At 45.1% G+C, this 70,987-nt stretch overlaps 2 protein-coding genes across 3 annotated transcripts; one reads left to right on the top strand and one right to left on the bottom strand.

The window, feature by feature from the left end:
* Window positions 1-32,215: 32,215 nt before the first annotated feature.
* On the top strand, window positions 32,216-47,490 carry CLDN18 (claudin 18). Of its 2 annotated transcripts, none has more exons than XM_030495229.1 (5): window positions 32,216-32,435; window positions 44,717-44,881; window positions 46,108-46,213; window positions 46,580-46,690; window positions 47,313-47,490. In XM_030495229.1, exons 1-5 carry the CDS (start codon window positions 32,216-32,218, stop codon window positions 47,488-47,490), a joined length of 780 nt encoding a protein of 259 aa, XP_030351089.1. The 2 variants fall into 2 exon arrangements, with proteins under 2 accessions (XP_030351089.1, XP_030351088.1); XM_030495228.1 differs by lacking the exon at window positions 32,216-32,435 and adding an exon at window positions 40,763-40,982.
* Window positions 47,491-54,453: 6,963 nt separating this feature from the next.
* DZIP1L (DAZ interacting zinc finger protein 1 like) lies at window positions 54,454-68,412 on the bottom strand. Its single transcript, XM_030494933.1, is given in 17 exon segments — window positions 54,454-55,831; window positions 57,323-57,462; window positions 58,546-58,697; window positions 59,019-59,105; window positions 59,442-59,643; window positions 60,081-60,273; window positions 61,439-61,575; window positions 62,044-62,088; window positions 62,882-62,912; window positions 63,434-63,568; window positions 64,631-64,756; window positions 64,949-65,110; window positions 65,501-65,635; window positions 65,637-65,833; window positions 66,271-66,355; window positions 67,206-67,739; window positions 68,390-68,412. Coding segments are annotated over 17 exon segments (2,496 nt in total). The 5' UTR covers window positions 68,393-68,412; the 3' UTR covers window positions 54,454-55,699.
* Window positions 68,413-70,987: the final 2,575 nt, after the last annotated feature.

The following is a 70,987-nucleotide window of genomic DNA, read 5'->3' as shown; positions in this document are numbered from 1 at the left end:
TGGTGTGATTCACTCATTGATTTCTTTTAGATTACAAAAAACCTCTTTCTTGCCCTAAATCCTAGGCTTGTTTCTCCACTTTGCATAATGCCTTCAGCACCTGGAGGTCCTGATGGCAATTTCAAATCCTCATTGATAGTAATGTAGCACCATGATCCTCTTGCTTGCAACACATCTGCAAGCCCTGTTAATTCTTCTGCTTAAGTGCTGATATTGTCATGGAGCCCTTTAGCACTTTTGTCTGTAGGTTGCTTGTGTGCATTTATTTTTGGTGAAGAAATGAGGGGGGGTTTGCGGGTTTGCACAGGGAAGGGCCTGCGACCTGAGAATTCCTTCCTTTTGCCTCCGTGAGACTCAAAAGCCAGATGTGAAATCTGTTAGCAGAGCACCCATCCTTGTGCGCAGACTATTTTAGAAGCAGAGCTGAGATAGAAAGTAGCTGTGAAAATGCTTCCTCATTTTTTGTGTGTGTAAAATCAAAAAGGGGAATAAACCCTCTTTTAACTTAAATTTCCACTGACATAAGAGAGTCATCAGACCTTGATGACTGCTCTTTGAAGTGTCTGTGCTCAGATGACTGTTTTGCTGAAATACTGAAGATATCTTCCAGGTTTCTGGCCCCTAGTATAGTCCTGTCAGAGGATGTTCCCAGGGACACTTGCTCTAAGATAGACTGTCTAGCAGTGCTTGCCAGTGCAATTAGAACAAAAGGTCTCTAATTAGACAACAGATACCTTTTTGGATGATGCTGCATTGGAGATGGGAGGGACAGGGGGAGTGCTTTTGCTTTGCTTGTGTATAAATGGTGCTGGTAAGCAGGAGTCTATTTCCTGAAATTTTCTTTGAAATGCATTGGAAGTAGAGCAATTAGCTCCCTGGGAAACCCTGGATTGTTACTTTCATAGAACTTGAAGTATTACGTCTTTAAACATAAACATCAGATACAGTTCAACTGGCTTCCCAGCTGAAGCTTTCCCAAGAAACTCTATTGTGTCTCCTTTAAAAGGCCTGCATGTGAGAACAGCTAACAGAGGCATGCTCTCAGACATACAATGGTTTTTGTATATAAAATGAAAGGTGTAGCACTTGTTTTCTGTTCCTACCAAGAGCTCTTCCAGCAAGAACCAGCCTCCTGCCATCAAGAACTGGGGTCAGCTAGTAGGCATCTTTGCTGAACCACCCAGGTGCCTGTGAAGGATTAAGCTGAAATAGGGGAGGTTTTGCTGAGCAACCTGCCCTGTTGCCTGGGGCTGCAGGGAGGTCCGGGGGTGTGCAGGTGGGTCATCTCCCTGAGCTGCCTTGTACCGCTGAGCTGGGAAACCCTCCATTAGATACCCATCGGATGCTTCTGGCTCCTGGTAGTTACTATATTCCTTTTAGAATACCCTAAAATCTGCAAATTCCTGTTGCTTCAGGTTCTCTGTCCTCCCCCTTGACTGCTCCTGACATCAGGACAGGATAGGGACCAGCCCAGTGAGTCCTTTAGCGAAAAAAGACGAGGAGTAAAAATTTCTTGTTTTCCTTCACAAAAATAAAGGAGGCTTGTAATTTCTCCAGAGTTGAAACTGCACCTACCGGTCTGTTTTCTCATGCCTTGGCTCCATGAAGTACTTCAGCACAATTCTAACTTGAATTGAATGAGTTTTCCTGCTTGGTTTCAGTTGGATGAGTCAAGGGTTTCTAAGTTGGTCACATCCTTCAGGGTCCTGCTGAATTGAATGGAGCCCTCCAGCTCAAAGATGAAAAATCAGAGCTAGTGTCAAAGAGATACCAGCTCTGATTAGCAAAACAGCTGGTTCTTCAGCATCTCACCATCCTGCCTTCAAAACCTGCCTCCTGCCCAAGCTCATGTCAAAATGTTCTGCTTTGAAAGTTGCATTACAGTTTTGTTTGATGAGTAGAAGTACAGAGATGTGCTAGGTACTTCATAATGTTTCACATGAGAAACAAGATCTTTTTAGTTTAAAAAAAGTGTTTTCTCAATTTCTTGTTAATCTCTTGCTGCCTGACTGAAGGAAATATTCTTGCATACCTGAGTTTGCATAAACCTTTATTTCCAATCTTAGAAAGGCATTAGAGGCAGTGTTAAGAGAGCCTTGATTTTGAGTTAAGTTAGAGAGACACTTTTGATCAAGTATTAAAGCTGATGAGCTCTACCAGCAGTAGACCCCCGTGGTGACCCTGAGTGGGCTGCAGTGCTGGAGGGAGACTGCTTTACCTTCTGCACTCAGCACCAGAGGAGTATCAAATGCACTTGCAGGACAAAGAGCTCACTAGGCTGTAAACTTAAGTCTACACACTCAGTGTTGCCTCCCTCTGGTGCTTTCAAGTTTCCAAGGGAAATTTTAGCTGGTTCTGATAATTTCACTTTAGGTCTTGAGCATCTTCTAGGAAGCCTAGTGAGATCCTTTGTCCTGTCCCTTGCAGACACTGGGTTTCTCCTCTTGTTCCTTCTGGGCTTGTCTTGATTAAGGCATCTGCTCAAGCCTGCACATGAAACGCAGCATGCAGCCTCGATTTCTCCTGCTGTTTCTGCCCAGGGAAATCATGCAAATCTGTCTTTATACCACCTTTCCCCAAAAGAGGAGAGCAGTGAAGTTTGGTTGTATCTTGGGGAGGGATTTTGAGAGGTATGTATTCTGGTCCTGCTTTTAGGTCCTAAAGACAAATGGGAATGGTTGTTTTCATCCCGCCACATAAGCAGGGCAGAGCATGAGGGGCTCTGAGATGTGGGCAGCAGGGCAAATGCTGTTGTGTTTTTCCATCCTGTTCTTTCATTAATAACAGCTGACTGCCCTGTTCCTCCTTTACCCCACAAGTCCTATCTAATGTCAGCAAAGCCTTCTAGCTGATATAGTTTTGAAATTAAAAAAAAATAAAAAATTACTTGTTATCCATCCAATTTCTATGAGAGGAAATTCTATTAAGTCCCCAGAAGAAAGTGCATTATAGCTGTACTTTCAGAAGCAGACCCTTGAATAAACTTTTTTAGTTATTTCACATAACTTCCATTATGACTGTCATTATGAAGCAGATGAACATTTTCTTGAACAATTAGGCGCGGGTGTGTGGAATAAAGACTGTAGTTCGCCTGAGATCATTGAAACCTATCTGTTTGGGTGATTCATTTTCTTCCAACTAGGCTTCCCATAATAAGCTTTTCTTCTCTGGCTTTGTCTTGTTTCGCATTTCAGTCGGCCACAATGCCTGAAGAATTGAAAGAATGTCTTTCCCCATGTCCTTGTGCTGCGACTGAGCCTGGCAAACAAAAATAAAATATACTTATTTATTTTTTTTTTTTTTAAAGCAGAAAAGAGAAGCAGGCAGCAGAGCAGATTAAAAATAAAACAAGTGCTGTTCTTTGAGGTGATGGCAACTTGGGGCATGCGGGCCTTGAAAAATGTTGCGGAGTAAACGATGGGAGATGGGCTCTTTCTGCTCCTAATTGGGAATGAAAAGACATCTGGGTGCATAAGAGACGGATGACAGAGTATCTCTCATATTGGCCTGGCGGTTGTATTAGGTGGAGCCATGTGCAGGCATGGGGATGCACAGAAGACCTAGTCTCCTGCTTCTATGACTTCAGTAAAGTAACCTATGTCAGTAAAGTGTTCCTGGTGACTGGTGGAAAATCAAATTCAGCTATCCAGTGTGAATTGTGTTACAAAGATTTAACACCTGGTCTCAGCAGAGCTAAGACCAAGGAGATGGTATGTAAAAAATCTTTACAAATACAGGTTGTCCTCTGTGCATCTTCCCTATGCTCCCAATCCCATGGTCTGGGACAGCTGACAGAGGTGCAATGAGCCCAGCTTAATGCTTTGCTCAGTTTGTTATTTCCCGACAGCTTTTCTTTGGAGCTGATCAGGACATTGTGACAACCAGGTTCTGCTGTTATGTCCAACAGCAAGGAGCACCAGCAGGCTCCAGTGTCTGCCCTGGTAAAGGCGCCTCCTCCTCAGCACATCTCCTTCTCCCTAAGGGCAACAACTTTACCCTGCATATAAAAGCGCAGTTTACTCCTCCCATACTCCATACTGCACAGACTGCTTCAGCAACTTTAATTTCGAATGAATTAGCCGGAATTTCCTTGTTTTGATAGCTGTCTTAAAGCATGCTGTGAAATCATGACTGCACCTCATGCTTTCCTCTTTAGAGAGCTCGTAAAGCAGTTAGGTGCTTTTTCCTGCACAAACAATGTACGTAAACATACCTGGATAATGAGAGATGACTGATAATACAAGCAGATTTATTGAGGATGTTGTCACTTGACAATCAAGTAGGCTTGTAGTGGGCTAACGCCATATCTCCATTGTTCATCCAAAATTAAACATCAGCCTACTAGGTGATCCCTTGCTGTTTTACCTCTTGTTGCAAGCAAAACAACAGCAGTACAGCTAAAATTCATGTTTAGTGGCTAGGACTGTGTTTCATTATGGTTATTGCCCAAGTCTACACAGCAGCCTGACATTTAGTCGGTACTACTGCAAATGATATGGAAATCTCCTGGCCACCTCTAAGAACTCTTTGTATATCAGCTTGTAAGTTAAGAAATTGCTAGAGAGCCTAAGAAAATAAAGAGCTTGCTTTGGTTCTTTTAAAACAGCAGAAGCAGCTGACTTGGGGTCTGCCCTGGGCTTCTTGTGGATATATATATTAACAGGGATTGAATTGAATGGAATCTACTGGAGAATGTGAGGCAAGGGAAAATGTTTTCATAAGAAAAAGAAATGGTAAAACTTAAAGGAGAAAGCAGAGAATGTGAGACCTTGAACTGAGCCTCTTTGGGGAGGGGGGAATAAAAAAGGAAAAAAGTGCCTGCTGGAATAATAGACTAACTGGTGACCTTGAACATATATGGTGCACATAATAAGAGTGAAACAAAGGATTCTCTGAATATGAAACATTTTTAGACTGGAGAATAATAATCACAAGTGGCAAATTAAAAAAAAAAAAAAAAGGAAGACACATAATGTAACAGCAGTAATGGGGACCTGAACCAACCTGAGATGAGAGAAATGCCTGAAGGGGTTTAGCAATAGACCAGGCTCTATTGCTGGCCTAGTTACTGCCTGAAGCAAAGCCAAGATTTTCTTTCTGCTCCAGGAGGATTTTATTGATGTTTTACTATCTTTGCCTATGTATAAACATTACTTCTTCCTCAGATCACTGGCCAAATTTGGGAAGGGGATAGTTTCTCAGCTCAGTTCTGCTACCCAGCTGTACCCAGTCCTCCCTATCCCCTCCTTGTAATGCAGCCCTACTCCAGCACAGTGGCTAGCAGGGGACGGTGTCACCTAGTGATGCTCTGGGGTGGCATTAGTTCACACTAGTGAGGGATGTAGCTTGATGTTCATGACTGGGCTCAATGGATCTGACAACGTCAGTGGATCTATGGGTTCCCACTGGCATTAAGGAATAAAGCTCCCAGTTTACCAGTGCTCTCCATAGGTTGTGGGAACTAATGTACATCAAAGTGAAATACCAAGGGCTCTTGTACTGCTTTGCCAGTGTATTACAGCATATCAGATGAGTGGTGGCAACTTCTTAAGCCAGCTTGATCACTTGTTTGATCATCTGCTTGTTGCTTGCTTTGCTTGTGGATTGTCTATTTCTTGCTTTCCTGTTCTGAATGCAGGTTTAACACAGTACTTACCTGAAGGTAGAGTCCCTGCCCACACTGTAGGCTCTTTTTTGCATTGAGTATGAGTTTTGCAGGATATTTAACTCCAACAGTGAGATACCTTGCACTTTTCCTGGCCAAATCCTGTGTGCTGTAGCCCCTTTATAACTGTCATTCACAGCTGCTTCTGATTTAAGTTGATTACCTCCAGGAGAAATGGCTTCACTGATGATCTGCAGAAGGCATTTAAGATGTGAGACTCACTTCTGAAGTGCTGCTTTGCATGTAACCCTAGTTGTATTTCTTAATAATCAGATTTACTTCTTCATGTTGGTAGTATTGGCCAGTTTGAGATCTACATTGCAAGATTGCCTCCTAGATCTCCTCTCAGTTTGTTGTTTTTCAGGGGCTGGGAGGGATATTTTACTTTAGCATTCCTCTTCAACCCTTCTGTCCTCAGCTTCTGAGATTGTCCTCTAGGATGCTCCTCTAACACTGTTCTCTGTGCTGTGAATACACAGAATCACTACCTGACATCCCCACGAGTGGGCTGACTCTACCACCTCCCAGTGCACTCATCTGCCCAGAACAGGACCATCTGAGAATGGGTTTCTCTATTAGCATCAGCTATGGGATTTGTCTGGACCTCTGTGCTATGGATGTAGATGGCACTGCTTGAGTCCATGTGGGTTTGCCATGTGGGCAGGTGTTTGCTGCATCTATGCCTAAACCTTGGTTCAGCAAACTGTCACGTGAAGACTGCATACAATGGAGTTTGTAGGGCCAATTAGGTCTTCCTCTCCCAACCCTGGCTGAAGCCACTAATGACTGACACAGAAAGCTCAGACACACTGATGTGGCTTTTGTGAAGCTTTGCAAAGCCAGAGAGGTTGGACTTTTTTGGTGGGTTTCCATCCCACAGGGATGCTACTTGGCTGCTGGATTCTTCTGATGGTGGACCCATTCCTTCACACAGCCCCATGGGCCTCTGCCCATTTCCCCCTCTGCCTGGCTTCTACTGCTTTGTGTGGATCCTTGTGTTGTCCCCATTCTTCACACCACAAAAGATTAAAGATAATACCAATACTAATAATATAAAAACGCCCTTCTGAGAATGGCCTGCTGGCTGGTATTATGCCATATAAAGACTCTGTGAAATAGCTTGGGTAATTTACACTCATTAGGAGGAGAATGCAGTAGATTAAAGGTAGCAAGGGTGAATAGCTTCCCATTTTTGTCAAACTTGCCTAACCTTTTATTCACCTGCTGAAGCCATTATTTTATAATAATAAAAAAAGAGGAGAAAGAGCCTTGCATGAACTTGGGGAGAAAGAGGAAGAGTGCAAGCTAGAAGCTATTTTCTCAAGAGAGAGAAATGCAGCATTATAGATCAAAGGTGAAAAGACAGCCCTCATTTAAATCAATCCACCTCTCCGAAGCATATTTATTCACAGATTAATTAGAGTTGCAAATGAAAATGATCTGGTTGGTGGGAACATTATTGAGGCCTTTAAAGTGCGGGAGTGAAGATTAAAAGGAAGCACACTTACCCTTTCCTTATGATCTAAAGAGGAGATCAAAAGAGTCGGTGTCAAATTAACAGCCCTGATGATTTCTCTCTTCTTCTAGTCCTCTGTTTATTACCTAAGGCTCATGTTGATACATGCAGGATGAAGACCTGCTTTCCAAAGCAGCTGGTGCATGAAGTGTGTAGGGACCCTTTAGACAATTTGGATCAGGTGGGAAGGTCTACAGCTATCTGACCAGAGTCATAGGTAATGTGTGTGTATGAGGGAGGGAAACCTTAAAACTTTGCCTGTCAGATGACATGGAAACAAATTTCAATTTTACTTATTGAGGTGTTGCAGCAATTTTTTCAAGCTGCAGTAACATTGGACAACCAGCCTGCAGATTAACTTACCCAGTCTGCGGTTAAAAGGTATTAATTGAATGCCCAGACTCTTGTGAGGCTATGGGATGAATTTGGGACTTTCTGTGGGATAAGAAACATCTTGCCCCACAGAGCATGTTGTCAACTTGAAAAAAATTCCCAATAGAGAAAGCAAGTTCCCACCCAGCTCTCTGCAACCCTAGGCCCGAGAATCATCTCAAAGAATCATCTGAAAAGGACCAGAAAAAAATTCCCCTTGCTAAGATTTTTCAGAGCATGAAAGCTGTGTTTAAACATACCAAGAGGGACCATTTTGTAAGAAATATGTTCATCTTACTATCTTTAAAGAACCACCCTGGATTATTCCATATTTGATATAAAGAAAATGTAAAGAAAGGTGCAAGAACAGATATTCTGAGAACATGTTCCCTAAGCATCTCTCATTTTTATCAGAATTTTGAAGGGTGGTAAAGAAACATCACCCATAATCTTGTTTTTCTTACATAGTGGTCTTACCTGTGCAGTGAATGCTGTATAAGCTGATCTCTCTCACCACAGACTAGGTCTGCTGTGGTGTTTTGGATTTGTCCCCATCTGCCTAGAGAGAATAATGGTAGCAGCAGTGTAGACAAGGTTCATGGGGGTGTCCAACTAGATGATCACAAAGTAAAGTGATTGTCTCTCACTTTGCAAGCATGCCAAAATATTACAGGCACTGCAGAAGTAACATAAATGCACTTGCTGCAGTAGTTTATCAGGTTTTTTACTGAGCCCTATTAGAAAGAAGAAATGAGAAAAGAAAAGCCAGTTGAATTCCTGTCTGCTATCAGTGTGGGCAACACAGAATGGCCTTGAAGCACTTCTACGAGGGAGAAGCAGTGGCAACCAGGTGTATCTACTGGCTCTTTCTGAAGCCAGACAAAAGATTTCATTAAGGACAATTGTTTGGGCCTTTTCCTTTTGCTCAGTGCCTGATAAAAGGGCTGATCATCACTTCAGATGAGGTTGTGCAGAGGGTGGAGGGAGAGGCAGCCCAGAGGATTCAGTTGAGCTGCACCAGAGGATTGTCTCAGGGTCTGGACCTGCTTTGAGGGGCGGATGGTTGAGTCCTAGGAACAAGGAAAGTCTTGGCTTTTGTACCAGCTACAAGGGTTGGCAGTTGCCTTGCATCAGAAGGTGCTGGTGAAACCAAATACATTCAGGTGATCTGGTTCATAGTCCTCTGTTGTATCAGGAGGAAATTAACTGTCTGTGCTACAGCAATAGGAGGTGGCTACTTTTCTGAAACTGATCCCTGAAAGGTATTGAATGACAACACAATCCATCTCTCTGCTCCTAATGCTTAGGTCTATGTAGAGGAGATGCCTGCCCTGAACTCCTGAAATGTAATGTTTTTCCTGAAGTTTGAAGTGGAAGGTATGAGATGGGTGCTAATGGCATGGTGTGTTTGGGACCTGAGAGGCTGGGTCTCTGCAGGAGACCCAGCTATCCTGGGGGCAGATTAAACCATGAGTGATGCTCCCACCAGGCACACATCCTAGATGGCAACTGACATAGAATGGGGGATTGTTCCACCTATTTCTTCATTACCACACATCTCTGTTAACTTACTGGGTTATCCCTATGGGATTTGGCACGTCTGTGTACTCTGATTTTCCTCGCAGTTGAGTTCTTCCACCATCAGACATACTGGTTGTCCCACTTGCTGTATGAGGAAAGACAGTTTCACTGGTGAGGGGAAGGCAGGATTGGTCCCAGCTTTTATTTAGCTTCTTGCTTTGTTCTTATTCTTTGTCAACCCCTGCCCTCTCTGCCTTGCATATCTCTCTACAGCCATGCAAGTGTGGAATGCTCTGTCTCCTGCTTGCCAATACCAAACTATAAATGCAAACTGAGAGTGCTCAGGCATCAGGGGCTCTGCATGTTTTGGAAACTGTGTTCTGACCATGCAAAAAGCTGGCTTCCCAAGTCCAATAGTGGACTCGAGACACCTGCTCCAGACTGTGTGAGCTCAGCCAGACTTCCTACTGTGCTGCAAGGTGAACGGGCACTGTGCCTGTGACAAGCATTTTGCTCATGGGGCTGGTTCCTTCTTGAACTCTTCTATATGGTCAGAAAAGCCCAGCCATGAAGATGTCTATGGAAGGCATCAGCTCTGTGTTAGTGACTTGGGAATCTTTCTGTGATGGCTGAAATGACATTTTCAGTTTAAAACATCTACTTTTCTCCTTGGAGCAGAGTTTGCATTTGCATGTGGATGCAAATGAGAAATGTAATAAGGTGGTTTTTTTACAGTAAATATTTTGTTTCTGGTTTGTTAAAACAAAGCATCTGTGAGTGCAAAGCCACAGTTCATGTTGAGTTTTCTGTTCTTATTTTGGTTTTGATTTTGACCATGTAGGACAAACGTTTTGCATCTAAAAGATTTAAATGAGTCGGGAGACTTGTTCACCTCCCAGCTCTGCTGACAGGTTCCAGGGTGTTTTCAGATGCTTTCTGGAATTGATGATTTCTAGGTCAAGGAGAGTGTTATGGTTTTTTGACCGTTTGTCTTCTGCTAATCGCTGTCAGCCTGGAGATTTATGCATTGATAGTGATGGCAGATGGGGTCACTTTTAATAGGAATTCACATACCAAACAGTGAAAGGCATGTTGGGGTGTACAGCACAGGAGATTTTACCAGGTAGGCTGCAGATACTCTGGGACTCCACTGTACTAAAAACATTTCTGTTTTTAATAAACATCCATAAATTGAAGTTTTGTTATTTTTCTTGGAATAAATGCATTCATGCACACTTCCTTTTGAAAGTTTTTATGGGAAATGGTCCCATTTGTCCCCCAGCTTCTGTGGTTGCCTCTGTCTGCTTACATGCTTCAAACACAGTGAGTGTAGCTGGTCCTGCACTGTGAATGGTGGATCTGGTTCAAGGGTTCTCTAGCTGTACTCTGATTATATGATCATTTCCTGCTATACAGACTTCCAGAACCAAACAGGAAAGCATCTACCCTTTCCTGGCTTTTTCTGGTGGAAGGAAAATCTGCAGCCGAAAAAGAAAATCTAGAATTGTCAAGAATACCTGAACAAATCACTGCACCCAAGTAGCATCTTGTACTATGCTAGGAGACAATGGATCCCCTTGCAATCTTTGTTTGTACTGAGGTGTATGTGAAACTACAGTTCCTAGGAAATCCAATGTCTTAATTTCTTTTGACTTTTTCAGGACCATTTAAATCATGTTTTTCTGTGTGGTGAATGTGATGATTTAAAGGATCATTATGTACTTCCTAATTTCTGTAGTCTGCTTAAAGAATTAGACTAAAGTTACAGATATAACCTAGATAGGAGAAAGGATGCTCCTCATGCAGCTGTTGTGATTTTTTGTTTGTGAACTTTTCTATAAGTTTATCTTAAACATCCCCACTTATTTTTAATGAAGAAAAGTAGTGAAGACCTTTTCTGTCTTTTGTATACAAATAGCTTGTATGCCTCCCTTGTGTTACATCGTTATCTGCTAACAGCATTTTCAAACTTGCCATTTTCAGGCCTATTGAGTTTAGGTCTATTCTAGTTGCTGTCTCTCTCAACTCATCTTTTACTTTACCAAGCACATCCTTGGGGCCCAGATCTCTTGTTTCTCTCTTTTTTTTTTTTTTTTTTTTTTTTTTTTTTTCTCTCCCAGAACATTGTACCATTTTCCTGTACAGATGTGGGAGGACAGGAATATCTCTGCATTCTTTCTTTAAAATGGCCTGAACAAAGAAACTTTAACCAAAGAACTGTGTTTCAGGATAACCTAACAATGATTTTTGGAGTGGGGAATTGTGACCTTGAGTCCTGCAGCAACCCAAAAATGCATGATATGGCAATATAAGGTTGTATTCTATTTTCCTAATGAAAATTCCATGCTATGCATAAATTAACCTTGCCACATGCTAGGTTAGATGTTTGTTTTGGAGAGGACATGGTCTTACAGCTTTTCTCCATGATGGAAAGGCTTCTTTGCCATGAGTGGTGGAAACCTGGTGCAGAGTATTGTCAGCGTTAGCATGTAAAAGACATAGGAAAAAGCTTCTTACAACTCTTCCTTTGCGCAACCTCAGACTCTTCCTTTGCTTTGTGCTTCTGATGCTCAGGATGAGTTCTCCCACATCCTCTTTTTAGTTTGCTGCTCTGGTAGCTGTGTGCTTGAAGGCCTGAGATGCACAAGCATGTTTTGCTGTCCTCTGGTTTTGAGCAAGTGCCTTGTTGTGGCAGGAGGTGATGTGTGTTGGGACAGTGTACATTGAAGGGGTTAAATCAGCTCAGCCACTGTCATGCCAAATGGTAGATTTATTGTCAGATCCCTGAATGTTAAATTGGGTATACCAACAAACCAGCCTATGGACCATGATTATGCAGCCACCAGCTGTCATCATTGTCTATGTGACATCTGGAAAGCATCCCATCCTGGTCTGGTAGTTTGGAGGAGTGGGTAGAGGATGGAAGTGAGATATCTCAGCGAGAACGCACAACCTGAGAAGCAAAGTGAGGGTTCTCTATCCCACTTTGAAACAGTCAAGAACAAACATTTTGTGAATAGGTATTAAAAAGAGAAGGAAAAAAAATAATCCTCCAAGCACTCTTTGAAAGCTCCTGAGCACTGGAGTGATGCAGAGCTCTGGTTAATGGACACTCCCTGAGGTTTCCCCTCCCATGTACCACAATTGATTGCAGTGAGATTACGATGCCATTAAAATTCACTCTGCCCATAAACTAATGCTGTGGAAAATGCTGACGTTTATAGCAGCTCCTACAAGAGACATATTTCAGTATGAAAGTGAGTCCTAATGCAAGAACTTTATTTAGGTAAAACAACATCCAGGGAGGGGGGAGAGGAGGAGGAGAGGTGGTAGCAATTGCAGAGAATTTTATTCCTTTCAACTAATGGGTATATGGATGCTAAATTTAAAAGACATTTTTAATAAATCTATTGGCCTTTGACAAAATCAATCCAAACCCCATAAACCAAGAAGTCACCCACTTGGTATTAATGAGGCTACATTTGCATTTATTTTTCCTTTACACTAGACAAACCATTAATTTCGTGTTTATGCTTCCTTTGAAGTCTGAATGCTTGTAGATAGATGGCCACGTCAAGTCTCCTGCTGCTACATTAATATTTTGCTATAAATGATAAATTTGACCATTTTCTACAACACCCCTTTTTTCTTTAAGAAAGCTGAGAAAATGCAAGCAATAAGTCTTAAGCCCCTGAAAGCTTAGCTGTTTTTTTAAATACTCTGCAGTCAGTGATTATTAAAGCAGTCATAGCTTTAACTTTGGGTTGCATTTGATGGCACCCAGCATTTTGCTGCTATAAATTGAGAGATGTTCATTAACCAATCAGGGTTGTTCTTTTTGCAAGTCATCTTTCATCTGACTGATGCAAAAACTGGACACAGCCAAGTCACCTCTGCTTCACCCCATCTCTGGCCTCTGAAGGTCTCTTCTTGCCTCTTCTGGTTGCTTCCACACAAGTGAAGTACCATCCTAGTGCCCCATCAGGACAGCAAAGGTGCCTTTTGCCAGTTCCTACAGTAATTCACTTATTCTGTGCTTTTTCTTTCAGGATGCTCTATTGACCACATAGCTTTCCTGAGAGTGACTGGTACCAGAAACTCCCTAAAACACCAGCTACTAGAAACAAAGGGAAAACTCTTCTGAAAAACTTGCGGGAGCCTAGGATGTTGGGTATGAGGGAGATTTAACTCCTGCAAGGACACTGGGGAAGGTTTGTAAGTTTTAGGAGTCTGGACCCTTCTCTTAAATCACAGTCCTGGGTCCAGAGACCAGCGCAGATTTGGTGATGCTCCATGTCCCCATGTTTGGTGTGGGTCTAAGAATGGGTTTCATGAACTCAATATGAGTGGATTAGACCTCTCTCAGGTGGAGTGGGACAACTGATAACCAAGAGAGAGTCCCTGCAGTCAGTGCATGGAGTTGTGTGGCAGTAGAGAAAGCCTAAGAAATGCCTAAGGTGGGGCTTCTGATGGAAGCATTTTCTTGTAGCACAGTATAAGGACCTGCTCTGAAGTTGGTATTCACATCTCAGACATGTTGCTGGGCATGGTTAACTGGGCTGCTGGGACACTATGGAAGATGCACTTTTATTTTATACTGCTTTGATGGGGACTGGGGAAGGAATGTCCAGCCCTCTTCTGTCCAGCAAGTTAGACTTACTCCTGAGAGACCCCTAGAAACCATCCCAGCTATTTTTCATAGACTGACTGGTCAGGCCTTGCATGATAACAGCACTTCTGCATGTGTGCTCTAGCAAGGATTTAGATGCTTAAATTCTAGCAGGCTCTCAGGTGCCAAAAGAGAGCTTTTGTGGTCTGTTTCTTGATGAAGGTGCCTAAATTCTTCCTTGATGATTCCTTAGGGGTTTTCAGATTTACTCTCCAGCTGTCACTCCTGGTTCCTCAAGAAAAGCACAGACCTGGAATCTTTCAGGATGACTGCAGCGTGTTTTGAAGGAGATAGTGATGTGCTTTGGTGCCTTTGTCTGACAGACAAGAGCCTGGTGTTGCAGGAAGCCCTGCTGCCACGCCTGTGCTGCCTTTACCCCATGGGGCAGGGTGCTAGACTGAGAGGCAGATGCAGCAGCCCGAGCACTGCCTGGGTCCCAGACATGGCTGCAGCAAGCCCCAGCACAAGCTATGTGGCCGTAGCAAGTTGGGTTTTGGTTCCCTTCCCTTCTGAAGCCAAGTCCTCTAGCAGCACATCTTTGATCCATCCTCCTTTTCAGGTTTGCTGCTGTTCCCCAGTGACTTGGGGATGCAAAAAATGTATGTGATGCAGGGATGTCCAATGCAATGAGACTATGGATTAAGGGCTCCTTCAACATCTGCTTCTTCCCCTTTCAACAAGATCTTTTATTTGTTGTCTGACAGGTCTCTCAGCAGCTTATGTGGTGGAGGATATGAGCTGTATTTTTCCCCTCTGCCCTAATCGGAATTGTTCCGCACACACACTTCCTAAACAAGAGGCAGGGACCTGAGCATGAATTAGCAGATTGAATATCACTTTTTTTTTTTTAATGAAGCATCTTTTTTATAGCTATGCTGGGGTTAGATTTCATATAACCTTTGTTTATTTTCTTTGTCAGATGGAGATTATGGAGGAGGGAAAGGATGTTACATCAATAGGGGAGTGGCTATTGACACTTGCTGCTATGAAGTGCCTTTATGTGCTTTCAAATGGCAGGATTATGCTCCGGATGGCTCGGTGCCTGAATTGTCTCATGCTCTATTAACAGTCTAGATATGGAGGCGTGAACTGATCTTGGGGATCTGACATGAAAGAGGACTGAGTATTAAATGTGCAAGCTGCACCCACTCTGTTTATTTCTTTGTCTTTTTTTAATTGAAGAAACACTTGTACATCTACAGATATTATGAAATTCAGCCCACTGGGATTCACACCTTCCTTCCAACATGCTTGGGAAAGACTTGTGCAGCACAGAAGTCCGATGCATACCTTGCTAAGAGTTAGGCTGCTTAATTCAGGAGGTTGGCATGAAAACCTTGAGACGTTTTTTTAGCAGTTGTGCTATACTTTCCCATCATTCTCATTCAACTATTTCTCATTCAGCTGCCAATGTCTGGACTTGAAAGGTGCATATGTCCAAGATTCATGCCAAACTGGTTGAATGAGAGGCATACTTAAAAAAGAAATAACACCTCAGTTCAGGTCAGTAAGGCATATGATGTTTCAGAAATAACATTGATCTCGTGAGAGTCCTGTTTAAGTTTCCCATCTTGGCAGCAGCTCTGATAAACAAAGTCCTGAGGCAGGTTTTGTGCCAATGAATCTCTCCCAGCATTCAAGATTTGTGCCCAGCAGAAGCTTGGTGTTTAGCCCTACTCCAGCCAGCCCCTCTTTTTTGCCTACCATCCTGTTCTGTCTTCAGAACGCTGCTCGTGTTCTGAAGACAGTGGATGTCACCTGGATATATCCATGGATTTTTTCCCTTCCCTGACAAGTATGAACATGCTAAAGATCAAGTGAATGTGGGAGGTACTTCCCATCAATAATTAGAAATTAAAGCAAGTATGAAACAAATAAGTCTGAGTTATTCTCATGGAAATCTGAAACTCATATAGGGATTTCAGAAATCAGCCTCCTGACTTTAATTTCACATTGTGGCCTTTTTTCACCTATTCTTAATTTGTAAAAACGAAAATACATGTCTAGTGTCTAGGACCTGGGACACTTCTCACTGTCATTAATGTCTCTTGTCATGTTACGGTTATACCAGTGTCAGAAAGGGGCTGAATCTGATGAAGAGTCTGGGCATTGGGGATTCTCCCCACCCTTTCTGCAGGAGCTGTATTCATGCTCTGGGAAAGGAGGTTAGCTGAGGAGGAGAGGTTTCCCTGTAGCCCTCAAAATCTGCCTATGAGCAGAGCTGGGTTTGTAGCCACAAACCAAAGGAAACTTCCCAAGCCGCAAAAACAAATGCAAACATAAAGCCCAGACAATTTTAATGGTGGTGCTTATTAAGGGTTTTGCTGTACCTTGGACCTGTTAACTTGTACTGCTCAGGGGCAATGCAGTATGCTTGGAATAACTAACCTTACATGAGCAGACCACTCATTTTCACCTCTGGCCATTGGCTCCTCCTCTGACATTTTGGGGTGTGTGCTTGTAAAAGGATATAGTTAACAGCATTGCCACAGCTTTAAGCCTCTGCAAAAGCTGCAACCTGTCCTGGTTGGAGAAGAAGCAAACCCGGACTGGTGGCTGCTATTGGTCCTGAGTCTGCTCACTGAATAAAATTAGGCAGAACCTCCTCCCTGTAGAGCTGATATGCTGTGTGACATAGAGGCCATCAACCCATGGGATGAAGCATCAGAAGATTACTCACTGCTTCACAGCTGTTTCCATGGAGTGGACATTATCAATAACCTTGTCATTACATGATTCACTATCAGATCTTGGGGCCTGGATTTTAGCTGTTCATTGGCCAGAGTCATCATTCATTTACTCCTTGATAGATCAGTACCAGTTTTATTTATTCCCATTGTTCCCTGTAGCCAGTATCTACTTGGCTAAGGAAACTTGGAAATGGGGGAGCTTTAAGATAATTCAGAAGGACACAATGTCTTTGCCCTACTTCCATGGCAGATTGCAAAGTGAAAGGAAGAGATCCTGTGTGCTGCACGTTTTCTTTGCTCTTGTCTTTGGTTGTATCCCTGCACAAGAAAAAGCCACTTGAGGACTGTGGTACCCCAGGCCTTTCCCATCCCATCATAAGCACTGCTGACCTGGACTTCCCACTGTCCATCCCAGACGCATCCCAGTGAGTTGCAGAGTGAGTGAGCCAGTGCTGTGGAGTCCTCCAGCTATTTCTGCTGGAGGGGAGAGGAGCTGATGGGTTCTGCCTGTCCTTTCAAACCAGAGCCACAGAGGTGGAAAAGGGGGAAAAAGAGTGGAAAGCAGAGACACAAAGACTTGATGGGTTGGTAGAAAAGGAGAATAGTACTCCCCTGTCTAATATCTGCCCTTTATTCTGCATCACAATAAGTTGAGACTTTCCGACTGGACACAATGTTGTTGGAATCAAGGCTGAAATTAGTTTTCAGCCATTCATTCATAACTGTTACATTTAAAAAAGAAAAAAAGAGGGAGAGAGAAGGTGGGGGAAACAAAAGTAAATACAAAAAGAGAAATGTTAACATGTGTGGCGCAGAATGTATACAGCAGACAAAGCTCTGCTTGTTCTTTGACAATAGCTTTGAAAAGCAGGTGTCATAGCAGCTGTACAAGGTTAAAGCACAGGGACCATTATGTACAAAATGAGTGAGTCTTTATCCAGAGTCTGCTTCAGCTCTTAAGAATGTGCTTCCTATTGTGCCAGTGTTTGCTGGAAGAACTCCATCTATACAATGGAGAAATTTTTCATTCTCACCTTCCCCCAACCTCCATTCCACCATCCAAATCTACAGTTATGGATATAATACAGACCTCTGGCATTCAAGGTCCTCATTGCCCTATACTTTTGAAACAAAAGCTATTGTGCTGCACCATGAAAGCCTGCCTGAGGCAGAATAAAGCTGTTCAGCAGTGGACCCTGAGAGAATATTTGTGAGGCACTCTCTGAAGTTAAAATTCTGGCAAAAACAAAACACTTCCAATTAAAATGTTCTCTCATTTTGTTTTGTGGGTTTTGGCTTCCTTTTCTCTCTTTCTCTCTGAGATGCTCAGAGAGATGCACATATAAAAAGGCAAGTGACCTGTCCTTGCTTTCATTTTCAAACGGAGAAGATGGAAAGAGAAGCTGGAATGCACAGCTTGGAAGGCAAGCAGTATTATTTAAAAAAAAGAATGAAGTTAGAAACCAGGCCAGGAAGTGTGTTCTTCCCAGTAGGCAGTGGGATAGGCTGATGTGCTCTGAAATACAAGGTATGAGGCTCAGCTACCCTTTTATTTATTTATTTGGTAATAACAAGCACAGGTTGTTAATGGGAGCTATCCCATTCCCAGCTTTTTCTATACCTTTCCCCATAGAACATCCAGCGTGCCTCAGGTCTCTCCTTGAGGGAGTTATGATAGATGGTCCTGATGTTAAATAATTTGATCCTGGGGTATGTCTTTTAGACATAACAGAGTGTAGAGAGGGCATGGAGCTGGTAGCTGTTTCTGTTGCCTGCCTCTAACCTGTAAGCCATTATTAAGCAACCAAGCACATACTGATCCATAAAAGAGATCAGTCATCACAGGAGATGCTACTGGGAGGAACCCACCCCCTTGTGTCATAAATACTGTCTCTTTTGGGCTATTGGTCCCTTCTTTCTGTTGGATGTGTTCCCATGCTTGTGGCATCATCCTAATTGGCTTGCACACCCTTCCTGGGCTCTAGAAGCATCAGTGTGTTCCAGTGAGGAGGTAGTGCAATTCTTGAGTCTGTATGTGTGTTTGAAATGAGACAAACACTGAAAGGCTAAGGAGGTGGTAGGGGGATTGATTTCCCAGGATGATGATTCACCTATCTGCACCACTCAGGAGGTATTAGGGGTGGAAACTGCTTGGTGTAAAGGAGAGGTGTGCACAAGAGTTTTTCTCATACCTAAGATCTGTATCCTCCATGGTTCAAGGATTATTAGTGTGTCTTTGTGATTAGAAAGAGATAGTAAAGGACTGGGGGGGGAGGGGGAGGTATAGAAGGAATAGTTTGGGCTTGATTTTTCTGTGGCTGCCTATTTTCTGCCTTGAGTTTTGCATTTAGTGCCTATCTGGTGGGTGTGCTGTGCCAGGCGAGGGCAGCTTTAATTCACTACTTGCCGCAACCCATTGAAAGCATGACTCTGTGTAAGTAATGTATCTTTGAAACTACTGCTTTTCAAATCCTACTACTAACACCAGAATCTTAGCAAGTCTTTACATCCAGAATGCACAGATGGCTGAAGTGGAACTGAGGTTGACGAGGAGGAAAGCCCCAGGACCCCAGTCCTTGGACTCCAGAGATGACAAAGGCTGGGGTTGTTTTTCCAACCTCAGACACTTGGGTGGTAGCTGGGAGTCCCCAGGCAAGCATCTTCTTCTGGGCTTCTTTCCAGTGCACCCCTAGCCCTGATGTTCTCCCCTGCAGTAAGGGGATGTGGTTTTCATCAGGACCTGCTCAAAATCTATGGGCTGTTTTCACCTCTGCCTTCAGCACTGGTTAGAATACGCATGATCAGGTGCAGTTGTTACACACAAGTTATTGAGCTTTCTACATGTACAGTATTGGATAGTATCCATCGGAATGTAAATTGTTATCTACTCTATACTAGGCTCTGAAGTTATAAACTAAAGGCAACAAAGGGAAGGGCAGGGAGATAGGGGAAGTAAGGGTGGATCACATGTCAATGACAACTGCTTTCTAAAAGATCCCCAAAGTAATACACACAGTGTTTCCCTATTCACCAGTGCAAGGCCCCGAGGATAAGAACACTTGGAATGCCAGGGTAAAGACATTGCCACAGCACCTCTAGGTATGTAGATGAGCAGTTATAGCACTGCAAGTGAAAGGCAAATATCAAAGCTGCACATGGGAGAGGCCTTCAGTCCTACGTGTTACAGCACCCTGCACCATCTCCTGCCTTCTCTCACCCTGTTCTCTCTCTTACAGTGGGGATGGATAAAGTCTGTATATCTGGGTGTCTTTTATCTGTGTCTCATCAGCAGCATATTGCTCTTTGGTCTACATTTGCATAGCTATCCATCCTAGTGTTGTAACTTCTCAAAGTAGTGCCTGGCTTGAGTTTTGGATTTATACTGAGCGTATTTCAGAACTAGTTTTATCACTAATCAACTTGTCTTGACACTTTGCTATGCAAATGCCTTTAAAAAAAGATCTAGTGAAGAACCTTGTTTCTAAATCGTTAAAAGCACTTGAGCCTCCAGTTGTATGCTCCTGAATGCATTTGGTTTATGTTGCATTGCAATCACCAGGGTGTTTATTAAATATTGCTTTTGGGAAGCAGTTGCATTCACTGCAACTTTAATGCAGCATTCTGAATACTTGGTCTATTCCCAGTTTGGTTTTTTTCTCTGGCATTGGTATTAGAACCCATCCTTTGTAATGCCGTGACAGGTCTCTATGGGAGCTGCTCCCACAGTGGTCCTTGAGGAGTTAATCCCAGCTAACACCTCGCAAATCACAGCTGGGCCATTTCCCCACTGCTCTTGCTTCATCCCAAGAATGCACTAATGCCAGGCATGGGAGAAGCATGGACATCATGGCTTGGCACCTGGACATGGAGGTCTTCTGAGTGGGAGAGCCAACGATTTGGGTGACCAAGGTAGAGGGACAACTGCATTGTCAGTTCCTTCTTCATGACATACTTCATCCTCTTCCAACCTCCCCATCATTCCCCTTTCTAGCTGAACAAATATCTTCCAGAATGAAACCATAGAGGCATGAACAGGTTTTTTTTTTCTGCCTCTTGAAAAATAGCCACTGGGCAATATCACCTTTCTTATAAGAGACTTAATAGATTCGCAGTTCTTGTGTGGTTTCAAGGCAAAGGGAGAAATGGAGCTAGAAAAGCAGACTGATGTAAAGAAGTGAGCTAATGAAGTGAGATCACAAAGTGTGCAACCCCAGCCAGTTGTATCTTTCTCTCCAGTTACCTTGGTAACTGTGTAGTGATATGATGTTGCTTGGTTTTGTATCCTGCAAATGAAAGAAGCTCAAAGTACCCACCACTGGCAAAAATATTGGGAAGATATCAAATTCATCTACAAAACAGAACAATTAAGTTACAGACTCACTAGATACTGTATCAAAAGAGGAAATATATCTCCCCCAAAGCCTGGGTAAAATGACTTCTATTTTTTTTATGAGCCAGCAATTTAGTGCATCTTTTGATGGGATTTCTTAGGGCCAAATCAAAGGGATCATAACAGGGCCACTTTTTTGGTGACATGGTTAGCCGATTCTCTACGTCCTTTCAACCCTAGGTCTTTCTGCTGGTTATGATGTTGGTTAAAGAGGGATATGGGTTGCTGTTCAATAGAAACAGAGTTTCTTACAGGGAAGTTGAAAAAAGCATCAGCTCACAGTGGTGCAGAAACCTCGCTGATAAATGATAGATGTTGATTTGCATCAACAATGAGTCTGGGCTGGTTCAGATCTGTTGGCTGCCTGTCATGGCATTGGCAAAGGACTGTTATGGATTCTCTGGTGGGAGCTTTAGCAGTAGAGGGGGACAGTTGCTGTGAGTTCATTCTTTTCCTCAGATGTCAAATAGTGAGGCATTTCTTCTGTCTCAGGGTGCTGGAGTTACTACTGCATCCCAGTTACTTTCCCCATCACTTCTCCAGCTCTGTGGCCACTCAACACCACTGGGTTAAGACAGTTTAGGGTGGTCAGCATGGTCACCCTACCTGTCCAACCGCCAGCTTTTTGCTCCTATATACCCCCTTTCCAGCTTCATTTGTGGCTCTCAACCTTGAGGTATAGGGTAATGGTGTCTTACAGACACAGTGTCTCTGGGGCCACTGTTCACATGGCCTGGAGAGAACTGTGGTCTGCTTCAGACTTCCTTGGTCTTCTCTGCCCAAGACTTTCCTTGATTTCTTTACAAAACCTGAAGTAAGCTGTTAAAATGAAAGGCTCTATGTAAGTCAAGGACTTGAACAGGAAAAGGAGATGGGAGAAATTCATCTCGGAGGAGAGGAAGCAGCAGTCCTCCACTTGGGGGGGCAAAATGCCCAACTAACTTATACTGAATGTCATCTCCTTTCTAGCCTCTGCACCTGCAGGCATTGGAATAGCACACCAAAAGTTAGATTGTGGGAGTATTGTCAGCTCTGGATGCAAAATCTGAATGGCCAGGATTTTGCAAGTGAATCTGGAGCCTCTGTGGGGGAAATCTGAATTACGTCTCTGCACTGGCCTCTTTTTCTGTGCTGTTTTTCTGTGCAGTTCTGCAAAACCCTGGGAGTTGACCTGGAGAGTTGACTGCTCAGAGCTGGAGGGGAGGTGGTTGGATTTAACAGCAGATGTCTTGAAGAAGAGCAGGGCTGGTTACAGAGCATTGCATCCTTGTGCCTCCAGGTAGTGTCAGAAGCCCTGGTAGGGCTGGTGAAGGTCTTTAACCAAAAAGTCCAAATACGGCTTCAGCAAAAGCACCTGGCTTGCCTTTGCCAATACTGCGAAGCACCTGAACTAGAAGAAGAGACAAATCAAACAACTCTCTGGCTGGTTTTTAGTCTAGTGGCTGATCAGGGGAGATCTGTATGCATAACTTCTGTCTTAGTTCACTGGCTGAACGCTGACAGGCTCTCCAAAACATGGAAAAGTTGTCCTAGGGTTACCAATTTTATTTGGCTGCATGAACATCTAATATTTGCCTTTTAAAGGAAAAAAAAAACAACCCCACCTTATTACAGAGAGAACAGGTAGAAAGATCAGGGCAGAGGCAGTAGCACTGGTTTGAAGTTTGTGAAGTCTCTTCACTCACTGCCCAGACCCAGCTGCTCCTGTGTGGTGAAACACATGGAAAGGAGGGAATGCAGATCAGACATGGATAGAATGCTGTGGCTGAAAACTGGTCCCTGCCTTTGAGAGGAGAGTTGGAGGATGACAAATGGATGGACAGGCAGAGGAGTGGGAGGGTGTTTTTCTCTTCCAGTGCCCTGAGCCTGGCTGTGCGTTCAGGGCTGTACAGGCAACAGGATGCAATGGATAGCACAGCCTGACGAGTCAATAAAAAGGAGGGAAGACTGAGAACAGCAACAACGCACCTGAAATGGGCTGGAAAGACTGAAAAGCCTAAGTACGTAAAGGTTGGTTAGCCAGCATCCTGGAGGAGGGAGCAGTGGGGAGGAGGATGAAGATGGATGAACTGCCTTTATTTATATATATATTAAATATATATATATATATTTTTAATCTATGTTCAGTAATTCTGTAACGTCTCAGATAAAGTAGCAGAGTTCTCCCATCAATTAACCCACCAGCCCTTTGTGCTATGCCCTTGAGAGGTGCCTGTGTCCTGCTGGAGGAAACCTGTATGCTGTGGGTCATAGGACACATGCATGGGCACCGTGGTCCTTTATCTTTTTACCATCTCCTTGAACCACCAAAGCAGGTCTCTGGATGGAAAACTGCAGAAAATTCCTCCAGACAATAAGATGATTGAATTTACTGCCTGTAATAGAGGAAGTCCATGATAGTAAGGTGAGAATTCCGGCCAGCACTGGATCGGCGAGTTTCTGCTGCCATCCTGTGGCCACAGTCCGTGTTACTTTGCCAGAGCCCGACATCTCTTCTGGAGAGATTCCTGGTTGGAGGAAGGAGGAGACAGATATCAGTTGTGTCCCACAGGCAGCTGCCTGCACTTACAACAACATGTGCTGGGGCTGCACCTCTCCATGCTGTTGCTTGCATCTCCCTGCCATGAGCATGCAAACACTTGATGCTTTTCCCCTGACAGCCTGACATTTTTGCAGAGATATTTTGTTGTGAATGTTTTCTTCCAGGCTTAGATCTGCAGGGTTAATCTGTGCACTCTTCTCCACCATAGTAGGTCCGTTCTTTCCAAGCTGGGTAGGTGTGTTCCTGTCACTCCCGCAGAATCACAAAACCTCCAGAGGTTGCATAACCCCCAACAAGACAAAGTAATTGTAGATCTCTGCATATTCAGGTCACAGTCCAGAGGTTTCTTTTATTCAGCTCAAAGGAGTTTTACCCTGGTTTGCCCAACGAAGAGGAGGAGAAAGGTAACTTGGAAGAAAGCAGGCTAGTGCTCAGCACAAAACTTGAAATTCCCACCCAAGAGGAGAAGTTTGGCTAATACAGTTGCAGTAATTTGGCACTCTTATACATCTTTCTTTTTTCTTTTTTTTCTGAAAAATGAATGTAGGATATTCATTAGACACCCTATGACCCTGAAATGTGGTTCATGCAGCCTTACATTAAATGGCATCGTACAGAAACATTTACCCTCTGCATTCTAGAATTATGTGCCAGCTCCACTTTGGTTGCTTTTCCAACAAAGTTTATCTAAAAAACTTAGTTGAAGTTTTTAAACAGAAAATTAAGCCTTTTATTACAAAAAAGAAAGTATCTGCTCTCTTGTTCCATGGAAGAACAGGAGATAGCAAAGGATAGAGACATGACAAAGGCAAGTAGAAAAAAAAGTGTATTTTTCTAGAGTGAAACTGCACTTTGTTACTTTCTTGTCTAACTACATGTAATGTCAATGAGCAAATCTGAATGCTTTTGAGTAAAAAAACCCAAACAAACATTAATGATGAATTCCAAGTACAAATACACAATGTGAAGGAGCTGCAGGCACATCCCCTGATGGGCTGGAGACTTCTTTCCTTGCAAGGATGCCCCCTTGTGGCACTGGTGCTTGGCAGTGGCACAACCACACCTTCTGAATTCCTGAACAGTGTGGAAAGCTTCCCTGGAGAGGGGAAAACAAACCCTGACTCTAAACAGCTATGCTGAGGATGGTGGAAGAGTTTATTCCTCATCCCTTGTCCCCAGTGGACTTTTCTGGAGCCTTGCAGGGACATGCTGTCTTCACATGCTGCGTCTTCCCTCTTTCACTCATCCTAAAATCAGAGACTTGTGAAAACCCTTGTTTGTTTCCTTTGCTCTACTCAGAGCACTATAAAACAGGCTGAAAGGCACCTTGAGAGGTCTTCCAGTCTGGTCCACACAGGCTTTCTTGGAAGTAAGCTGTATGCACAAGAAAAAAGTGAAATAGAGGACGATTTAGACAAGTGTCTTAGGTGCTTCGTGCCCACCAATGCAGAAGAGCACTGCCAAAGTAAATTTTCTCTTTCCAAAGAAACTGAAAGCAGACACAATTGTTCTTTTTAATGCCAGGCTTTAGGTCTTGAGAAAGCTGGGGCTGTATTATTTGCAAGCACAATTCCTAAATTTCCAGAGGGAATCTGTTGATGTCAAAGCAGTAAGAAGGAAACAAAGGCTTGGAGAAGAAAGACTTGAAATGATGTTTGTGACAGATGCATCTGAGCCTTTAGATTCTGGCCACAAAACCTGAAATAGGAATTTACCATCTGTTTGGGCTTTAGATGTTAAAAATCACCCTCCTCCCTCCCCACAAAATTAATTGCTGCTGGTGGAGAAGGTTTAATATGGTTTTCCTATGTATGAGAATGATGTGGTTGGCACATGCACTGATGGTGTTTCACCTGCTTCTGCCCAGGGGACCCAATGGCTGTGAGGGCATCATTCCAGTGAGTGGGATGGAGCTTCATGGGGTCATGTCTCTTCCCCTGTGGTACAATGTGGAGCACACAAAGGTGATACTCTTGGCTCAGAGGGAGCACTTATCCCTGTTGGGGTTCTTGCAGATAGGTGAGAGGTGCTGGGGTGTAGTTGTGTTCACTCTGGTTTCCTACCAGTTACCTTGGGTCACCTCCCAGGTAACCTCTCCTCCCCTCCAGACTTCTTGTTTTGGTGGGCATCCATGCTACAAGGGGAGATCTGGGGATAGAGAGGGTTTGCCAAGAAGGCTTAAGATTGGGATTCGAGCCTGAGATACACAGATGGCTGGAGGGGGTGAAATAGAGCTTTTCTGGTGATCAAGAGGTTGAAAAAACACCATGCTTTTGGCAAACCACAGAGAAGCAGGGCATACTGATGAGAGCTGATTCCACAAAACACTAAGTTGTGCCTTCTGTGAGCTGTGGATTTTGCACCATGAAATCACTGAATGAGAGTATTGTCCTTATGATAACATTCAGTGTTAGTTATATTCATGTCTTGGATACAGCAACTAGAACACGCCCGCTCTGGTCTCCCTGCAGCCTGTGTGTAATCTGGAGCTCACTTGGTTAAGTGCAACGTTGACTTCCAGAGCCAGTTATTGAGAAATCTGATTGGTGAGGTGAATGGAGTTTACCATTGCACATGCAATTTATATACTTTATATAGTATATAAATTCTTCCTGTCTACCTCTCACAAGCAGGAAATTTTTTCATGGATTGCTTCCAGTATAGAAATAAATGAAAATAGCAGGATTCAGTACACCACATTGCCTTGAAATGTTTGAGCAGCAGCATGTCACCACCTCTGAAGTCCTTATGCATGTCAAACACACCGACCTCTCAGGCAAGTGCTCCTTAATCGAAGACAGTAGGGGCTGAGTGTGTCACAACATGTATAAAAGATATTGCAGTTTTATTGTAATTTTAACCTCAGTTTCTGCTTTTCTAGGCTTTTAAGTAGTTAAATATACAACCTCAGTGTTGTATAAGCACAAGAGGAAGGGTTTGTAGCGAGTTGTAAAAGTAATAAAAACACATTGAAACACTGGAGGGGGCTGAAGTTGTGCAGCTAACACAAAACAAGATTAGAGAATATAATTCTTGTAGTGAGATGAAGGGATAAGTCCCATGCCACCTAGAAGGAAGATAACCAAAGTGGCACACATGACATTTGTATACAAATGCATGTGTGGAAACAGTACAAAGTGATCAAGAAATTATTTAAGGTGGGAAAAGAAGGCCTATTGATCCAAACCTGGAAAAGAAAGGAAAACTAGGCTGGCTGTCAGCAAGAGCATCGATTTATGGACAAGTGCATTATGAAAAGACACTGTGTGCTCGTAGGAGCTTGTCTCTTGGGAGCACTCCCACCTGTCTCATTGAGAATATCTGTTCCTTTTGGTTCATACTCCATCACAGTATGAGTTTCTGTTGTCAGTCAAAGCTAAACACATTCATTAGTCTGGGCAGTACTCAGAGTCTTCCTTGCAAAGCTCTGATCCCCAAGAATATCCACTGTTCAGGAATGCATTTAATTGCACAGTTCATTGTCCATGTGCTTAGCTTGTATTAGTGTCAGTGAGACAAGATCCTGTACCTGCAGCCTATTGCTTGTTCTTTCTTGCTTGCAGAAGTCTCTGCCTGGGGTCCCAGGTTGAGCTCACTGGGTCATGCCCTTTCAGGGACTTGATTTAAACAACCTGCTCCCAAACACCAGTAAATGTAGAGAAGATGTATTGGCAAAATACTGACTGGGTTCATAGAGGTGTCTAGGTGCCAATAAAAGGAACTGCAGCCCCCGACATAGAGGTAATGTCTTTCACTTGTACTGTAGACCCACTTGAAGGTCCCAACTCCTGTGTGTTAGTCTGGTCTTTCTGCTTCCTTTGACAATAAGCTTGTCTGGGGGTGCTTCAGTGGGGTTTAGTTTTAAGACCAAAAAGCCAATGGGAGAAAAAAGGAAGGCTGTTGAGGTAAATCGAGGCTACAAACCCTTTCTTTTCCTTGCTTCTCTGAGTCATCCTCTCCACCCAGCCCTCTCTGGCTAATTGCAAAATGTATGCTATATAAAGTTTCCTGCTGTGCCTGGCATTTCTGAGACAAAGCTTGCTATGCCATTCTGTGATAGAGGTCACCCAGTGATGGAAGGAGCGACTTCTTGGTGTGGCCTGGCAATCTTGGTGATAGCTGTCTTTCTTACCTGATGACTAACACTCCTGAGTCAAACTTGGCAGTAGAAGTCATGGGCAAGTAATACCATGAAAGATCTCTACCGTCATATAGTAAATGAAAAGCATAAATATTTTTTGGAGGCATGTGGCTAAAGAAAGACACCATGTTTTGGCTGCACCAACATATTTCTTCTGAACCTCCTTTTTTCATCTTTTCCTTTCTTCATTTGAATCTTTTTATGTTCTTGTAAGTAAAGTTAGAATCAGAAATGTCATTTTGAAATGAAAACTTTTCAGTTTGCTAAATTTGCATAGGAAGAGCTCAGCTTTTTCTCCCCAGGTTAGTTTTTAAAACCAGACCTGGAAGAAACCTGACCTGAGCATATCTGCTGCCATACTCCAGTTCTGTGTGTTCACTCTCTGCAAAAATCCCCGACAAACTGAGCCCGCCCAGTTCCTCTACCCCATTGTAAATAACAATTACAGCAGTGCAGTGCCTAGCCTTGAAAATGGTTAACCCACTGTTTCATTTGGGCATACCTTGTTTCAAGCAAGCAGCTGAGGCCCTTACCTCTTTCCAAGTCCATTTTCATTGACCTCTGGCAGGTACTGCAAGCGTTGTGTCTAGCAGTTTGTCTCCTTCACCATGTAGGAGTTCAGTGAGCCTGGGAAGGAGGGATGCAAACAAAAGTGTTATTAGCATGTTATTTGGCTCTTAATGGGTAGAAAAGATGCAAGATTCTTTTGGCACAGTGGTACTTTTTTTCCTTGGGAAAAAAAAAGGGGAGGAAAAAGGACTTTAATTGCAGCCTGCAATGTTGTATAAATGGAAGATCTAAGTTTTAATTGAAAAATAATTATAACCACTTAATCATTTTAAATGAGGGCTGTAATTGCAGTCAGTTCATAATAGCCAAATACAGACACTTAGATTCCTGCAATAAAGCAGGGATGGTACAGCTTGATTTGCTAATAGCTCTTCCACTTCTCTCCTCTTTTGTCTCAAAGATTAATTCAGGCAAGGGCTATTAGTGCCGTTAATTGGTTCTGCAATTTAGACCTTGTGCTTGTGAATGAGTGACTGATGCAGACCTATCAGCCAATAATGTGAACACTTTGTCAATGTGTTTCTCATTGTCCAGCTGCACACAACTCCCCTGGCAGCTCCCTTGCCACCCAACCCTGGCTCCCTGGAGAGATCAAGAAGAGTGGGTCTCCTCTGGGGTGAGGGATTCACTTAGCTTTAGATAGGTCACCTAGATGTCTTTGAAATTATGGCCAGCTTATGAATAAAATCATTAGGCAGTCAAGGCGTCCTCAGTGGGAGTGACAAATCCTGTATTCAGGAGAAATCTTTTCCACTGTGCTAGAAGGAGGTTCAATGAGGTTGTTAAGTTGGTGAGGAGACATGTTAGATGGAAAGCGAACAGCGCTGGTGAGAAAGGGCTGATGGCTCTGGGTAGGATGCTGTGAGGGTCCCCTTCCCAGGGACAGTAGCAATGACTAAAGCCAGTCTAAATCATCAAAATCACAAAGAACACTATAAACTCCACTCTAACAGGTGGTTTGTTGTTGGTTGTTTTATTCATTTAAGCAGTCATAGCACTGGTGATGGGGATTGGGTACACCTGGTGGAACTTAAGCTAACAGGAGCAGCTAGTGGCATCATCCCCGATGAGGCCCTTAAACAGCCAGGGAAGACTTTGCCTTTGCCAAGTCTAATTTGTGGGAGAAAACTGAGAGGAGATTATACCACTTTGTCTTTACTAGAAGTGACTGTCATTTTAAGCCCAGGACAAGTGAAACTGCGGGTCCAAATTCCTTGCTCCATCCTTCTGTTCTGTTTATTTTGAAATTGGTCTTCTCACAGAAGTTTTTTGTTTCTAAGTTATGTATGCTTTATTGGTTTTTATTATAGTAATATATCATTATATTGCATTACACTAATGCAAAACCACAGTATTTATGTACTCTTTTATTTATTATCTTTTACAGTTTCTCTTTTTTTCCATAGCTATTCTGAGGCCATTTCACAGAAAAAGCTAAACCCACCACCACCACTAGCTGAAAATCACACTGGTGTGAACAGTGTTTGCAGGATATTTTCCTCCAGGGCTGTTTTATCAGCATGAGGAAGTTTTTCCTGGTTCCACTTCAATCTGGAAGAAAACAGGAGGAAGAAGCAGAGCCAGGCAGCGGCCTGGCCAGCATGGGCAAACATCATTCAGCAAGCATTAGGCTGTGTCTCCCGAAGTCCATCTAGGGGTATTGCCCTGAAAAGAGGTAAGAAGTTCTCTCTTTCTCTCTCTACATCAGTTCATGTGACACCTCACACAGTATAAAAGACATTAACCCATTATAACATCTCCCTCAACTTCAGCATCTCTTTTCCTTCCTCTTAAGCTGTTAGTTTGAAAAATCCACATGGGTTGGACAAGCAGGGAATGAGTATGATAACAGGGTGTCCTGGGATGGATGTTGCCTTCCAGTTGCACCACTTCCTTCTGCAGGACCAGCTGCTCTATTTGAGGTGGAGGGTGGTGAAAAGCATCAACTTATTGCTGAGGTTTAGTGATGCATACCAGGCACATGAACATTCACAGGAGCATCTTCATGCTTTAATCTTACTTGTAACATCAGAAAAACATTTACAACTGCCACAGCTTCTCTGGGCAACCTGTGCCAATGTCTCACCACCCTTACAGGGAAGATCTGTCGCTTTGCACAAATACAGCACTTCCCACCCAGGGATCAATGTGTACCAAATGGAGATGCCTTTTCCAGACCTCTCAGCTTGATCGAATGCAAGGCGAATTTACCCTTTTAGTTAATTCAGTGAAAACAATCCCTGGTTGTCATGAGTCTTTACCATCCCCAGGTGATCCCGGTTGTGACAAACATGGGGAGCGTATTTGCACTCTAGTCTTAGGCTCTATATTTAGCTATGTGATACTGGGAAAGCTTTCTGTGATTAAGTGATGTTGACCGATACCGAAAGTAATTACAGCCATGACACGCAGCAAGTGAGGTGCGTCACTGGGTCTGGGTATTACTGTGTCCAAAAAAGGGTCTGGGAGAGAGACTGAATTATGAAAGTGTACATGAATCACCAATACTGTTTCTTTTGGGGAAAATGGGAGAAAGATGTATTTAAACCAGAGGACTGTTGGTGAGGCACATGGTTATCTTTTCCTTGTTTGGCGTGTACTTCTGGGCACTGCTTTCCAAAAGATGTGTAACAAACTTCACTATTAGGCATACCATTTTCAGAATTGCTTTTTGAGACTGGGATAAATTATCTTGAGTGAGAGCGACATCTCTCTCATGAGTGCTTTCTGATGGCATGTCGAAGCTTTAAGAGAAGTAGAGTTGCTCTGCTTTGGGTGTGGGAATGGACTGGATGACTTTCCAAGGTCCCTTCCAGCTTGCTTGGTTGTCTCAAAAAGATGCAGAAAAATAATCTCTAGGAGACAACTGTTGTGTTCTCACAGTAGGTTGGATCTTAAGAAGCAGCTTCACAGGCAAGTCTGTCTACACATGAGACCAAGCATCTGGGAGAAACCCAAAAATCCTTGAGGAAGGGTGAATGTAGTCAGATGATAGTGGTCCACTTCTTCATGCTCCCTGATGACCTTCCACTTCCACCACCTCAATGTCACCCCACCGGGCTTCTTCTGAGGGTCCCTTCCTGGACCCTCCAGATGCCCTGTGTGAGTGTGGTACTGCTGAAACCGGGCTTACCATCTCCTTGGAGATCTGCTCTCCAGCAACATCCCTATTTACTTTCCAACTGCACACAGGTTGGCACCAGTGGAAAACTGGGCTAGGAAGGAAGCGGTGAGGGGTATAGCAGAATGGGCAAAAAAGACGTTACCCAACAAAGTGATTTTCTGTGAAAAGGTCAGGTCTCTTAGGTGCTCTTGTCTCACAGTAATACATAACATCTCTGCTTTGCCATCATTCTTTGTCTAAACAAGTCCAAATTCATATTTTGATGAGAGAGAGAAAGAAATAGCAAATGAGGATATACCTTTGCTTCTATTTTTTAACCTGATGTGCGTGCCAGGCTTGGTCCTCCCAGAGCAAACTGTAGGTTCACACCTTTCACTCTTCAGCAACTGTTGGCTTTCCTATGGGCTGCTAGCCTGACCTCACCAAGCAGCAAGGTCCATCTGAACATAGGTGCACTGTCCTTTGCTATATGCTATCCTCTTTTATACACTATCCTTTCCTTAAATGTTTTGGTTGAGCAAACAAGCTCACATAAAGGCTTGCTAATAAACGCCTCTCCACTTGGCTCAAAAGCATCATCCCTGCTAGAAAAGGATTAGGCTCTCCATAATTTCTATCTGTTTCATCCAATTTAAGCATGTCTGTGCTTGGTCTCCTGAAGCACACAGTCACTTCTGCAGAAGCTCTCCCCAAGCTGTTTCAGAGGGACCCTCTGGTCCCCATCTGACCTGTGCCGGCTGCACCTCTGCCTGGAGGGAGAAGGTAAACAGAGAGCTAGGCGTTCACACCGTGCGTAACAAATGGCTCTTGGTACCGAGAGAGGAAAATTATCTCACCGAAACGGATAAAGGGAAAGGGTAGGTTTGTATGGTGCGGACCAGACCTCTCCTGACTCCCATCCGTGACGTAGGCTGTGCTTCCAGCTAAAAGTCACTTCTACCCTGGCTGCCTGCCCCAGACCTGGCTTGTGGAGGCTTGTGCACACTGAGAACCTGCCTACCGAGTGCTTGGCACCATGTCAGTGACAATATGCCAGTCCATGGGCTTCGTGGTGTCTGTTTTAGGAATAGGAGGCATCATTGCATCAACATGCATGGACCAGTGGAGCACCCAAGACCTATACAATAACCCGGTGACAGCAGTGTTCAACTACCAGGGCCTCTGGCGCACATGTGTCCGGGAGAGCTCCGGCTTCACCGAATGCCGCGGCTACTTCACCATCCTGGGGCTGCCAGGTAGGGCTTGCTGGTCATGAGGGCAGAGAGGTGGGAGGGCAGAGCCATGGGCTTGTGCCAAAAGCCGTGTGTGTGGTGGTGATGGGTGATTTTCAGTGCAGGGTGGGAACCCAAATTTTAGCCAAAAGGGACCTCACCCTGTTTGGATGACAGGTCCCTTGGAGGTATCTCAACCTGAACCCCTTCCCATGGCCAAGCTGAGGTTCAGCAAAGCTCATTACATCTGATTACGCATCAGGTTCCTGAGGTGTTGTCCAGGTAATACACTGGAGCAGTGGCTACTCTGTGGGGTGATCTTCCTCTGTGCTTGGGGTGGCTTAGGTACATACTCCTACCTCAGCTGCATGGCTGTGTGTGGCTTCCCACCAGAAACTGCTAATACTCTTGGCATCAGAGAAGATCCTTTTCTAAGAGGATATGTCACAGTTCAGCTCACTGTATCTCTTGTATGGGCTAACACCACAAGGCTGGATTTCTCCCTAATTCTCCTTTGGTTCCACTTTTTACTTCCATGAGTATCATTCCTGTCCTGGCTGTGCACGGACTATCTAGGGGTGCAAACAATTAGGTTACAACAGGATTATCTGGGTTCTCTTCTTGCCTTAATACAGTGAGAAAAAAGGCACTTCGACTATTATATCCATCTGGCCTCTATGCTTTGGCACAGCTAGAATGGAGGAAAGAAGCCAATTATACGAGCAAATCATTGCAGAAATCCTGCAAAATGGCATTTCCAAAGTACACAGAAAGAAGTATTTTATGCAAAAATTGCTTCTTTCACCAGTAGCATATCTCTGCACAAATCAAACCAGTATAACCTAATGCATCTGTGGCCTCAGACACCACTGGGAGAAGTGAGAATCTCCTGAGCAGTATTTCCATGTCACTCATCTCTGGATCCTTGTTCACAACTGGTGTCTGGCATTAGCTGTGCTGCAGCATCCTCATGCAGGTGTCAGGGATGCCTATGCGCATCTCCTTGTTGGAAATACAGGGCTTTGAATGGCCTTGTTTGTTCACACAGACTCCTGGCTGTAGACATACATCCTTTTCTAGAAGGAGCCTGATTCTGCCTGGGCATCCAGTTGTGCAGCCCCTGGCAAAAGCCGTGTGCTGTTTGAGTGAATGAAGGGTGACATCCAAGGAAGGATGTTTGTGCAGGGCTTGTATTCACACACTGCTGTCACAGTCAGTAAAGCTAAGCAGTTTCACCAAGAGAAAATGCATGCAGCAAGGGGCAGAACAGGTTGGTAAAACTTGACTCCTGCAGGCTAATTGCTCACAGGGAAAGAGATTAAAGTTGCCATATGAGGAACAAATAGAGGTATAAAAAGCAAACCCTCCCCACACACACATACACCCATAACACAGTGCAGAACTTCCTCAGTTCTTCAGCTCTAAAAGCTTAAAATTACAGAAAATGTAACTCTGTAGAAGAAGCAATTAAACTTTTCAAGGCTTCACCTCTGGGAGCTACTTTAATCTTTGAAGAAACCAGAACACTTGAGATCTTGGGGTTTGTTTTTTTTTTGTTCTTTCAAAATGCCTCCACCACTAACCTCAGCATCGCAGGAAAAAAAGAGCAATTTTTTTGCAGTTCCCGCACCTCCAGATTGGTGTCTGTTGAGTAGGTATTTGTTTCCTAAAATGGAAATACATAGCAATGTTGGGGGGATTAATTTCCTTCATTTAGCAGGTGGGCTGCAAGAGATGGGTTTAGCCTCTTCAGCTACACCCAGCAAACTCTGTGGCTCCCTCCCAGTTGCAGATAGAAAAAAGCACCCTATTCTAAATGGTAGGATTTCTAATGAACCTGTCACCTTAGAGTGGAATTTCTATGGGTGTTTGCTGGGCTTCTTGCTGTCTCCTACAAAAAAGGATTAAAAAAAGCCCAAAGAATAAAGCACAACTTTAAAAAATAAAAGTGGGCAGGATGCTGAACCCCTTGAAGTTGCTGTCTTCATCCTCAGTGATGTTGGAGAAGTTGGTGCCTTCCCTGCTGGTGTGTAGGTATATGAATATTTATGTGCTTTTGTCCCAGTGAGGCACTTTTTGTGACTGGTGCTATCAGCACTGCCCTACAAAGTAAGGTGGATTTTCTCTCCCTTTCATTTTAATGAACAGGGCTTGCTCTTCCCCCTGCTTTTGCTTCCTGTTATATATTGTCTGACACTTTCAGTCTCTGGAGAAGCTGGTGCAAAACTAAGTGCCCTACTGCTGTGCTTTATAGATTGGCTCCCGTCTCCTGAATTCGTCTGCTCCTATGGGCATTTCCTCCCACCCGTCACCAGCAAAAGGCAACTGTATCCCAATAGGGGGGAGGAACAATGCTAAAAAAACCCAAATTATTAATTAGCTAAAAATATTATTAAAGTGGATCATCCCAGTGTTTATTTCAACAGTGCTGAGCCTTGATCTCCATTAAACCCCCCTTGCTAACCACACCATAGTTAATGGTTTGTCAGCATTTCCATTATAAACCCCTATTTATTATTATGACAATGGCAATTTATATTGGGAACAATAGTGCCAGAGTGAATAAAAATAATAGGACTCTAGCAAAGCAGCGAGGTGACCTGAGTACATCAATGAAGTTTTGGTTTCCGAGGATTTTTTTTTTTCTCAATCCCTTGCTCCCATAGCAAAGATTAAACTTGTCTTGCCTATCATCGATCTTCAATTTAGTTGTGAATTTTAATTTCAAATAGATTGAGGAAAAATCAAGATAATAGATTAAAATGGGAAATAATACAGGTAGCTTATGGTTCTTGCCCTCGATGTTCAGCTATAAACAGCCAGTCTCTGGTGAAAAATGTCGCTTGAGAACTAAGCCTGTTTGTTCTGATTATGCTTTCTCTTATTATTTTTTGCTACTTGCTTTGGTGTGTTGGTACACCTTATTGTGATTGTCTGGAGGACGCAATCTAAATTTGAACACACAAATAATAGACAAACAGCAGTAGCTGAGGTCTGGCAAGGCTGGTAGTTTCATCTAGTGTGGAAGTCACAGGGCACTTTCTGCTGAAAGGAGCATTTTTCAGTTGCTTACCAGTTTGCTAAACTACAATAACATGGGCAGTGATTTCCTTGTTGTCTGCATTGGTCTCTCGTTTTCCAACCGTTTTCAGCTAGACTGGTTCAGCCATTTTTTAAAGAACATTTTGTTCTCAAGTCAAATCCTTTTTTGTCCCTTTCAGAAAGGCAGAGGTGTCTCTCTGCTCTGGAACAAAAGGCTGGTAGCTTGAAATATAAGAATATTGTTGCTTTTCCAACAGCAAACATTGAAAGTCTGAGAGCACCCTTTTAACCTTCTACAACTATTAAAAAGTTATATGTTGCAAGGGGAGTCAGAGTAAATATAGCCCATGGGAATGTAATCATGAGTATCCAGATTTTTGCAATCAGCAGTATCTAGATCTTTGCATAAAACAACTGCTTTCAGTTTTGCTGGTGCAGGGTAGCAGAGATGCATACATTTTCCCTGAGGGAAGTCTTAGTTTGGGAAGTCTTAATGTTGGCGTATCTGGATTTTTTCTGTATCAATTCTGTACAAGATTTTCTTTTATTTCATACAATCAACATGTATTTTGTGGCATAGCTCTAGTAAAACCCTTGCTCTGGGGATTTTGGAGACAGGGCAGCCCACTGGCTGAAGAAGCAGCATTTATGTTCCCTGGAACTGTTTCATGCCTGAAGTTTGTAAGAGGACTGCTAATTGCCATGTCATGATCCTCCACTGGTGATGAACATGGCAAAGTCTCTTCCAAGTTCTGATTGTTACTTGAAATTCTTTAACCCAATTGGTTCAGCTCCACATTTTGAAATGTCTGCAGGCAACTGCTGTAACTTGCTTCAAGTCTTTTGAGACCAACTTTTGTGCATAGAAGGCTTTGGGTGGCCCACATGGCTGGAGACTTGGTATAACCTACCAAGAGTGTGTGTGAAACTGCTAGGAGTTTGCACTCACCGCAGGAGCTGAAGGAGGTGTGGAGATGGGAAAAGAGATAATGTGAGACTCTTAGAGAGGTCTTGGGCACCCTGCTTCCCAGGGACACTCAGGATGAAGAGAGGTGGCAGAGACCTGAGCAGGAGATGGCAGGAATCAGATCCTTGATGCTGTCTTGTGCCTTTACACCACAAAAGGATGAGGGACAAGAAAATAATCCTGAAAGATCTGGGCTGGAGGCCAGAGGAAGAGCAAAGCAAGGGAAATGGCAAGGGGCTGTGGAGATTTAGGACTGGGCCATAGCTCATAAGCACATAGGTGAGGATGCAGTTTCATGCACTCCAGCTCTGCTGAGGGACCTCAAAGGTCCCTCTGGACCATCTGAAGACCAATGGAGTAGAGTGGGTCTGAGATGGGGTGGAGGCCTTCTATGATCCCTTTCCCCATTGAGTTGCAGAAAGGCCCGTCAGCGTTTCATATAGTTGATTCTATGATTCTTATGCTTTTTATGGTGTAAGAATAAGAATTCTATGATTCTTATGCTATGGACTGGTTGGCCACACTCATGGAGGCTGTGGTCATTGCAGCAGTGGAGGAACAGAAAGAGAAGTGTGGGTTTGCTTTGTTTCAGTGTGAACAAGCTGGAACTGGCTGGCAGGGTGTGAGCTATATTTGCAAATTTTAAAGTAAACATGAGCTGGAGGTGATTTTTTTCTGGGAGAGGTGGTGATAACATTCAGGAATTGCAATGGGCCCAGTGAACGGTTTTGAGATAATATAGAGTCAATGTCTGCGTAGATAAAGCAAGTACGAGCTGAAATAAAGGTTGCAGAGGGGAGCGGTCACAAAGAACCCTTCATTTTCCCAGTTTGGGTGAACCACTGGAGATGTTCCAATTCTCAGAGTGGGATACCTGTTCTCTGCTCGTTGGTGAGGAAGCTTGGCCTTTTCAAGAGCTGTCTCCCCACTATGTCCCTTCCTTAGATACTGCTCAGCCCTCCGGCCCAAGCGTTCAACCACCTTGCTGGAGACTGAGCAACAGGAATATGCTTAGAGGAAGATAGTCATCCTTCAACCACTCCTGGCTGTAGACATCTCCCAGGGGTGGCTGGGGATGAGCATCAGGTTGTGGTAAAGATGCTTAGACATGTTCTACAGTTATCCTATCACCCAATCACTTTTCAAGTTGTACTCTGAGCCAACAGTTCAGATAAAACTCACAGGTGATCTTGTGCTGGGAAAATGAGGTGATGAGGTTTTTCGCAAAAGGAAACACTTTTCCCTGTCACGAGTGGCTCAGAAACAATCATTAAAAATAAACTAAAAATAAGGACATTTCAGGAAGGTGGAGAAAATAGGCTGGGGGAAAGGCTGGGATGGAAGCAAGTTTGTTCTTTCTCCAGAACTTTGCTTTGACAAACCAGAAAGGAAGACATCTGTGAGAGCTTTGAGTTCCAAGTGTTTACTAGTGTGATGCTAATCAGAGCATGAGAAATGGCAAGCAGCTAGTGCTGTGGTGCCTGGATAGTACCTTAGGCAATATTCTTAGGGCTGAGCAAATAGAATCCTTCAAAACACAATAATCCTTCAAAGACGACAACATCTGGAGTGTTGAGCATGGTTGGGTGTTTGTTTGCCTCTTATCTAAGGACTACAGCATGACCCTCGTTACTGAAATTGCTTTCTCAGCTCCATTTTGGGGGGGAGCATTCATCAGGTTTCAGGGAGTAATACCCAACCCTGTGCTGATTTATCCTTTTCCGATACCTGATTCAATCTGGCCCTTAAAACCAAAGACAGACTGATTCACCTGGGCTTTCTTGCATACCTGGAGGCTGCTGGTGATATTTTTTGATTGCTCCACCATTGCTCTGAGGTTTTGATGCCCCTGAATAAGAGGGTTGGTGATAAGTGACATCTCCCATCAGCAGGAGAAAACTATATCCCCAAGGAAAGGTTAGCAAGGCAGCACTGCCTGGGTGACAGACTCTGGCTCAGGGCAATCCAGAGGTTGGTCTTCTTTCTAATAGATGTGTTGGGAGGAGCAATAGGGTTTTGGGGTGTGAAATGGTGGAGGAGGAGAAGAGAAGGTCCCTATTGGCTTAAAGAGTTGCTTCCGCTGCATTGCAGCCAAAATCAGCAGAAAGGGTTAGAGGAAGGAGTGGTGGCTCCCCTCCCGGCAAAGCAAACACATGAGCATGGTGCATGGGAGAGCCACCTCCACTGATACTCGTGCAACCACCCAATTAGCAGAAAACCCCCCAATAATTTAAATAATGGTAGAGTTTTTTGGAAATAAACATAGGGGAAAAAAATGTTTCCCCTCCGTATTCATCTTCTTTTTCCTCCCCAGGGCTTATTTTTAGCCCTGCAAGTTGTTATACGCTTATGATGAAGGGTCACAGCACTTTGGCATAGGGGTTATATCCCAGAGGAATGCTTGTCCCTGGGAAATGGTTTGAAGTGATCTAGCCTAGAAAAGTGATGTCGTCTCTTACCACTAGGTGGCAAGAAGGCAGCAAGTCCTGGGCATCATGGAGAACAGGAGAGCTGCAGAGGAGCATCAGGGCTTAGGTGCAAGCAGCCTTTCTGGACTTGGGCACAGTTCTGGCTGTGGGGCAGTGAAGGTTAGGATGGAGAGCTGGCCATGTTACTTGTTTTAGCACTTCTTGTCCTCCCAGCCTTCATTTATCACAAAGAATTATCCAAGATGAGGAATGTTAGCCAGCATGCTCTCTCCTTCGCTGAGGATGAGCAGCTCTTACCACCTCTGGTTCCTGAGGGCTTAATTCTATGCTTTTTTGCATAGAATATTCTATTCTATGGGTTTTGCTCGTGCTGTTATTTTTGCCAGCAACTTGTGACCTTTAGATGTGTTGGAGCTAGCCCTTCCTCTGATATAAACTTGCCAAAGTCAGAGAAAATTACTAAATTTGAATAAAGTTGATGGAAGCAAAGACACCTTGTGCCTTTCCCAGGAAGGCTTTGGTGGCTGTGATTTCTGGCCACTAGACATAGGATTGTGCTCTGGCTGCTACAGCAGAGTCCAGTGCAAAAGCAGCTCTGCCTGCTGCCCACCAGCTTGATGTACAGCCGTGCAAGCAAAAGAGGTGTCCTGGGTGGTCGTACTCCAGAAGGCAGAAGCAAGAACCAACATGTAGTAACCCCATTGTAACTCATCCAGCCACAGAAATCAGCCTCTCCTCTCTTCTTGGTGGCTTTCACCCTGCTTCACAACCAGGCAATGGTTTGACAGTGCCTGTGGCACAGAACAATATTGGGACTGGTTAAAGCAGGAACTTGTTTCTAGGCAGGGCTGAAGTAAATCAGTCAGAGCAGGGTATTAGATGAGAATAGATGAGCATTAAGTCTGGAAGGTCCTTGTAACTCACTGCACTCTGCCAGCAGAGTGGCACAGTGAATTTACATTGCTCCCCTGAGTCCAGCGCTTCTCCACTGTGCAAAGAGATAATTTATTTCCTAATTTTTATATCCCCCACCTCTTTTTTCCAGGACCATCCCCAGAGCAATACAGACAAGCCCCTGTAAAAAGGCTCTTTCCAAATAGTCCCTTAGCCCTCCCTCTCCTTGTCCCCATACAGGTTTCAATGGAGCCACATGACAGGTGATGGGGATGTGGGCAAGAGGAGAACAAGGTTGCAGGAGCTTTGCTGGATCAGTCTGGGGCTCTTGGCTTGGTGCCCTGGGTTGTGCCATGATCAACATCCGGGGCAACCTCGCTGGTGCTTGAAGTGGCTGCAAGGAGTGGCCATGTCCCTGTTTGATGTCCCTGTTTGTTCCCTGGGTGGAGCTGGTGGCTCTTCATAGTTCACCAGTGGCATCCCTATCTATCTCTGTGCCTCTTGTGCAGATGTTGGCAAGGGTGGCTGGATGTAGAAGTGGTCTGGTGGCAGATCTATTCTCCATTTGCATAAGCAGAGGGCCAAGGAGGTGGTGACCTGGGCTAGGTGCTGAGTTCACCTGAGAATATGGTCCTCCCCTCTGCCCCTCTTAACATGTTTGCACTGTGCCAAGCATGTAGAAGTAGCCCAACGGATGGCAAAGGGTTTCGGTGGAGGGACAGCGCATGTTCCAAGTGGGTTGCCCAACACTCAACGGAGCATGGCTGCTTAGCTGGGGAAGGACAAGCACTTTTAAAGGACAAAAGCTCATATCTCAGGCCCTGCCAGCACAAACCTACCTGGCGAGAGTGAAACTGGACTATCTTGCAAAAACACTTTGAGTAAACACACTGCTCAATGGAAAGCATCTGATAAGAGCTGTTGCGTTTCTGGTGGCTCAGTCAAGAGGACTTCGGTGCTCCCATTAGGTCCGTGGCTTCATCAGGGCTGTCTCACCTCCTCTGTCTGAGGGAGGCACAATGTCCACGACCATCTGCCAGGTGATGGGGTTCATTGTTTCGTCGCTGGGTGTTGCGGGGTGCATGGTGGCCACTGCCATGGATATGTGGAGCACGCAGGACTTGTATGACAACCCGGTCACGGCCGTCTTCCAATATCAGGGACTGTGGAGGAGCTGCGTGCGGCAGAGCTCTGGCTTTACAGAATGCCGGCCCTATTTCACCATTCTTGGGCTGCCAGGTAGGGGCAAAAGATGCACCAGGTTTAACCCAGGAGCTGTCCTGTAGCTCTGCACAGTTTTCATCCAAAAGCAGGAGCAGATATTTAAAACATTTTGCAAGGAATAAAATTTCCAGGCTTCTCAGTGTATGAGCATAAAGGTATGTGCATATTTTTTATCAAAACAATACCTTTACTCTGTGGAGGTTACAACTTGGGAGTGTATAGGTGAGCTTTGGATGAGCATCAGGGGTTCAGCCCTGTTGCATGATGGAGCATGATGGGGGCTTTTAGCCCTGTATCCTCCCTGTATCTATCAGGGATGCCAACCTTGCTTCCCAACTGTGAGGCAGAAGAGAGAGCTTTGTTGAAGACCACTGTGTTGGGCTGCAGTGGTTGCTTTTTGACCATCCTGAGGGGTGCAATGGAATAAACGAGTTTCCGTGTAGCCAGCTTCAAGTTTACTAGGTGAGTTCTGTTTCATTTGAAAGAGCAAAACTATGATTGGGGTCACTTGTTTTAAAGAATAAAAAATATATTTATTAAACCATATATACAAATGTTGATCTGTATATAGATACATCCTTATAATGTTGTGTGTAGGTGATTGTGTTTTAAAAGAGTGATGAGGCAATGGCAACCATATTTTGATGTCAATTTATTATAATCAAGATTTTACTTTTAATTTTACTCTTTGGATAATATAGCAATAGGGGAAACATGCAAAGCAATCACAGGTGTTTTCTGTTGTACCTGAGAGATTGTCTGTCAGTTTTGTTCTCTTTATATGTCTGTTTAGTTGATGAGTACCTTGAAACATAACCAAATTCAAGCAGGGATTTTCCTTCTTTAACTTAAACCCTCATTTTCCCCCTAAACTTTCTATATTCTGTTAATTATAACTAGTCATAAAGTTAGATTTCCAATTTTGTATTTTGTATTAGTAACAGAAATGCAGGTGATGTCAGTTTAGATGACTAATTTGTTTTACTACATCCACCTCTCTCTACTAACATCAACTGTGGGGAAAAATACAGCTTTCCAGTTTCACTTTTATCTGACAAACACAGAGATGCAAACTGTGGTTTCAGATCACTGACATTTATTTTGATGAGTAAGCTTGCATTTTTACGAATTTCTGTGCACAACACCCCTTTGTATGGAAATCAGGTGTGCAAAAGAGCAACCACATGTGTGCAGGTACGAAGCAAAGTTATCCTACAGCATGCAAAGTGTGTATACAACAACAGCAAGTAGATTCTGTGCTTATATATAGGGTTGTTTGTTACCTAGTGCTCCTGGTTCCTGATATGTTTTTTCCCCCTTAGTCTCCTGTTTTGTTTGTCTAAGCCCTTCCACTCCTTCCTTCTAGGGGGAGGTCATTCACCTTTGGAAAGCTGCTCTATTCAGAGGACTTTAGATGGATGCCAATATTCACTTGAAACTGCAGTGCTCTCTTTCTAAACACCTCTCACTTTCAGACCCATGAGACAAGTGAAGAGGCCTTTATGCCACAGCAGACCTTGGAGCAGTTTCTTCTCCTTTCGGTCCCTTTGTGGAGATGGTGCATAAGTCATCTTCATGGAGAGAGGAATCACTGATGATGGCTATTTGCTTTTTTTTCTATTGTGTCCCTATGAGTTCCTCCCTCTCCCCTTTCCAACAGCTGCAGATTTTTACTTTTTAATGGAGATTCACCATATTGGGACTTCAGTGCTCCAGCTGAAGAGCAATGTCCCAGGAGCTGTTTGGCTTGGCTTGCCTGTTGTGTCCTTCCACAGGCACCCAAGGCACTGGGAACATCTCTCCTGGGAACCCACAATATCTCTGTGAGGTCTTAGCGTAGAGTCACTTCTTGAATGGTTGAGACCACCACAGCAATGGTACCTACGAACCATAAGGTCTGTAGGAAGTATCCCAAGAACAAAGGACTGTCTTGGGGATAAGGGCCTTCCATCATGATCTGCAGAGTCTTATGCTGCCTTGGAGTATCAGCCTCTCCTGCCTGTCCTGAAACAAGCTGATGCAAAGAAAATTTAAGTGACTGTAAAGACAAATGAATGTTGTGATTTTCTTTTCTTTGCAGCTTTCTGCTTTGCATCAGGTGCTGTGTGAACAACCTTTGAGGGCTGATAAGGCATATCCACCAGCTTCTTGTTCTCTGATGAATAACTAATGAGCTTGCACCTGGGGGCTGATGAATGGGAGATTGAAAACCCCAGGCTCGTTAGCACTTGTTATCAGCTGATAAGGGCAAATTGAGTCATAAGAACAGCAGCCCCAGTGGGACTGCCAGATGGGAGAAGGTGGTATATTCCCAGCCTGTGGGATAGCAGACCACCTGCTTCCTTGTGCATCATGGTGCCAGCATGGTTCTGCTCAGGTTTGTGGTACCCCACAGGCAAGGAGACTCACATGGGCACCCACTCTTGCCCTCCTGTGCAAGACCAGAGGGGTCTGATCCCTGTCCCTCCAGTGCTGCCTGCTGCTGCAATTGGGCCATATGGGACCCTTGGGCACCATGGTCACCCTGGCCATCCCATAAAAACAGGTGACAGGTAGGTTGAGTGAAGTCTCTGGGGCTGTAGGATATGTTGCCTGCCCTTCTCAGTTGGACACGAGCCCACATTATCTTCCCTGAAGATGGACAGTCGTGTGGGGAGCATCAAAGCCAAACCCAGGGCCGCTAGAGCTCATGGAACAGCAAGAAGAGGTTGCAAAGTGTCCCAGTCAAATCATAACAGCCCTTGAAATACTTTTGACCACCCTCTCCCAGTGTTCTGCCAGCACTGGCGTCTACTGTCTCTGCCAGGTGCACTTGCACAGGCAGGGAGGAGAAATGTCTGGGGCCAGCACTGAATTTCAGGCAAGATGGGATGTGTGCCATCTTATTAGAAAATCACATTGGCATTCAAATGCATGGGCTTTTCCCTTCACTTCTCTACTTCAAGAGGTGCAAGTTTCCCCTTGCTTTTCTCTCTACTTTTCTACTCCATCCAAAAGGAGTCTGGAAGACTCTGCCACTTTCTGTTAACTGAGAGCAGTGCTCTGCTCCCATGGGCATGACCCGCCAGCATCACAGCCTGCCTCCAACCAAGCATTCCCACCTTGATGGCAGGCTACTAAAAAAATTCAAACCTAGAGTATTTGTATGTTGTATTAATTAATGTAGACAGGTTTATACAGGACCGACATTACAAATTAGATGGAAATGGTAAGCTGGGGGAGGTCATTGCCAAAGCTTTGTTGCTATTTTTTGGTGTATGTGTAATGTTTGTCCAGGTGATATTCCTCTTCTCCTGTGCCGTGTGTTTTACGGTAAAGCAGGAACATACAGAACTCCATTTTGAGTCACATATTGGTTGGAAATACCATGGATAGCTGGGTGGAGCTGCCTGCTTTCGTCACTGCTTGGGGAGAATAAAAAAAGAAAGCTTTCTCAATCAATTCGGTTATGAAACCATTCTTATCTCAAATGTACACAAGCTCGTCTCCATGAATTTCAGCTGAATAAATCACAACTCTTGCCAATGAACATTTACAAAAATTTATGTCTAAGCCATCAAACTCTTGACAAAAAGCCACATTTCCAGAGGTGCCTCAGATAACCCTGAGAATAGATCCAGTGCCCATTTCCCAAGGTTTTCTTCTTCAGTATTTTTATTTTTAGACAGAAAAAATCTTTAAAAACCTCCTGGACTCTGACAAATGTCATTTCAGACACTCAGTGTGACCCTTTTTAATTTGTTTTGCAGCAATGTTCCAGGCCGTGAGGGCCCTCATGATTGTGGGTATTGTCCTGGGCATCCTTGGCCTCCTTGTGTGCATTTTTGCTCTGAAATGCATCCGTATTGGCAATATGGAGGATTCTGCAAAAGCCACCATGACTCTGACCTCTGGCATCATGTTTATTGTTGCTGGTAAGTGGCCAGTGTTGTGTCCTTCATGTGTCAGTCATTGCAATTGCCTGGAATTGAGGACTGGGAAAGTCTTTACACACTTCTGGTCATAGGTAGCAGATGCTCTAGAGTAACCCAAAGCACTGACGCTTGCATGAAGTTATTGGCATTTGTCTTCCAGCCTGGCCTTCTGGGGTCAAATGGTTTCTACCTCTGTTTAGTAAAAGAAAACCAGAAGTTTATATGTGACAGAACATGGGAGGTTGAAAAACCAGCCCACAGATAAAAAAGAAAATCTCTCTCTTATCTTGTTGTATGTATACTGGTGTCATGTACTAATATAAATATCCTTTATTTATACATAACTTTTTTTTTTTTTAAAGAGCTTTAGGCTTTATACATAGAAATTATATGAAGACTCTCAGGGTTGCAATAGCTTAGCTTGTAATTTTTAAATACCTTGGGTTATCAGGAAGGCTGTAGGAATGCCCAGTGCTGCCCAGCTACCTTGAAATTGCAAAATGCTTAATACACCACTTACAGGTTTTCCCACTATTTTTTGCAGATGAGTAATCAAATCAAAGCCATATCCTAGTTGAGTGGAGGAGAATGTCCTTATTTAAAATTCTTATAGTTGAATGGCACTTAACTTTCGTTGGGGTATGAGACTCGCAAAAAGGACTTAAAGATGTAAAATAAGTGCAAGTTTGAAAGAGGAAACCACCTTCACCAATATAGAATAATAAAAATTAAAAATAATTAAAAGAACAGTGAAATAGCAAATTATAATGCCATTGCTGCCAGGCTGGGCATCACAATGATCACCCTTGCAGGTGAGTGAAAGAAGTTCCTGCCTCTTGAGTCTGGTCTTCCAGGCTGCCTGCAGAGTCTGGCAGGCATCACTACCTAGTGATAAAACAATTGTATCTCCTCTTCCACGTGAGAGAGAGGGTGTTTTCCTATGCAAAAAAAAACTTCTGTTATGGAATCTTTTCAATGTTTTTCAATGTAAAACAATTTTCTAGAACTGAACTACTGAGTAATTTCAGCAGCTAAAATGATCTGTTCATTAAACTCATTTTCTGTGAGAGAACCCACATTGTGGGTCCCCACTTCTGCTGAAGGTACATGCCAGGACACAAAGCAGTGTCTCAACCACCCTTCCAGAGCTTTAAGGTGTTTCTCCAAGGCCAAAGGTGACTGCTTGAACTACGTGGGTCTCAGTCTGTCTCTCTGTCTGATTTCAGGCCTGTGTGCCATCACTGGAGTGTCCGTGTTTGCCAATATGCTGGTCACAAACTTCTGGATGTCCACAGCCAGCATGTACCAAGGAATTCAGAATGTTCAGAACAGGTAGGTGGTCAACTGGCTCGGGATGCTCCTCAGTGCAGATCTCCCTTGGGGCCAGGGTGGGCTTCAGCTGCAGGAAAAGCAAACTCTGGGTGCATGTTAGTCTGGTCCCAGGACTTGGAAGAGTTATTGAGTCTCTTTGTTATCTGCACTGGGAATAATTTGTCCAAGCAAATTGGCTGGGATTTCTCTGTTCACACAGCTCAAGAAGGAGGTAGAGAGTCCATTGAGGATGAGCCTGCGAGTGGGATGGTGCTCACAGGAACTTCTGCAGGGCCAAAGGGAGAATGATAATGTTCAGCGCATTTCAGAAGCATCAGACTAGACCACTGTCACAGCCCTCATCATCAACGTCTCTCTGTTTTGCAGGTATACCTTTGGCTCAGCCCTCTTTGTTGGCTGGGTGGCAGGTGGTCTGGCCCTCGTAGGAGGCATCATGATGTGCCTTGCTTGCAGAGGGCTGATTCCAGAAGAATCCCGGTAAGCTTATTTGTGGTAGACATAGGAAGGCATTGCAGGAAACCTTGGGTGTGAAGATAGCATACAGCCAGCACGCCACAGGATATGGTTATGCATAATACCCCTGCTGCAAGGGTTACCATGACGACACACCTGTTTGTCCTGTATCATGGGTCAAAAGTAACAGATTCCTTTCCCTGACTACATGACTTGTAAAACAAATAGAGAGGGCAGGAGAGATCAACCTTAAAATCTAAATGTGCAGTGTACTGGCTAAGTCAGACCCATTAATTGCAGCTTCAATTGCAAATTGCATAGCATGTCATCAGCAGGTGTAGATTGCATCCACTGAGCTATGATTTACATCAGGTAGGGCTTTGTACACCTATGTAGCTGGTTGTTGTAGGTGGGTCCTTCACTCAATCACGGATTTACTCATGGGAAAGAAAGTTTAAGTTTATTAAAAAACATGAAAGAGGCTTGTAACCTACCATGAATGATTTACTCTGGGCTCATGGAGTGTCTCCAAGTTATGACATAGTACAGTTGCTTAAAATCCAATGGCAAACAGGAACAGAGGATGCAACACCAGGTAGTTACAGACCTTCCAGATGACTGATTCCATCCTTTGTGTCTCTTTCAGCTACAAAGCAGTATCCTACAATGCGTCGGGACGGAATATCTCCTACAGAACGGGGCCGTATAAGGTTGCTTCAGGGTATGAACCTGAAACGAAGTCTAGGAAGAGTGCAGGATATGAAGAAGCTGCTCGAAGTGAGGATGGAAGACGCCCGTACCCTTCAAAACATGACTATGTCTAGTAGACATTCTGGGCTTGAGTTGTGCTATCTATTATAAAATATTTTTACCTTCAGAAGCAAAAAGTACATGCAAACAAAGCAGTTTGTAAAGAAGATTGTGTTTTCTATCATGTTTCCACTACTCTGAGTTTTTTATCCTAGCTTGTTATGAACACTGGTTTTATTTGACTGCCTGTTAGTATGCCTACCATGAGGAGGCCTATAAAAAAAAGTAATGCCTTTTAATGCTCTCAGAGTAGAACAGTTTGCTCACATTTTACGTATAAACTCTGATATCCAGGACCAGGATTATGCCTTGTGTCCTTTTCTAATATGTCAAAATTCCCATTTAATAATAGCCCAGAGGTAAAAGCGATGCTACCCCATTGCCTTCTTCCCTTTGATCAGGTTTTCATGCAATTTGGCAATGTCATCCCCTACTTTTTCAGAGTCTGGAAAGATGAACAGTATCCCGTGACCTTAGTGTTCCATAATCATCAGAAAAACCAGTGTTTTGCTGAAATGATAGTGTACGTTTGCTCTGGTTTTGACACTTGAGGTTTTGGGTTTTGTTTGCTTGATATTTTTTCTTTTTTTTTTTTTTTTGGCAAGTTGAAAAGCAAAAGTTATAATCTAGTAGTCTCCTATATTATTCTGCTGTGCATTTTAAGTAAATTCAGTTATATCCCTCTGGCTGTGGCCAATGCATACAGACCTCATGGTCATGGCATTTTCCTCCATGGTTACTTTTTGTACTCAGACACACCTTTGCTTTGCTGGTTGTACTACAATGCTGATCTGCTGTGATATTTAATCTGGTTTACGTTACTTAGACATTTGCTATAACTTGTGATACCAAAGTGTATTTATTTCTTCTGATCTCTCCAGGGAATATGTATAATCCATTGTTATTCCTATGCTAGATACTTGCTGTAATAGCTGAAAACCTCTGTGTGCGACCGGTGTTCCTGCAGATGTCATCTTTAATGAAGCCAGAAGAATTTCTCATTTAGAATTAATTAGAGTTACATTTGGAGCAGAAATCCCAGGGAGCATTAGATGTGTAACTCCATACTGACATCACGACTTTCTCGTGTTAATTCTTCGCCCAGCGATGTGAAGATTAACTCCTTAGTGGGACATTGCCTCTTCTAGCCAATCCATCAGAGAGGAAGTTTGTTTGAAGGGGTCAGGGGAAGAAACACAAGAGCTTATGTCGGAGGGGAGAGCTGTGTGCCTTTAGCAGGTCCTCCCGCATGGCTTCCAAGGACATCTTAGCGAAGTTCTGGAAAGTACCTATGAGCAGAGTGGAGGGGGTATTGAGAGACAAGATAGAGAAGAGGTCCAAAACCTCCAAATCAGCCTTTTTTTTTTTTTTTTTAATAGATATCTGCAATAGGTTATAGCCCCAATTTTAATGTTTATGAGTTTTCTGCAGGAGTTCATTTGCAAAATTGTTTTGGTGAAATGCTGATAATCCCTTTAGTGGTTTCACATTCTGGAGAGATCAGAGGTAGAGCTGAACATTTCTCCAGAGCTGAACTTTTGGTAGGTCAAGCTACCATCCAGCTGGCATCTCCGGTGGCTTGTATGAATTCGGGGGGGCAGGCTGTCTCACTGAACATCAGTGCTCTCGGTGAGGATGAGCACAAACCATACCAGGTCTCCATAACCATCAGCTCTGCATCAACATACGGAGGCACATCTTCAGCGTAGGTCCAGAAAATGTGGATTGGTTGCATCTTGGGCAGGTTAGTGAGAGGAGAAGGGAATGCCTGATAAGGTGCAGCACCAAGGGCTGATGGCTGGAGGAGATGGCCACCATGGTGAGAAGAGTTTCCATCAAATGGAAGCTCTTGGTCCCATCTCAGGCTGGATGTTGGCCCCTGCTGCCACCTGGGATAAATCTCTGTTGGATGTCAGTGCTGACTCTCCCTTTCATACTAGAGAAAGACTTGTTTTAAAGATCTGCTTTTAAAAGAGAACAATTTAGTTTTGCAGGGGTAAATCGTGTCCTATCTTAAGAATCTGATGTTCTTTACAGTGGTTTAGTCCCCATCTCTCAGTATAGATGTAGCTTTTCTGTCTTTTTTTTTTTTTTTTGCATGCTGGATTTTTTTGGTTTTGTTCGTTATTTTTTTTTTTACATTAATATTAAAAAACAAAAAAGTCTTTAAGACCAAAATCACTGTTTTGTCTTGTTCTCTCCTTGTCACAAGCAGCAGCTACTGACCTTCCTGCTCAGCTAAACTCACCTCAACTTTGGCCTCTGCAGGTTCTCGGTGGCAGTATAGGCAAGTATGTGTGCTTGAGAGAAAAAATAGAAGATGATTATTTTTATTTCTTTGTAAGATATAGTTACTTATATGCTGAGACAAAGTAGCAGAAAAGCAGATGAATAAGCATCAGGGGATCCCAACCCACTGATGCAATGAAATTAGAAGTCCTTGCTGAGACCCTGGCCTTGCTGAGAAATAGAGTTCAGCAAGTGCGTGGCTCTTTTGGGGTTTGAGGCCACTTTGGTCAGGCCAGCATCTGCCTGACTTTCAAGGTAGCAATTAAACACTTCTAAATACTTCATTGTTCTTAGGAGGGCAGAAAAATTGCTGGTATGCTCTCACTGCTGCCAGGCTCCACTGAAAAGGGGCTGAAAAGCACAAGAATGTTTAATTTAGATAGGAAACACATAAGTGGTGGTTAGGTAAAGGTACACAGGGTAATGAAAAATACAGAAAAACGCCCAGAAACATTTGAAATACAAGTTTCCAACTGCATTAGAACAAAAAAAGGTGCACATGTAAAATCACAAGGAAGCACCTTTGAAAGTTACATTTTATTTTTATGCAACACAAACACTCTGACAAACTCACCAAGCTGTCTATCTCTCGGTTTCACTTTGATGTGTGCAAGTGTGTAGATGACAAGATTGCAGGCAGGAGCATTATGGAGAGCGGCAGAGAGCTGAGAGGGCTCTGTAGCAGGAATTCTTGCCCTCAGTTGATTTCTGATCTTCCAACATCAGTTTTCATTTCCTTACCTCCGCTGAAAACCTGCAGTATGAAAAATTTAATGCAGTGAACTTTACTGAAAAAAAAAAAATTCCAAAGCAGAGAATAATTTTTTTATGAGCCTGGTTGCAATGTAGCAACACCTGATATTACAGCTGTTCCCCTCTGTTTCTGGTCATAATGGACCTTATCTTGTGATGAGTAGTACCATGAGTGGTAAGCATCGTGCTCCAGGGGAATGACAGCATGGGGAGAACCTGCATCTGCAGCCATGGAGCTGTGGTTCCATCTGCAGAAAACACTTGGTGTTTCCCTGTCTTGGGACATGGGCCCCAATATCCTCTTTTCAGCTGTATTGATCTGTCTCCTGAAAGCCCTGCAGCTGAAACCAGCAGCTTAGGGAAAGCTCTGGGTCCTTACTGAGAATCAAGTTCCCCATCCCAGGCTTTCTTCTCCAGGCTAAAAAATATGCGGGTACCCTAATTATTTCTTAGACTTTGGGGAAAAAAGCAAGATCCAAAAGGCCCCCCTAGGATGACTCGACGTTGTCTCAGAGGTAGCTTGTTGTGTCCCAGTGCTGTTATGTCCCAATGCCCACATGCAAAGGACACAAAACCCATAGCCACATCCTCAGCCTGCAATGCTAAGGGCCAGCTACATAGAGAGGGGGGATGCCCAGTCTACATGCTGTCTGGGGAGCACCCTGGGGTCACCCACCCAAAACACAACCTCTGCACCCTATGCTGTGTACTGCAGGGAGGCATTTAGGGCTGAGTTTAGGCTCAGAAACTCAGCACCGAACGTGTAACCAAGGCGCTGAAAGGAGCAGCATGCTGCTCGCACCCAGTCACCCTGCAAGCAGAAACTCCTGGAGTGTATGGTGCCATTTCAAGGCATGCAAAGGAATGTCATCCTGCTTTGCTGCCTGGCTGGAGTTTGGGAGGAGTAATTTAACATTTGCTGGGCTGGACTGGGCTTGCTGGTTTGACCCATCACACAGCAACAGGAGGTTTGTGCCTCTAGAAGTCTTTGACTGAGTATGCAGATATGCAGATCTCTTGGCCCCATGAATAAAACCAGTATTTCCTCTTGCTGTTGCTACTTGTGAGGGAGGAAAGACTCTCCCTCTCATCAATTATTTTGCCTTTATTGATACTGAACTGCAGGGCAAAGCATGCACTTAATAGCTCTTGCAGAGCCAAGGGAGATGAGTCAGGGAAACTGTGACTGGTGATGCGTGTGGGCGCATGAGTGCCCACACTCAGAAATGGGTTTGTTTCCGTAAATTTGATTGTCTTCTGAAAAACGCATATCCTGTTTCAAAGGAGCTAATTAAATATAGGCTCGTCTACTAAAGCAAGTGCTGAAAAGGCTGTGTGTATTATCTGTCAGAAGAGCTCTATATAGATTCTTTCAGAGCTTCTGCAACATTTATAAGTATGTAAGAGCACGGTAGATTTGTGTGGACTTTGACCAAGGGAAGCAAAGACGCGTATCTGAAGCTACAAATTAGACTATGAGATAAGAACTCTCCTGAAATCTGTATGCAATTAAAAGCCCAATCTTCCTTCCTATAGTGACATGGTTATTGCTTTTATATAGCTGAACAGAGATGAATGAGCCTACGGATTAATAGCACAAAGATTTATGACACTGTGCTTGCCCCAAATATTATGGGAGAATAGCTCTCTGGGTGAGATATTCTAGCTGAATAAATTTGACAGGATTTTTCTTTTCCTATATTTTATTTTCAACTTGGTATTATTTGGGAGAGTTGTGCTACATTCAGATATCGTTAGTGCTGTGGTTGAATATCTACTAATTGTCCCATATATATCCATGCTTTATAGAAGTGTTACCAATAACTAGAGCCCCACAAAGACAAATGTCAATGAGAAAGACAAAACTCAAAGTATGGTATTTTAAAGACCATGACACTCTAATGGCATTAAACTCTTGGCAAGGGCCTGACCAATGATTTTAGTGTAGCTGTGCTGCTTTGTCCCCCTAAGAAGGGGGTCATGCCTATGCCCCATGGATGTCCTAAATGGTATGGCACTGTTACAGTACCTACAGGCTGCAAGCTGGTTGTGCCTGCATCAGCTGGGATAATGTTTATAAAACCATCCCTTTGATATGTCATGGCAGTGCAAAAGTCCCTTTTGCAGAGGGAAATCCTGATTTGCATGATTTCTCCTTCATTAAACTGGTTAGTTCTTTATCTTGCTGGCTCTGAACTTGTTTCACTGTTCGCAGAGACTTCATCCCAGAGACAGAGAGGATGAAGCCAAAGGAGTCACTTCTAGTAGGAGAATCCAGGTGCCAGCAATTGGGGAAGACTATGGAAAACCCTCCATGCTGTGCTGAACTTGAAGACAAGGTTGAAAAGTTAAGAGGAAAACAAAAACCTGCAGGAATTTAAGGGGAGAAGTTTGGATTATGGGAGAGATGGGGTTACGTGCCCAGACGGGGTATGGAGGTCAGGGGTGAGGACTGGAAAGGTAAAACTATGCCCAGGAAAAAGCATGGGCACTGGACAGACCCTGCTCCTCCAAATCATGGCATGATGCTTGGGTTGCATCTTCCATCATTTAACAAAACTTCAAGGGTATTTTCAGCTTTTCAGGAAAAGCCTCTGGGTGTTAAGCAGCGTGGACAGGCATGTGTGCTCCAGGCCCACGGACCAAGCCTGCTTCACCACCCGCTTCACTACCCATGAGCAAGCAGCAGGCTGGTGGGCTGGATTTGACCCAAGGAACAGGCGTGAAGACTCGAGAGGTAAGGGGATGTGTTGTCAGGCTCTGAGAAGCACTGGCAGCATGAGGGAAGGGTGCCTGTGGTTGCCTGCAGCAGACTCCCCATTGCTTTCCCTGCCAACAAAGTTGCATTGTCTTGTGGCATCGCAGCATCCTCATAGGTTGAGGGAAATGAATTCTGGAGGTGGCTCTTGTCCCATTGTTGTTTATCTGTGGGAGAAGCTGTGTTTGTTTCCTTAATGCAGTCACAAAGAAATCTTTGTGCAAAGGAAATATCAGGACACCCGTCTGCCTATTTAACCTCAGCTGTGAGCAAGAGTCCCCGCTTGCAATTCTGACTTTCTTTTCCACTGTGTGCTTTCTGTTGGCTTTGTTTTGTTCTGCTTTGTTTTGTGTTCAGGCTGCAGTAATCCACCTGACTGGGGAGCATTTCTGCTGCTCTCCACTGGTTTGGTATTGTGCAGCTCAGCACTGACAGCAATGTGGTCCAATTTGGTGTCATCAAGAAAGTATCCTAAAAAGAGGTACACAAGCAGTTGCTTTATCTCAGAAGGAGTCCATAAAGGAACGGGGAGGGGGGAATCGAAAAATTCAAAAAATTGAAAAAATACTAAAGAAAATATTTCTTTTCTGGATAAGACACAGTGATGGTGGAGCTGATATTAGAATTGCTTCTCCCTTTCATCTTCTCCTCTCAGAGTCCATCACCTGTGATAACCCATGGTGAATCTTTATGGCTCTTCCATGCTTATCGTGCATCCCTCGCCATGTAGCTTTGTCTGTATATATATTTATTTATTTGCGAGAGTATGAGTGTCACCTTTCTCTTAGCCCAAGGCTCTCAGCTATTTCTGGAGTTTCCCAAACTTAGGGGACACTTTTCCCCCACCTTTCTGTCACCATCTGGGCTTGCTGTTGAGTGCATGAAGCTCACTGACTCAAAAGCACATCAGGTGTGAAAATTGTTAGTAAAACGAATGTAAGAGCATTTCATGCACTGGTCGGGGGAGAATACGTGCAGGAACAGTAAGAGCAGCCAGTCCTGTGGCTGGCAGGGTTTGATCAGCAGCTGGCAGAATGGATGTGATTTAGATTTTAGTGCTGGGCAGGGCGCCTGCCTTGGCACTGAGTTTGCCACGTAGTCAAGGTGAAAGAGCTGCTTCTTTCTGCCCTTTCACTACCTGCTTGCTGGTTTGGGCAGAAATTTATTTCCCCATTGGTTTAGGAAAACATCCCTCCTTTATTTAATTCATTAAAAGCAGTGTTCGTTATGACCAACACTCACCAAGAAGAGCAGCTGTTAAATTAAGCAGGAAGTAAAACATCTGGCAATAACAGTGTAAGTGACAAAAAATACAAGCCAGGTATAGTTCTTAAAACATGAATTATTAAAACAGAAAATTATCATTTTCAAGGTATAGAGCTACAGAGCCATGCCGTACAGGTGGGTATAAGCACTCAGGTGAGGGTACATACCAGGGGACATGGGGATTTGAAAATATGCACAGTAAACAGGGTCTGCATGTTTGTGAACAGTTTGCTGAATTTATATTAACTCACCCTGTTCTGCTCAGCCTTTGTTGGGCTTTCTGCTCCCTAACATTAAAACCCACCTGCAAATGTTAGAGAATAGAAGTCTGAACCAGCAGTGGAATGGGTTAGAAAAGAGAAGATAAATTGAGAAGTGCCAGTTTTTCCTGCTGCGTTTTCCAAAATGTCATACTTTTAAGGGATCAGGATCATAAATGCACTGCTCCAAATGTACAAAATACAGAGAGGATTAGGAAAATGAACTTAATCTACATAGATGAGCAGTATCAGCAGAGTTTAGCTTATGTGGTCATGTTTAGAGTGCGAAAACTACCCTTTGGGTTGGAGTTTCCATCTATTCAAGAAGGAAAGGAGGAAGGAATCAGCAACTTGTGGCTTGTTACTCTGTCTGTACAAGTGCATTCAGGCCAGGTTCCTCACAGAGCAGAAAACAAGACCTTTTCCATCACCCTCAAAGAGCACCAGCAAAAAGAGATGCAGCAAGAAGGAAAGCTGCTTTCTCCCCTTCCTGACTGTTTTCTGGACTGCTTTAAAGAATAAAAAAAACCCACACACAAGTGACAGGCTGTGTCTGGAGCAGAGAGTTGCCTCCAGCCTTTGGGATGCAAAGCTCATGGCTTTTGGGGCTCCAAAAAACTCATGGAGCTGTCAGACATTGTGTTACTGCTTAACATGCATGATGAAGGGAGAGCAGAAATCACTGCTTTTCAGACCACGCAGCATTTATCCTCCTTGCTGCGACCCACAGTGGCTGTGCAGGGAGGACGCAACTCCCTGTGTTGTCTGGGAAAGCCCCAATATTGGGGTATTCCCAAAAAGAGGAGCAGCCCTGGGAAGGCTGCAGGGCAGCTCCTGCCCGTTTCTGGTCTTGTGGCACCATCCAGTGGCCGCTGGCAAAGCATTGTCTCTTCCCTCTCACCACGTGTTATCCCCTTGCAGCCCGGCTCTGCGGGGCCCTGGGGACCTAGGTGGTTCCCAAAACATCAGTGATGGCTTGGCCAGGCCCTCCAGGAAGGAAGTCTCCAGGTCACTGCTGTCACCTGCAAACTGGAGAGGAGCACAGAGAGAGTGAAGGGGAGCAGCAGGGCCAGACCCACCATACAGATTTGTACCCTGTGCTCCCCCTCCCCAAATCAACTGGGATTTAAAACAGATTTTACACAAGGAAGGCCAGCACTTGTGCTTTTTAATATTTTTTTTTTCTAAAAAAAAAGAGCAATTTGATTCTGACACTGCCACCAACTTAATTACATCAGCTCTGCCTCATAAATTGAGGTTATGTTTAAGTCCCGTTATAGTAATTTAATCATTTTGCTATTGCATCACTCCAATTATCTCTAGATTTGTTCCAGAGACCTTTTCTCAATTTGATTCTCTGGCGCTTACTGTTTTGCTCCCAATTATATGAATCCTGATTTCCCCCTCTGCAAAGAGGATGAGTGGACAAACATTTGCCGAGGTGAGTAGCTCCAGAGAGGATGCCTTCAACACCACAGTGAGGGGAAACACAGCATCCAGGAACCTCAATTCTGAGCAGCAAGGGCCACCGAGGGAGCCTCAACCAAGCCAAGTGCAAGATCCTACACCTGGGTCGGAGCAATCCCAGGCACAGCTACAGGTTGGATGGAGAAGAGATTCAGAGCAGCCTGAGGAAAAGGACTTGGGGGTGTTGGTTGATGAGAAACTGAACATGAGCTGGCTTCAGTGTGCGCTCGCAGCCCAGAAACCAACTGTATCCTGGGCTGCATCAAAAGAAGCGTGACCAGCAGGTCAAAGGAGGTGATCCTGCCCCTCTACTCTGCTCTTGTGAGACCTCATTTGGAGTATTATGTACAGTTCTGGTGTCCTTAACATAAAAAGGACATGGAGCTGTTGGAGCAAGTCCAGAAGAGGGCCATGAGGATGATAAGGGGTCTAGAGCACCTCCTGTATGAAGATGGGCTGAGAAAATTTGGGCTGTTTGGACAGGAGAAGGCTGCATGGAGACCTCATAGCAGCCTTCCAGTATCTGAAGGGGGCCTACAGGGTGCTGAAGAGGGACTCTTCATTAGGGACTGTAGTGATAGGACAACGGGGAATAGGTTTAAACTTAAATAGGGGAAGTTCAGGTTAGATATAAGGAGGAAGTTCTTTACTGTGAGGATGGTGAGGCACTGGAAAAAGTTGCCCAAAAAAGTGGTCAATGCTCCATCCCTGGCGGTGTTCAAGGCCAAGTTGGACGGAATCTTGGGTGACATGGTTTAGTGTGTGGTGTCCCTGCCCATGGCAGGGGGGTTGGAACTAGATGATCTTAAGGTCCTTTCCAACCCTGACTATTCTATGATTCTACTAGGGGAAGGACAGATATTTGTAAAGGGATGAAGGGGCTAATGGCCAAATATCTGCTGCTCGAAGTCTGAACTCCCTGTGCATAGACCTTGCCCTGTGGTACTGCTGATGGTTCAGAGCTGAGAAGAGGGTCTGGCATGCCTTTTTATTTTTTTTTTTTATTTTGAAATTATGTCAGAAATTGTCCCTGTGGCCATTTGCACAAGATACCTGGAGTTTCTTGGTGGGCTGGCCAATGCTGGGGGATGCTGAGCTCCCAGCTGGGAAGAGTTTCACCCTGCTGGATGGTCGCTGTGACACTGCATCCAGGCGTCTCTCCAAAAGCCTCACCATCCTGGACGTGGCCGTCCCTGTGCAGGGCAGAGCTGGTTAAACAGGGAGCCTCAAGGCAAGGTAATGTCACAGTGGGGTGAGAAGGGAGGGGACCACCAGGCACCCCAGGGTGAGCTGCTTTCTAAATAGCTTAAACTCACTAACACTATGCCTGGACCCATCCTGGTGGAGCTGTTTCAGGAAGCAAATATTTCATGCATAGGATAAACCATGCTGGTTTCCCTCCCTGAGCAAGCACTGGGTGAGTAACACACCAGTGTGTGCAAGGGTGCTGGAGGAAACCTCTGCACATGCAGCCCAGTTTAGTGGTGTATGACACAGCACCGACATCTTTTTTTTGGCTTAGGACACACCACAGTCACCTGAGGGGGCACAGGACAGTCCTCACATCATCTCCTGACACATGGTTCACAACAGGTTTTACAGCATACAGCCAACAGCAAAAACAAGCATTCCTTCTTATGTATTTCAGCGCTTCGGGTCTTGTGAGGTTCCCTACATCCTCTAGACAGCCTGGTTTCTTCCTGTGCAAAGGGAGAGCTGCAGAATTTATTGCACCCTAGGAAAATAGGGCTAATACCAATACCTGAATGGGGCTTTTGTCACTACAAGGGCATGCAGTGACAGGAAAAGGGGGAATGACTCTAAACTGAAAGAGGGGAGATTTAGATTAGATCTTAGGAAGAAGTTCTTCCCTGTGAGGGTGCTGAGACACTGGCACAGGGTGCCCAGAGAAGCTGTGGCTGCCCCATCCCTGGCAGTGTTTAATGCCAGGTGGGACAGGGCTTGGAGCAACCTGCTCTAGTGGAAGGTGTCCCTGCCCATGGCAGGGGGTTGGAACTGGATGAGCTTTAAGGTCGCTTCCAACCCAAACCATTCTAGGATCCTATAAAATACCCTGGCAGGGTAGGGCACAAAAGTTGCTGGTAGATAAAGCCACCAGTGCCCTGTTGCCTGACTGCGTATGGGGGACAGTGGGGTACAACTTGTTCCACTTCAGCCCCAGGAAGAAGGTGACACGGTGGCACTGATGGTACTAACCTGGGCTGTTCCCACCCCTTCACTGACACACAGTGGTTGCTACAGGAAAGAAGCAGTACCTGAACTAGCTGTTTCCTCCCGGGAGTCCAGGTCTGACCCATGGGAGTCAGTCTCATCACCCGGCACCACTGCAGAGAGCACTGGCTTTTGCTTAGGCCTGAGCCTCACAGGGGACAGGGTGGGCTGCTTCCCTCCCAGCATCACTTCTGAGCTGGAACACAGAGCGATAAATCAGATGTGGGGTTGCTTTGGCGTCCCTCTCCCCCACTCCTGAAGCAGAGGCAAGCAAGACCTGTGATGCTCTGGACTATGATCCAGCCCTGAGCAGGGCAGCCCATGGAGAAGCCTCATGGTCCCCATAGACTTGGACAGGTCCATCACACCCACCGACTGCAAACACATTGCTGGTGGCATCTCCAACAAATACTCGCACCCATACCTTGCCTGTGTTTGCTATTGCTTTGCTTAAGTTTAAAACCTTAATATGACTTTCTCTTGCTCTTGGAACAAACAAGTAACTCCTTTTCCTTACCTGCTCTTGGTCACAGATGAGCTCCTCTTCCTCTCTGCTGCCATCTCACACCCTCTTACTGTGTTTCTTCTCTGCATGGTCTGCAAGCTTTTATTTTACATCTTTACTATTTTTGCTCCAAAACCCCAAGTGAATTTGTTCATCCACTTGCACAGGTTTTGGGAGGGGAAGAAGGAGCCAAATACAAGAGGGAAATGCCCTGTGATCATCTCCACCACCACATGGTGGGCACAAGCCTTCAGGTCTGACTTGAGTCAGCCCATATGGGAGATTCCAGTTTGTTTCCAAACAAAACTCTCTGGGATGCCACATCACCCACCACAAAAGGTGCTGCTGTTTGGGCAGCACACAGCATATTAAGGACAGATTTAGGGTCCTTGGGCACTGCCTGCCTGGGCACTGAAAGGAGACGGTGGGACTCACCTCCTCCATGGGACAACTCGGTGGGGTCTGCTGGCTTTGGTGGTCCCCAGGGTGCCCGAAGGAGTCCTTGAGGGGCTGTGTGTGGAGCTGGCTCTGCTCCAAGGCACGGGCTGGGTGATCACTGTGGCTTCAGGCACTACTGTTGCTGATATAACCGTGGGCTTTGACCCACAAAGGAACCTGGGGGTCTTCTGGCTTCGAGCTGGAAAGCAATATTGAGAGCAGGGAGAATCACCATCCATGTCCTAGTAGTCCTGTAGGCTGCCCTTGGGGGACCCATGCAGCCCACCCAACATGGGGTTGTGTAGAAAAAGAGGGGAAAAGGGATTTTCAAGCTCTGCCAGACCTGTATTTCACTCTGCTGGGGCTTTTGTGGACAGCTGGTTTTTTTTCCTGAATATGTCAGGGTGACCCGCATAGGTCAATATTCAGAGAACAATTGCAGAGGCTCTCATCATCCTAAATGCATAGGTCAATATTCAGAGAGCAATTGCAGAGGCTCGCATCACCCTAAATGCCCTTTCCTGCCCTTCTCTGTCTTGTTGCCCCACTGGGTAAAAATACAGCATCCTATGGCCATTAGTGGGTGGCCACAGATCCCCACAGTTGGTATCCAGAGAGAACAGGAGGTCACTCTACCTGGGATGACAGAGAGCTGCTGGGGCAAAGCACTGTTGTGCTTCTTGCGTCGCCTGACTTTCCCCATCAGTGCTTGGACCAACTCATCCCTCAGGTGGAGGAGACCAGGAAATTTCACAGCCTTCTGTTGCTGCTGAAGCCTGACCACGGCCTGGAGTCTCTTGTAGGTCCGAGTGGAGATTCCCTTTGCAACCTAAAGCAGAGGGCAGCTGAGGATCCTGGCATTGTCCTCCCACAGCACTGGGGGGTGAAACAAACCCTTGGTAGCATTACCCATATCTCAAGGGCACCCTGCAAGCTCCAAGCCCTATGAAAACCCAAGGAAGCTCTCACCAGCCCTGACACCCATCATTTCCCTAGCACAATGTATCCCATTCAAACAGTCCATATTTGCATGGACTCATCTGCTTTGGTAAATGACTGCTGAAGAATAAATCTGAGTTATTTTGAGCAATTTCTAGGCTACGGGGTAAGTGGAGCATTTTCTCTTGGCATGTATTTACAGCTCAAGGAGATTTTGTGACCATGAATGTCCTGGGCTTGTAGAGATGTCAAATGGTAAGAAGTAAAGGGTGAAGGGGGGGTGTTAGCTTGTGAGTCTGGCTTTGGGCACCTCTGCTGCTTTTGACGCCAGTGAATCAGTTCTCCTAAATAACCTGCTGGGGAAATGGTGGACATGCCAGGGCTCCAGCCTATGTGACATGAGACCAGGAGTGCTCCTTAAAAGCACCTCCAGAAAACAATCACACGGGAAGTGATTCAGTCACCGCTTTGTCTTTGTGCCTTCAGGACCTAAACCCAGAAATCCTGCCTTGCTCAAAAACACGGGTCGATAGAGCAATGCAGATCCCTGCTGCCTGCCTGCTCCCTGCCCTTGCATTGGCTCTGCAAGGTGCTAGGTGGTGGTGTTGCATTGCCAGGAGCTCGGGAACGAGGTACTATTTAATATGCTTGGCATGAAAAAGACTTGGACAGTGAAAGTCCCCTTGAAATCCCCATGACAGGGGCTGCTGTGCCCTCAAACACCCTCCTTCAATAGAAGAGAAAGAGCCCTGCATGATTTAGTATATGAAAAGCTGCTTGTGAGAAAGATTTGCTGGAGACATACTAATAACCAGCCTCAGAGATGGGAGCAAGGTGGTTTATTCCCTGTGCTACTGCATGATTCTGCCTCCACCTTCCCATTTGCCTCCCAAAGTGCCATTGCTCCAGATAGGGATTACTTATGGGTTTTTTTTAACTTCCTATTAATGTTTCAGTTGCTCTTCCCCCCAAAAAGATTAATCAGTTCAGAGCAGTCTTTTTGTTCCTGCACTGGGCTGGCACTGCAAATGCTAGCACTGAAAGGACAGACTTACCCTCTTGACACCCATGCTCTCCAGCTTTTCCTCCAGCACTTCTTCCAGGATGTGGCGAAACCGCTTCAGGAGGTTTGTGTTTCTCCGCAGGGCTTCCAGCAGCCTCTGCTTCCCACCTCGGGTGGCCTCCTCCCTGCCTGGAGTAAATGTGGGGGGTGCTGGTACCAGTCCAGTGATGCACGGGCTGTGCCTTGGGAATGGGGCTGGTGGGATCCTTCTGCTCTTTGTGGACTTAGGTCCCACCAGTCCCAGAGCAAGCAACTCATTGCTCTCAGCAAACTACATCCCTCTGCAAAGGGGCGACTTTCTCCTCTAATTTGATTAATCCCTGCCCACAACTTTTCCAAAATCCCATCTACAGTCAAGTAGCTGCCTGGGACAGCTTTCCCAAGTGAAGCATTGGCAGCAGGGCTGGTCACAGTGCTGTCACAGTCTGTTCAACCGAGAGGGGACCAGTGAGCTCACCCCCTCTGCCCCCAGCCCATCACCTCATCACAGCCAGCTTTGCACAGCACGCCTTGTCCTCCCTGTGCAACACCTGAAGCCAAATGCCAGCTTCATCCTGGTGCTTTCATGATAGGGATGGTCCCAGCTCTGGTACCCACCTGCTGACTCTTCATCAGCTTCCACTTTGGTCACATCCTGGGTCGCTGCAGGGAAGAAAGGAGACTGTGAGGGTCAAAGAGGAGTCGAGGCCCCAGCACAGAAGCAAGTGCTGATCACCACCTGCTTTTTGAATACAGAAAGCATGGACACAAGTGTTCCTTTGGCTCAGGTCTGCTACCAGCCCTTGGATAACATCTCCAAGGGAAACCCCAGGGCGCTCCCCCACCAAGGCTGCTGGCAGGAGGATGTCAGTGGGCAAACAGCCATCTGCTAACCTTCAGGGCTGGGGTCAGTGATGTACCCATTGGGTATTTGCTAACAGCCGTCCCTGGTTTATGTTTTCTGAGCAGCAGCACCTGGCCAGGTCTGCAGTTGTGCTGCAGGCACAAGGAAGCTGAGAAGTCCCCTCTTTCTTTCCCTGGCACTTGATTATAGAAAACTCAGACTGTAAAGAAGAAACCACAACATGCCTCAGCTCCTTGTTTTTATGCAAACAAACACTGGCATAACTTTGGAGGAGGCAAGGTCATCTGCTGTGAGTACTTGATTGAAATCTCATTCCTTTGGGGTATAGCTATAATGCAAAACCCACACAAGACACAAGTTAGTTTTGTGTCAGCAACCAGAGCTGTGGTCTATGCTGTTGCAGCAGATAGTCAAGAGGCTGGAATGTGTCCACTCCATGGTTTCGTGTGAGAGGACATACAGTTAGCTCCCTGGAGAAGACTTCATGGCATTCTTTTGTAGAGGGGGACCGGGAAGAAATTGTGGTCTGAAGGCCTGTTAGCTATGAAAAATTCAGCCAAAAATGATTCACTTTAAAAATGCAATCATTACCTTCAGTTTTTCCTGTAGATAGCAGCTTGATCTGTAAAGAAATAGATCGGGCATCATTCAAAGACAATTTCTTTGTCTATAATTTTGGGTAATTTTTCCTCTCTCTGCAAAGTATTATCATTAAATGCATTCAAAAAAGCAGCAGAAAATAGCAAGAGCCTAAAGCAGGCACATACACTCCCCAATAGCTATTGCCCTTAAGCAGACCATACCTGTAAGGGGTCAGCTTAGGGACTTTCCCTTCCATAATATGATCACTAGCACATCAGATGCCATTCTGTTATACCCCATGTCTATTCACAGATCTGATGCAATTGCAATGCAAAGTGTTGCTCTGGTGATCTACACCCCAGTGGGTATGATTTGTGCCAATGATACTCACGTCATGCTTCTTGTTTAAGGAGTGCAAAAAAAGCCGAATGTAGAAAAGCATTACAGAACAGGGTTGAAATTAGGCTTAGTCTTGATTCAGCAAATGTTTTAAGGTTGCTTAGAGTTAAACATCTTCTTAAACCTTTCTGACAAACTTTGGGGTTTTTTAATTTCACTTGCCTTCTTCTCCTGGGACTTGGTGAGCTTGGGCTGCTCCCTGAGGTGGGTGCTGAAGGCATCCATTTGCTGATGGACGCAGCCCATAACTGCCCACTGGTCTTGTGATGGGGTGCCACGGAGTGTCTTGCTCTCTTTCTTTAATTAGAAGAGGCAAAAAAGGAACAGGAAAACTTGAACATGGTAAAAATGGATTTGGAGCCACCTTTTCCCTTCACCAGCAATGGCAGCTCTCTAGATTTTCATTCATTATTGAGATGCCTTCCAAAGGGCAGATCTGGCTTTGCAGAAGGCGTATGGCCACCTTCCAAGTCTGCTGGTGGCAAGCTCATGTCTCATCATCAGCCATGATAGGACATGGCTTTGGTCATTGCATTTCTTTTATTCTTTCCCCTTCATAACATAACAACTATATTCTGTTGTCCTGGGCTTTGAAGTTGTCCTGGGTTCAGCTATAGCAGTCATTTTTCTCCTTCATAGTAGCTGGTGCAGTGCTGTGTTTTTTAACTTTCAGCCTGGGATCAATGCTGATAACACCGAAGTTTTTAGTTGTTGCTAAGTAATGTTTACTCCGACCGAGGACTTTCTCAGTCTCATGCTTTTGCCAGGGAGGAGGGTAAGCCAGGAGGAAGCAGAGACAGGACTCCTGACCCAAACTAGCCAAAGGAGTATTCCATACCATGGCACGTCATGCCCAGTGGCTTGTTCTGGGGCTGCACTGCACGTCCAGCCAAGGCTCGTTTAAAGTGTGTAGCCCTTCTCTTTCTACCTACCACTTGCTGGGGCAATCTGCAGAGAGAGCGTCTCCGGTTCTTCTGAAAAGACCTAACATCTCTGGATTTGAACCAAAAAGGAAAGGAGGCCTTTTCCGAGTGAGGTGCTAGGGAGCTGCCAAGGACATCTGGCACCTATCTGGACCTCCCGTGTCTGATTCTTCCTGTGCAGGCCCTTCAGCGCTTGCCTCTGGTCTGCCCTTTGCCAAATTAAACACATGGGCTTTTCCCTCCTTGGCTTGTGGATTGGGGGCATCCATACTCAGAGAAATTCAGCTTCTTTTTGGGTACTGAAACAAGGTTGGCACCATAACAGTGGTGCCGTTCCTAACTCACTCCATGCTCAGAGGTACTATGCACAGTAAAGGCTTCTTCAGATCTTTTTAGACATTGAGAAGGGTAAGGACACAGGTACAGCACTGCTCACCTGCACTGCCATCCTCTCCCGCTCTGCCCAGCCTGATGCCTGCCACCATGCCTCCTCTGTGTCATCATCCCGCAGGGTCCCCAGGTTGGACTCCAACACCTCTCTGGCATGAAGCTCCTGCAGTTTCTGGAGTGGGGAGAGGAAGGAGCTGTGTGTTGGGTAGCCCAACCTTGATCAGCCACTGCTTCCAACCCCAAAATGCTTGTGTACCCCAGGAACTAAGAAATGAGGCCTCTTTGGGTTGTGAACCTGGGATGTCACCTAGACCAGATGAAGCAGAAGACTTGGACATCCCCTCGCCTGCTTGTGCTTGCTTACCCCTTCCATGGCACTGCTCCTGCTGGCCATGTCCTTGAACGCTGCAAGGAAGAGCTGCTTCAGGCCATCTATCTCTTTATGCAACTTTGTCCTCTCCTCCTCTTTCCATCTTTCCAAATCTCTCCTGCCTTCCTCTTCTCGCTGGTGAGCTCTCTCTGTTTCCTAAAGGGAGTGGAAAAATCGGAACAGGACATGTCTTGGCTGCAGAGCAGAAGTACCAAGGACTGAACCTTCTGCCCTGGTGCCAGTGGGATGAGCACCAATGCTCTCGTTACTCCCATCACTGCTCAGAGCCTGCCTGCACACCAAGGGGAGTTTGAGGCAGTACAACCTCCTGGGCAGGCATGCTTACGCAGTCCTTATTTCCACGTGACATTTCCCATGGTAATTTTTGGGGGGGTGGGGCAAATTTTCCAAAGAAATAAACTCAAGACCCACCATAAAATATTTTGCAGCAGCTTTTTCAGCCGTGATTTAAAAATGTCCTGCAGTTCATCACTTCTCCTTCCCACCCATCTTTTCCAAACAGGCAGCAGTGCCCTTGCCCCATACCTTCTCCCTGTGCAGCTTCTCCATTTCCTTCTCTGCTTCCAGCTGCTGCTGCACCTCCCTCAATTTTGCCTTCAGCTCCTCCACCTCGTCTTCCATTTGCTCCACTTGCTTCATCTTTCTCCTCTCTGCAAAGCTCAGGGAAACAGAGGTGCTGTGAGCAAGGTTGCGATCTGTCAGCTCCTATTGGGGTTTTGGTTTGGGTAAGGTGGAGAATCCCACTGAAGCACTGTAGGGTTTCAGGGTGGAGAGCAGGTAGCTGAGCTGCAGAAGTGATCATGACAAATGTGGCCATGTGGCCAGCAAACAGCAAAAGCAGCCTTTTTGTCTGCCAAGTTCAAGTGCTGGGTGCATGTGAAGCTGTAACGAGGGTCCGTGCCTCCCACACAGCACATTACGCTTGTAGTTTTCAATGTGCTTTGCAAAGGAGCATCAATTTATTGTCAAAAAAAGGGGCAAGGTGAACCTCTCTCCCATTCCAGCAAAACACTCTCCCAAACTCCCCAGCGTAGCTCCATTCCATGGAATCTTTGGGTGTAGAAGATCCTTAGGGAAACCAAGGCACAGAGATGTAAATGCACGTGCGGATTGGTATTTGACTGCATGTCCTACCTGTGCTTGAGGGAAAGGCAGTAAGCAGAAAGCATTCAGTCAATAGTCACAGAAATGCAGAAGAAGAAAGAAGTTGTAAAAAGTTATCTTTAACCTCCTATGGTAACTCTGGTGGGAAAACCTGCCTGGGAAAGTGAAGGGAGACATGTGCCAGTGCTCACCCGCCTCGGTCGCTTCTGCGTGCCGGCGCTGCACATGGGCTTGCAGAAAGGAGTTGTTCATGAAGGCTTTATCACAGAGGTGGCACTGGAGAAGGGGAAAAGTCAGTGGAGGAATTGTAATCTGCAGAAAAGGGCACTCCCCATGTCCCCTGCAGGGCAGACAAGGTTTTGCTGGTTTAGAGCAAAAGGGAAGACCTCAAGAGACATGGCTGTTGTGTGGGAAGCACATAGATGGAGGGTATTAGGAGTTTTTTCTGTCTGAAACCAAAGGAGAAGGCAGAAGCCAACACAGTCCAGGGATACAGCCTGGGGGAAAAAATACGGCTTTCCTCAAAAGAGCAATGCAGCAAGGGGACAAAAGCATCACCAAGGCCCTGGTTATAATGGGGTCATTTACTTGCAGGGATTATTGGGCTGTATGAACCTAAATCATCTGTTTTGGGGGACTTTTACTCCCTAGGAGTGAGTGGGTTGATTTGGTGAAGGGGAAGCAGCAGATAAAAAAAGGCACATCCAGCAGGCTCCCTGCTGAAAGGGTGGGAAAAGCTCGGTGAGGTTAAAAGCAAAATCACCACCAAATGCAGGAGCATCCAGAAATCTTTCACTGGAGGATGCCTAAAGCCTCCCTGGCATGAGGTGTCCCCCAGGACACAGGGATCTCCTGAGATCTCCCTATACAGACCTCGTCTCCCACACCCCATGCAGCTCTGACTACCTGTAGTTGTCACCACCTGAAAAAAGAGCTTCCCTCTCGGCTGGCAAGGACTTTGCAATCTCTATGAAGGAGATGAAGCAGCACTAAGGAAAACAGCAGGGCTGGACAACACCTTTTCCGGGGCCAGGGTGTAACCACAGCAGGCTAACAAAGACGATGTGACAAAGAGCATCCTGCACGGGGACGTGTGCTACACCCCTTACACCTTTCCATCACACACCTTGCAATAGGTGTTGGGGCCAGCTTGCAAAAGGGGCTGGTGCATGGCAAGCAACTTCTTCCACCTTCTGCTCTCCTCTTTTGACACTTGGAGCTGCGCTGCCTGCTCAGCTGCCTGCTGCTGGGTGGAAGCCAGTTCGGCACGGGCAGCTTCCAGGCGCTGGGCGCGCACAGCCAGGCTGGTCCCCAGGTGCTCCTGGCAGTGCAGCAGGTACTCAATGCTCAGCTGGGCCATCCTGAGCACCTTCAGCAGGACAGGGTCTGCTGGCTGCCCACAGTGGGGGCACCGCTCGCCATCCAGGTTACAGAAGGTAATGCTGGTGATGTGCTCCTGCAGCATGGCCACGTCCACCTCCCGGGCCACCCGCTCCACATCGATGGCACTGAAGCGACGCCAGTCCACGCTGATCCGGCGGGGCTGGAAGTGGAAAGGGGGGATGTCCACAGGGATGGTGAGTCCTGAGGATGCCCCCAGCATCCCTGCAGCCCCAGGCACCAGTCGGTGCAGTGGGTGGTAGAAGTCTGCAGAAAAGTGCTGGAAGGCAAAAGGGATGGTTTGGTTAGGTTAGGGCAGAACCCCAGCTCCACAGCAGCCCCCACCAGCCTGCACACACTGTAGGCGCTGGGGAAGGGGGTGGAGCTTACCTTATGTAACACAAACAAAACCCCTTCCTTTTCTCTCCCCATCCCAAACTGCTATCCGCTGCCTTGCCAATTTCTCCAAAACACCCCATTCTGCCAGTTTGTTCACCATCTGCTTTTGGTAAGGGAGACTTCTAAAACTGCTGCATCGCAAATCTTTACAATAACCCATTCTGAATAAAGTTTAAATCCCTCCTGAGTGTACCTGTTTTAGGGAAACAGAATTAGCCTGTTTTGAAAACAATACACGGTGAACTTTGGACACGCTTTAGTATCACAACAGTCTGCTGCCTTCTGTGGTACCTTGCTCTGACCTAAACCTGAATCACTTCAAGAAGCAGTGTTTGCTCATTTTCCTAGTTGTGTCCTAAACAATAATTAAACAAATATAGTTAAAATACCTAGTTTTAAATCTGCAAAATAAGCCTATATTGTTCTTAGTCCCCAGACAGGGATTTGCTGTTGCTATTACAATTTCCCCTCTGATACACCCACCTGCCACCTTTAAGATACTTCACTTTTTATTGCTGAAGGACCACTTACCATATTTTTGGGTGCAGATGGGACTCCCACACAGGCTGAGTGCCCCAGGACACTGAGCAAAGAAGCCAGGGCAGTGTTAGTGTGTTGGTGTGTTAGTGTGTTGCTGGGTGTGCTGTGTACAGTGGTAACAGGAGTCCCAGCCAGCCCACTGCTCTGCAACACACCTCCTGCACAGCCTGCAGCTACTGCTGTGCTCCCAAACAAACAGGGTCAGGCAACCCAAGAAGGTGCTGAATGACTGCATGTATGGTGCAAGAAAGCCAAGCTTTCCTAAGCTCTCATCTGCTAACTCAGAGGAAGAAGGGGCACTGGTTATCACTGCCTGTTCGCAGCAGGAAGAGTACCCAAAACAGGGTTTTTTTGCCCTAATTTCAGTCCTCAAAATGTTTTTTGTAAGTTGGAGGCTCCAAGGCTCCCACATTCCAGGATTTCTCCAAGGCTTGGCCCTACCAGTCACACAGGGTGATGGTGACATAAGCAGGGCTGAGCAAGGGCAGGGGGCTGCCAGGCTGAGCCAGCCTTCCATGGGTTTTCCAACTGAGAGCCCAGCAGAGTTACACTTTCCATGGTGCCTGCATATGTGTTGGAATAAAATGGTCCTGTTCCCAAGTTCTTTTGATGTTGGAACAGTCACAGGATTTCCCAGGAGTTATCTGGGGTTGCTGGTTAATGTTATATTGCAGCCAGTGATGTCTGCAAGCCATTGAGCATTTTCTATCCCATGTGACTGTTTATCCACCCCTACACCAGGGTCTTCACTACGCTCACTGCTGGGATTGTTTCATCTGCACAGTACTTCTCATGTCCTTACAGAGCTGGTTTGCTCAGTCCAGCTCAGCATCATTCAAACCTATTGCAACTCTGCAAAGTCCTCTCTCAGGGACAGAGGGTCTGCTCCTGCCCTACATAAGCTCCTTCACACCTCTGTCTCCCTACTCTATTTGATCAGGTCATCAGGCACCTTTTTGCATCCAGTCCCATCTCCAACCAGGGCCTCTCCCTGTTGCATGTAAATACTAGGGGCCAATGACTGCTCTGAACCAGTCTGGATCAACCCGGATGACTCTTAAAAACGCTTTTTAGCTCTACGCCAGTTTTATGGGACCTTCTCTTCTTTCTCAACCTTTTCTCTCTTATTCCACTGCCTAAATATGGCAGGAGACAGGAAAGCCTTAGTTCGAGGCTGAAACTAACCCGGGAAGAGGTCGCATACCGTTGCAGACGGAGCATGAAAGCCTCTGGGAACAGTTGTGGATCAGTGTGACATTGTAGATGGCCCTAGTTTCCCTCTAGGGAACTATAGAACCCCTCTAGGGGTTGCTCATTTAATTTTCTGTTTTGGTGCCTACCCAAAACCACCAGCTCAGCAAGCCCCTTTCCCTTCCAGGCTTGTATGTCCAGGAGACATCACTACTGTTGTACCTGATGTGATATATATATGTTTTTTATATATATATATACACACTGTAGCAGCACTGCAATGTCAAACAACCCAACCCACTGCATCAGGCAAAGTGAAGTGTACATATATATGCCTGCATTCATATATGTATATATATGTGTATATATACAGGTGTAAATACAGCCCTGACTCATAGCTGCATGTTACATAGACCTGTCGAATAATGGTGCATGACCCCTGCTAGGGAGGTTTTGTTGCATGAATTAACCACTCCTACAAAGGAGGAGTTTACAGGGACCATTAATTTAAAATCCCCTAACGATGTACTGCATTCCTCAGGGCTGTGTTGCATAACTTTGTTAATATTAACGAGGTCTCCATGCCCCAAAGCCAGCTGTGTTTCACCCAGCCCTCAATGCCAATCAATCACAGCAATCACAATTGCTCAATGCCCTCAATCACAGCACGGCTATGATTGCCCCATCCCCTGCTCCAGGTGCCTTTTTTTACAAAATGCTATATATATAAGGTCTCAGAGGGCATAGCTATGGCTTCAGCAGGATGTTGGTATGGTAAAACCACTGCATTGGGTAATCTGGTAAGCCAGCTCTTCAATCTTTACCCCTATTTGCCTGGGACGGTACTTGGCTGATGTAAAGCAGTAAAGGTATTTTGACTTCCATGCTGTAATGTAATGCAATGTCAGCAGGTGCAATGGAGCTGCTCAGAAAAGCTGTCTTCATCACCCACAAGGGAAATGTTGGTATTCCTTCACTAAGACTGAGATTTTGCCCACTAGGTGATGAAGATATCGGCCTTGAGGGGTGCAGGTCCATCACAGAGGTAACAGCTCATACCACCCAGCAGAGCTTAGAGCTGAAGGTGGTTACCTGCACTGTTTCCACTCCACTGTGTGAAAGCCAGGTTCACCAAAGCGCTGAAAGAGCTGGGTCTCAGAAAAATGTGGTGGGCTTTCATTTTCCAGGCTGGAAGATGGTGAGTTTTCTGTCTCAGCTCATGGCTGCTGGGCCAGGCTGTTTTGTGGTCCTCTTCTCTGCAAACCTCAGCCTTTGGCAGGGAAATTTCTACTTGTTCTCTTCTGCCCTTTCCCTCTACCACCCTGGGTCTTTCCTCACCTTCCTTAACTTTTCAAGGGCTGCTTTGGTCTCTGCAAACTCTAAAGGTGCCTCAGGTGC

The sequence above is a fragment of the Strigops habroptila genome, chromosome 8 (genome assembly GCF_004027225.2).
Source record: "Strigops habroptila isolate Jane chromosome 8, bStrHab1.2.pri, whole genome shotgun sequence".
NCBI lineage: Eukaryota > Metazoa > Chordata > Aves > Psittaciformes > Psittacidae > Strigops > Strigops habroptila.
This window is presented reverse-complemented; position numbering and strand designations above follow the sequence as displayed.

What these genes read in the sequence shown, in the direction of transcription:
- CLDN18 (XM_030495229.1), top strand. Translation starts at nt 32,216, where the DNA reads ATGTCAGTGACAATATGCCAGTCCATGGGCTTCGTGGTGTCTGTTTTA. An exon ending in CATCATGTTTATTGTTGCTG is followed by an intron (nt 44,882 to 46,107) that starts GTAAGTGGCCAG and finishes GTCTGATTTCAG; the next exon opens with GCCTGTGTGCCATCACTGGA. An exon ending in CTGATTCCAGAAGAATCCCG is followed by an intron (nt 46,691 to 47,312) that starts GTAAGCTTATTT and finishes TGTCTCTTTCAG; the next exon opens with CTACAAAGCAGTATCCTACA.